The 72,089-nt window shown below is 43.0% G+C and overlaps 6 protein-coding genes across 6 annotated transcripts; all 6 read right to left on the reverse strand.

Annotated features, from left to right (window-relative positions):
• Positions 1–758: 758 nt before the first annotated feature.
• On the reverse strand, positions 759–1,541 carry LOC309806598 (proline-rich protein 23C-like; the record flags this gene model as incomplete). The annotated part of the gene is made up of 1 exon (XM_082625484.1): positions 759–1,541. One exon carries the CDS (start codon positions 1,539–1,541, stop codon positions 759–761), a length of 783 nt encoding a protein of 260 aa, XP_082481610.1.
• A 13,090-nt stretch (positions 1,542–14,631) lies between these two features.
• On the reverse strand, positions 14,632–15,414 carry LOC309805965 (proline-rich protein 23C-like; the record flags this gene model as incomplete). The annotated part of the gene is made up of 1 exon (XM_082624329.1): positions 14,632–15,414. The coding sequence occupies one exon, from the start codon at positions 15,412–15,414 to the stop codon at positions 14,632–14,634; it is 783 nt and encodes a 260-aa protein (XP_082480455.1).
• A 13,071-nt stretch (positions 15,415–28,485) lies between these two features.
• Positions 28,486–29,268, reverse strand: LOC309805966 (proline-rich protein 23C-like; the record flags this gene model as incomplete). Its single annotated transcript, XM_082624330.1, has 1 exon — positions 28,486–29,268. The coding sequence occupies one exon, from the start codon at positions 29,266–29,268 to the stop codon at positions 28,486–28,488; it is 783 nt and encodes a 260-aa protein (XP_082480456.1).
• Positions 29,269–42,347: 13,079 nt separating this feature from the next.
• LOC309805967 (proline-rich protein 23C-like) lies at positions 42,348–43,130 on the reverse strand (the record flags this gene model as incomplete). The annotated part of the gene is made up of 1 exon (XM_082624331.1): positions 42,348–43,130. One exon carries the CDS (start codon positions 43,128–43,130, stop codon positions 42,348–42,350), a length of 783 nt encoding a protein of 260 aa, XP_082480457.1.
• A 13,081-nt stretch (positions 43,131–56,211) lies between these two features.
• LOC309806602 (proline-rich protein 23C-like) lies at positions 56,212–56,994 on the reverse strand (the record flags this gene model as incomplete). The annotated part of the gene is made up of 1 exon (XM_082625488.1): positions 56,212–56,994. The coding sequence occupies one exon, from the start codon at positions 56,992–56,994 to the stop codon at positions 56,212–56,214; it is 783 nt and encodes a 260-aa protein (XP_082481614.1).
• A 13,321-nt stretch (positions 56,995–70,315) lies between these two features.
• LOC309806582 (proline-rich protein 23C-like) lies at positions 70,316–71,098 on the reverse strand (the record flags this gene model as incomplete). The annotated part of the gene is made up of 1 exon (XM_082625467.1): positions 70,316–71,098. One exon carries the CDS (start codon positions 71,096–71,098, stop codon positions 70,316–70,318), a length of 783 nt encoding a protein of 260 aa, XP_082481593.1.
• Between the last annotated feature and the right edge of the window lie 991 nt (positions 71,099–72,089).

The following is a 72,089-nucleotide window of genomic DNA, read 5'->3' on the forward strand; positions in this document are numbered from 1 at the left end:
GGTAGAATGTCAAAGGTATGAATAATGTGGAATAGCAGGAATGCAAACATTTTACATCAGTCTCTGAGTCAAAATAACCGGAGGAAGAGATTTAAAAAGGAAATGCATATCCTGATACATGCTGAAAACATCTGATAAAATCCAGCATTTATTCATAATGAAAAGTGAACTTGACTGGAAGAGAACTTCCTCAGGTTAAGAGGAAGCTATGAACAAACATCATACAATTATGTATAGTAACCATCATACTATTTTGCAACTTTCCAGGAGAGCAGCTCAAAACACCAAGAAAGAGAAAAGCCATGGCTAAAAATCTTCATAAATGCATGGGAAAACATATAACATGAGAAATCCAGTTATTTATTGGTTTGGGGAGAAATAGGGTAGCAATAGGGTATGGTGCTGGAGAGAGAAGAATTTGAGAGAAAATAACCAATGCAAACGAGCGGGAATGGATAGGCCTGAGAATGATGTTGTAAAGAAGTCCAGACGTCTGAACACACATTGTCCGGTATCCCTGGGCAGATTTTCCATTTCAAAGATGAGGTCTAGAGTCTGCTTTCTTTTCCTGACGTCTTCTCCTGCTACTATAGCCAGTCTGGAGGGAAAAAGGAGTTGTTGGCCCACGAGATGCTTAATTTCCAGGTTGTAGGACATTCAGTGTAAAAGACGCCGGGAAATCCATTGGGCCTCCTGGATGGTAGCCAGAATGTGTGTGTGTGTGTGTGTGTGTGTGTGTGTGTACACCGGGGTGCAGTTCATTCCGGGAACAGACATCTCTGGGCCTCGCGCTTAGGACGGTAAGGGCGTTGGGGGCGCTCGTGAGGACCCGGACTCGGAGAGGGAGGTAGAGGTTGGAGTGGTGAGTCGAGGGAGAGCTCCCGAAGGTGCAAGTGCAGGTTGTCGTCGTGGTGAGGAGAGCGTTTCTCTGGAGTAGGATTGGGCGCCCGAGGACGGGGCTCTGGGACAAAGCCCTGCGCGCTGGGTCCCGACACCCTTGCGGTGGGGCTGCGGAGCTCAGCGACGGAGCCGGCTTCAGCCTCCATCCCAGGCGGCAGGAGCTCGGCGTCTGCTTCCTCCTGGTTGGCCTCTTCTTGGCGGGCGATCTCTGGGACAGCTGCGCAGAAGAATCCCGGCTCCCGGGCCATGTACTCCCCTGGAGCGCTCAGGAAAGCGGCCCGTTGCAGGCCCTGTCCCCACGGGCCTTCCACGCCCCAGCCCAGGAGGGCCTCGGGGACCAGCATGAGCATGTGATCTCCGAGAGACACTTGCAGCACGGACGTGGGCTTGGGCGCCAGCAGCACGTCGACGCCATCTAGGGGCAGGTGCAGGGCACAGCCGGCGGGCAGGACCACTACGGAAGTGAGCGCGTCCGCGGCCGGAGGTCCCGTCAGGTTGTCCAGGCTGGGCGCCGCCTCGGACTCGGACTCGGGGTCCTCGGGCTCCTCCGTTCGGCGGCGCTTGGCGGGGCCGGGTCCTTCGGTCTGCGGTCCCCCCCAGTCCGCAGGGTAGGCACTGGGCCTGCGGGGCCGTTTGCCCATGACCTCGACCGACGGACGGCGCCCCCGGGGCCTGGCAGAGGGCGAGGAGGCGCTCGATCCTGCACGCTGTGACGGGTTTCGACGACGGCTGAGGCAAGCCGGGGCGGGGCGGTGCGATGCGGCAACGGCAGGACGGCGCGATACGGGACGAGTCCTCGGAGCTCCGGGGCCGCCTCCTGCAGTTGGTCCTGCAGTTCAGGTTTCTAGGGGAACGGCGTCTGGCGCGGGGCTGGGCCTGGCGCCTTCGAATCTTCAGCTCGTCACGCCGATTCGTCTCCGCAACAGACAGCGAAAGATGTTGCCCGTGAAGCCAGTGAAATCCTAGTCGCAAAATGTCACGCGAAGCCCCGCCCCCTCCAAGGCTCCGCCCCGTAGACCTCGCGGTATCTGTGCTGCCCAATAGCCGGGGCTGTGGTTGGTAGAAAGCTACTGTTAAAGTCCTCCGGGGGCCAGAATACTCGTGTACTTCATTCTTAGAGAAAAAAAGATACCCCGAAAATGGAACTTTAACTATTAGTCACCTTTAAGGTTAATATTTTCCTTTGATTTCAGGCATTCTAGAGAAAAAAACCACTCAAATAGACCACCCCCCTGGCAACATAAAACGGACCTATCTAAACGTTCCATGAAATTCCTTTAATGCTTGTGCTTTCATTTCAGGAGTAAATGGAAAATACTCATATATGTTTAGGTAAAGCTCTGTCTTAATAGTCAAATATTTGTGGCAGTTCCTTCCTGAAGATAAAAGCTGTTATAAAATTAAAACAATCTCAGTATAATTAACTTGTTTTATTCAGTATTTATTATATGCCAACCATTCTACTGAGGTTTAAAAAATGATCTTCATTTATTAAATTAAATTAATTAATTAATTAATTTGGCGGTACGCGGGCCTCTCACTGTTGTGGCCTCTCCCGTTGCGGAGCACAGGCTCCAGACGCGCTGGCTCAGCGGCCATGGCTCACGGGCCCAGCCCCTCCGCGGCATGCGGGATCTTCCCGGACCGGGACACGAACCCGTGTCCCCTGCGTCGGCAGGCGGACCCTCAACCACTGTGCCACCTGGGAAGCCCTGATCTTTGTTTTGAAAAAATTTTTTATTTTTATGTACTTTTGGCTGCGTTGGGTCTTTGTTGCTGCGTGCGGGCTTTCTCTAGTTGCAGCGAGCGGGGGCTAGTCTTCGCTGCGGTGCACAGGCTTCTCGTTGCGGTGGCTTCTGTTTGTTGTGGAGCACGGGCTCTAGGCACACGGGCTTCTGTAGTTGTGGGACGCAGGCTCAGTAGTCGTGGCTCTTGGGCTCTAGAGTGCAGGCTCAGTAGTTGCGGCACATGGGCTTATTTGCTCCACGGCATGTGGGATCTTCCCGGACCAGGGCTCGAACCCGGCCTGCGGATTCTTAACTACTGCGCCGCCAGGACCCTGGTGGCGCAGTAGTTAAGGTATGTACTAAAAGCTGTACACATTTAATGTAAACAACTTGAGTTTGTAGATAAGAATACACTCGTGAAACTATCACCACAATCAAAACCGTAAAAGTTATCTATGGCCTGCAAAAGTGTCTTCCTGCCCTCTCTGAAAAAAAAAATGACCTTTTTTACTTTTCACAACACCTGAAGCTCAGAGTGGTCAAGTGAGGTTTCAAAACTTAAATATGTACCAAGTTTGTGTTAGATATAGGCATCCAATGCAGACTTCTCTGGTTTTAAATCATGAACTCTTAACTCATACATTTATTGCATACACCTAAGAGTGAATTACTATAATTGGTCCTGTGTGTGTCTTTTCAAGTTAATAGGTAGGGACTTCCCTGGTGACGCAGTGGTTAAGAATCTGCCTGCCAATGCAGGGGACATGGGTTTGATCCCTGATCTGGGAAGACCCCACATGCTGCAGAGCACCAAAACCCGTGCGCCACAACGGCTGAAGCCCTTGTGCCTAGAGCCTGTGCTCTGCAACAAGAGAAGCCACTGCAATGAGAAGCCCGCGCACTGCAACCAAGAGTAGCCCCTGCTGGCCTCAACTAGAGAAAAGCCAGCATGCAGCACCGAAGACCAGACACAGCCAAAAATAAGTAAATAGATAAATAAATAAACAAAGAAATAAATAAATTTTAAAATTATAAAAAAAGATTCAAAAAATGTTAATAGGTAACGCCTTCCTCTTTTTTTTCCCCAAAATGTTTTTCACAGTTTAAACTCCTGTGAGCGGAGTATGTTTCCATTTCATTACATCCTTGTAAACATTTCTTATTGATAGACTCTTAACTGTTTTCCAACCTGGTGTAGTAAAATGCTATATCATTGTGTTTTCATTTTGCATTTCTGATTGCCAGTCAAGGTGGATCATTTTTTTCACATGCTTATTAGCCAATATTATATTTAATTCTTTGAAATATTCCCATCTTCTTGGTTTTTTTTTACTTAAAAAAATTAGGTTTTAACTTTTCCTCCAACTTTTTGCAGTGCTGGTTCGTTCTTCAAAGACCAACTCTGAGGGCACTTTCTTGAAAAGGGCATTTCTGACCATTTTGTTTGGAATGGTTTCTTCACTTACTCTCTATCTCATCCCTCTCTCTATGGCCTTCATAGTATTACCACATTCTGTAAATAAACAAAATATTGTTTAAAGACATTGGGGTTCAGTCATACTACTACCAGTCACTTATCAAATGTATGTGCAGCAAATGTCTCTATCACAGTCTTTGAAGACTTTCGCCCTTGATTCACTGTAATTCTCACTCATTGCACATCTGCTGTAGTTTGTGGTGAGTTTAATATTGTCATGGATCCCTCCTCCCCCCACATCTTGGCTTCTCAGTTCTCTTCCTCTTCAGTAATTTTGTCCTCCCTCCTACCTCATTGACTCATACTCTTTTACCTTGTCATTATGAAACTTATATGGTAGTCATCAGTTACATCCATTAGACTATAACTTAATTAGTAAATAGTAAACTGTAAACTGCCTTCGCTGGTCAAGCTCACTTTAACTGTTTTTACAAAAACTTGCATATCCCCCAAGCATGATGTAGCCTAAAGAGTAAGCTACAAGGCCTCTTCACGACCCCTATGGATAAGTACCTCTGATGTAAGAGTCTTAAGATGTTTGCCCGAGTTGTTTTTTTGGAACTTGGAGTCAGTTGTCCAGTTTGAACTTCAGCTGGTTAAGACTGGTTGGGACAACCGCCTCTCCCCTCGGGCATGCGAGAGTGTCTGATCGGTGGCCATTTGATGTCAGAGGGCCAAAACCTCCACCCTAAGAATATGCCAATGTCGCCGTTTTCTGAACATGCATCCTCTGAAGGAGCACGTAGCTTAGTTGCACCTGCCGAGAATAACGATACATCTTTTTTAAAAAAGTATTTATTTATTTAATTTATTTATTTTTGGCTGCATTGGGTCTTCGTTGCTGCGTGCGGGCTTTCTCTGTTTGCAGTGAGCGGGGGCTTCTCTTCGTTGCAGTGTGCAGGCCTCTCATTGTGGTGGCTTCTCTTGTTGTGGAACACGGACACTAGGAGCGTGGGCTTCAGCAGTTGTGGCACACAGGCTCAGTAGTTGTGGCACGCAGGCTCTAGAGTGCAGGCTCAGTACTTGTGGCTCAAGGGCTTAGTTGCTCCGAGGCATGTGAGATCCTCCCAGACCAGGGCTCGAACCCATGTCCCCTGCATTGGTAGGTGGATTCTTTTTTTTTTTTTTGGTAGGCGGATTCTTAACCACTGTGCCACCAGGGACGTTCAGACCCGATCTTTTTCTCCTTTCCAGTCACCTTTCCCCACACTCCCTGCACCTCAGGCCACCCTAATTCTTTATCCAGTAAATATCCCTAGCCCCTGGCCTTTGGGGAGATGGATTTGAGATTTGTTCTCCTTTCTCCTTGCTTGACTGCCTTGTGAATAAACCCTTTCTCTGCTGCAAACCTCTCTATCTCAGAGTTGGGCTTTCTGTGTGTGAGGCAAATGAACGTGGCTCAGTAACAATTACTCCAAATTGTGACCCCCTCTGTAATCACAATTTAAAAGATTTATTCTCAGAGTAGTGGCTACCTCCTAACTTTCTAGCTTAGCCCTTTACATATCCAAACTCCATCAATGCTTATGCCCTTCTGGAAAAATTCATCTTTTCAGTGAAACTTAAACTATCAGTTCTTCACTTCCCTCCATAACTGGAACTTAAATTCCACGAAGAGTCATTTTAATCATTGCTATATGTATATCTTTTTTAAAAATTATTTTTTATTGAGGTAACATTTGTTTATAACATTATATAAGTTTCATATGGACAACATTATATTTCTACTTCTGTACACACTACAGCATGCTCACCAACAAAGATTTAGTTTGTATAGTCACCACAGAGTTGATCCTCTTTATCCATTTCACCCTTTCCCCTCTGGTAGCCACTACTCTGTTCTCTGTATCTACATGTTTGTTTTTGTTTGGTGTGGTTTGTTCATTTACTTTGTATGTTTTTTTTTTAATTCCATATCTATGTGAAATCATATGGTATTTGGCTTTCTCTAGCTGACTTCTTTCACTTAGCATAATACTCTCAGTGTCCATCCATGCTGTGGCAAATGGCCAGGTTTTATTTTTTTCCTATGGCTGTGTCTATATTGTATATATTGTGTTTCACCTCTTCTTTATTCATTTATTGGTTGATGGGCGCTGCGGTTGTTGCTATACCTTGACTATTGTAAATAATGCTGCAATGAACATGGGGGTGCATAAGTGTTTTCAAGTTAGTGTTTTCATATACTTTGGATAAATACTCAGAAGTGGGATAGCTGGATCATATGGTAGTTCTATTCCTGCATTTCTAAGGAATCTTCATACCGTTCTCCATAGTGGCTGTGCCAGTTTACATTCCCACCGACACCGCAGGAGGGCTCACTTTTCTCCACGTACTCGCCAACACTTTTAATTTCTTGCCTTTTGATAAAAGCCATTCTAACAGGTATGAAGTGATATGTCATTGTCGGGTTTTTTTTTTTAGTTTTTTAAAACTTGAGGTATAATGGAGTTACAGTGTTACGTTTCAGGTGTACAAGATAATGATGAACAATTCCTAACGATTATACTCCATTTATAGTTATTATAAAATATTGGCTATGGACCCTTGCCTGGCGGTCCAGTGGTTAAGACTCCATGCTTCCACTGCAGGGGCCCCGGGTTCAGTCCCTGTTCAGGGAACTAAGATCCCCGTGTGCTGCGGGGTACGGACAAAAAATAAATATTGGCTGTATTCCCTGTGTTGTACAATATATCCTTGTAGCTTAATTACTTTAAACATAGTAGTTTATACCTCTTCATCTCTTACCCCATCTTGCCTCTCCCCACCTGTAACCACGAGTTTCTTCTCTATATCTGTGAATCTGTTTCTTTTTCGTTATATTCACTAGTTTGTTTTATTTTCTGGATTCCATGTTTAAGTGATAACATAACAGTATTTGTCTTTCTCTGTCTGACTTATTTCACTATGCATAATACCCTACAAGTCTATCCATGTTGTTGTAAATGACAAAATTTCACTCTTTTTTTTTATGGCTGAGTATATACATACACACAGACACACACATGCATATATGTATCACATCACATCTTCTTTAGCTGTCCATCTGTTGATGGACACTTAGGTTGTTTCCATATTTTGGCTGTCATAAATAATGCTGCCACGAACATTCAGCTGCATGTATCTTTTCAAAGTAGTGTTTTTGTTTTCTTTGGATGTATACCCAGGAGTGGAATTGCTGTATCCTATGGTAATTCTATTTAGTTTTTTGAGGAACCTCCACACTGTTTTCCACAGTGGCTGCACCAATTCACATTCCCACCAACAGTGTACGGGGGTCCCCTTTATTTCACAACCTAGCCAACATTTGTTATTTGTGGTCGTTTTGATGTTAGGTGTTCTTACAGGTGTGAGGTGGTATCTCATGGTGGTTTGATTTGTATTTCTCTGACGGTTAGTGATGTTGAGCATCTTTTCATGTGCCTGTTGCCCGACTGTTATGTCTTCTTTGGAAAAATGTCTGTTCACCTCTTCTGCCCATTTTTGTTAATTGATTTTTATTGGAGTGTAGTTGATTTACAATGTTGTGTTAGTTTCAGGTGTACAGCAAAGTGAATCAGTTATACATAGATCCACTGTTTTTTAGGTTCTGTTCCCATATACGTTATTACAGAGTATTGAGGAGAGTTGTATAAACTTTTTTTTACATCTTTATTGGAGTATAATCGCTTTACAATGGTGTGTTAGTTTCTGCCTTATAACACAGTGAATCAGTTATACATATACATATGTTCCCATATCTCTTCCCTCTTGCGTCTCCCTCCCTCCCACCCTCCCTATCCCACCCTTCTAGGTGGTCACAAAGCACTGAGCTGATCTCCCTGTGCTATGCGGCTGCTTCCCAGTAGCTATCTGTTTTACATTTGGTAGTGTATATATGTCCATGCCTCTCTCTCGCTTTGTCAGAGCTTACCCTTGCCCCTCCCCATATCCTCAAGTCCGTTCTCTAGTAGGTCTGTGTCTTTATTCCTGTCTTACCCCTAGGTTCTTCATGACATTTTTTCCCTTAAATTCCATATCTATGTGTTAGCATACGGTGTTTGTCTTTCTCTTTCTGACTGACTTCACTCTGTATGACAGACTCTAGGTCCATCCACCTCACTACACATAGCTCAATTTCGTTTCTTTTTATGGCTGAGTAATATTCCATTGTATATCTGTGCCACATCTTCTTTATCCATTCATCCAATGATGGACACTTAGGTTGTTTCCAGCTCCGCGCTACTGTGAATAGAGCTGCAATGAACATTTTGGTACATGACTCTTTTTGAATTATGGTTTTCTCAGGGTATATGCCCAGTAGTGGGATTGCTGGGTCATATGGTAGTTCTATTTTTAGTTTTTTAAGGAACCTCCATACTGTTCCCCATAGTGGCTGTACCAATTCACATTCCCACCAGCAGTGCAAGAGTGTTCCCTTTTCTCCACACCCTCTCCAGCATTTATTGTTTCTAGACTTTTAGATGATGGCCATTCTGACTGGTGTGAGATGATATCTCATTGCAGTTTTGACTTGCATTTCTCTAATGGTTAATGATGTTGAGCATTCTTTCATGTGTTTGTTGGGAGTCTGTATATCTTCTTTGGAGAAATGTCTATTTAGGTCTTCTGCCCATTTTTGGATTGGGTTCTTTGTTTGTTTGCTACTGAGCTGCATGAGCTGCTTATAAATTTTGGAGATTAATCCTTTGTCAGTTGCTTCATTTGGAAATATTTTGTCCCAGTCCGAGGGTTGTCTTTGGTCTTGCTTATGGTTTCCTTTGCTGTGCAAAAGCTTTGAAGTTTCATTAGGTCCCATTTGTTTGTCTTTGTTTTTATTTCCATTTCTCTAGGAGGTGGGTCCAAAAGGATCTTGTTGTGATTTATGTCATAGAGTGTTCTGCTTATGTTTTCCTCTAAGAGTTTGATAGTTTCTGGCATTACATTTAGGTCTTTAATCCATTTTGAGCTTATTTTTGTGTATGGTGTTAGGGAGTGATCTAATCTCATACTTTTACATGTCCCTGTCCAGTTTTCCCAGCACCACTTATTGAAGAGGCTGTCCTTTCTCCACTGTACATTCCTGCCTCCTTTATCAAAGATAAGGTGACCATATGTGCGTGGGTTTATCTCTGGGCTTTCTATCCTGTTCCTTCTGCCCGTTTTTCAATCAGGTGGTTTGCTTTTTCCTATTGAGTTGTATGAGCTGTTTATATATTTTGGATATTAACCTCTTATTGGTCATGTCATTCCCAAATATTTCCCCCCATTCAGTAGGTTGTCTTTTCATTTTGTTGATGGTTTCCTTTGCTGTGTGAAAACTTTTAGGTTTAATTAGGTCCCATTTGTTTATTTTGGCTTTTGTTTCCTTTGCCTTAGGAGACAGATTTAAAAAGTCTACAGTAAAGATAGAAAATCAACCATGTACAAAGCTAGTAGGAAGGTTAAAAGCCAAAAGTAATAATATCCTCTGTATCTACAGTAAGCAGTTTGGGGATACACAAAATACTTAGATGTAAAATATGATGTCAAACACAGTAATCATAAGGGGAGGAGAGTACAATTGTAGGGTTGTTAAATGCATTTGAGATTTGAGATCAGCAACTTAAAACAATCACATATAACAATATATCACTGTATATAAACTTCATGATAGACACAAACAGAAAAATCTATAATAGATGCACACAGAAAAAAGAGGCAAGGATTTGAACATGACATTAAAGATAGTCATCAAATCCCAAGACAAAAGAATGAAAGAAGAAGAAAGGAAGAAAAAAGCACTACAAAACAACGTCAAAACAATTAATAAAATGGCAATAAGACCATACACATCAATAATTATTCAAAGTAAATGGACTAAATGCTCCAATCAAAAGACATAGTGCGATAGATAAATGAGGACCTACTGTATGGCACAGGGAACTCTATTCAATATTTTGTATATAATAACTTATAATGGAAAATAATCTGAAAAGAATATATACATATATAGATCGCTTTGCTGTACACCTGAAACTAATACAACATTGTAAATCAACTATACTTCAATAAAAAGTTGTTTGTTTTCAAAAAAAAAAAGAGTGGCCGTATGGATACAAAAACAAGACCCATATATGTGCTGCCTACAAGAGACTCACTTCGGATCTAAAGACACACATAGACTGAAAGTGAGGGGATGGAAAAAGATACTCCATGCAAATAGAAATAAAAAGAAAGCTGGGGAGCTATACTTACATGAGACATAGACTTTAAGAGAAATAGACTTTTGTGGTTTGGATTTGCATTTCTCTAATAATTTGTGACGTTGAACATCTTTTCATGTGTCTATTGGCCATCTATGTCTTCTTTGGAAAGTGTCCTATACCCATTTGGGGGTTGTTTTATTTTTGTTGTTGTTGTTGTGAGTTCTTTCTATATTTTGGATGTTCACCCCTGACTGGATATATGATTTGCAAGTATCTTCTTCCATTAGGTAGGTTCCCTGTTCATTTTGTTGCTGGTTTCCTTTACTGTGCAGAAACTTCTTAGTTTGATGTAATCCTATTTGTTTACTTTTGCTTGTGTTTCCCTTGCCTGAGGAGACAAATAAGTGGAAAAGTGTTCTGTGCTCATGGATTGGAAGAAATAACATCGTTCAAATGTCTCTATTACCTAAAGCAATCTTCAGATTCAATGCAATCTCTATCAAAGTCCCAAGGATATTTTTCGCAAAAATAGAATAAAAAAGTCTTAGATTTACATGAAACCATAAGAGACCCTGAACAACCAAAGCAATCCTGATAAAAAGAACAGAGTTGGAGGTATCACACTCTCTGATTTAAAACTATATTATAAAGCTACAATAATCAAAACAGCATTATGTTTGCAGAAAAGCAGATACATAGGTCAATGGAACATAACTGAGAACCTGGGAGTAAACCCATACATATATGGATAATGAATTCATGGCAAGGAAGCAAAGAGCGTACAATGGAAAAGGACAGTCTCTTCAATAAATGGTGACGGGGGAACTTCCCTGGTGGTGCAGTGGTTAAAACTCCGTCTGCCAATGCAGGGGGACACGGGTTCGATTCCTGGTCTGGCAAGATCCCACATGCCACGGAGCAACTAAGCCCGTGCGCCACAACTACTGAGCCTGTGCCCTAGAGCCCGCGAGCCACAACTACTGAGCCCCTGTGCCACAACTACCAAAGCCCGTGTGCCTAGAGCCTGTGCTCCGCAACAAGAGAAGCCACTGCAATGAGAAGCCCATGCACTGCAACGAAGACCCAACGCAGCCAAAAATAAATAAATAAATAAATTTAGATTAAAACATGGTGTTGGGAAAACTGGACAGCCACATGCTAAGAAAAAAAAAAAGAAACTAGACCACTATCTCACACCACACACAAAAGTCATCTCAATGCATTAAAGACTTTAGTGTAGGGCTTCCCTGGTGGCGCAGTGGTTGAGAGTCCACCTGCCGATGCAGGGGACACGGGTTCGTGCCCCGGTCCGGGAAGATCCCACATGCCACGGAGCGGCTGGGCCCGTGAGCCATGGCTGCTGAGCCTGCGCATCCGGAGCCTGTGCTCCGCAACGGGAGAGGCCACAACAGTGAGAGGCCCGCATACCGCAAAAAAAAAAAAAAAAAGAAATGGGCAGAAGACCTAAATAGACATTTCTCCAAAGAAGACATACGGAAGGCCAAAAAGCACATGAAAATATGCTCAACATCACTAATTACTAGACAAATGCAAATCAAAACTACAATGAGGTATCACGTCACACTGGTCAGCATGAGCATCATTAAAAAGTCCACATATAATAAGTGCTGGAGAGGGTGTGGAGAAAAGGGAACTCTCCTACAGTGTTGAAGGGAATGTAAATTGGTGCAGCCATTATGGAGAACAGCATGGAGATTCCTTAAGAAACTAAAAAGGGTTGCTATATGGTCCAGCAGTCCCACTCCTGGGCAAATATCCCGAGAAAACTCTAATTTGAAAAGATACATGCACCCCAATGTTCATAGTAGCACTATTTAAAATAGCCAACTGGCGGCTTCCTTGGTGGCGCAGTGGTTAAGAATCTGCCTGCCAGTGCAGGGGACACAGGTTTGAGCCCTGGGCTGGGAAGACCCCACATGCCACCAAGCAACTAAGCCCGTGTGCCACAACTACTGAAGCCCGCTAGCCTAGAGCCCACGAGCCACAGCTACTGAGCCCACATGCCACAATTACTGAGGCCCGCGTGCCTAGAGCCCGTGCTCTGCAACAAGAGAAGCCACCGTAATGAGAAGCCTGCGCACTGCAACGAAGAGTAGCCCCCTCTCGCTGCAACTAGAGAAAGCCCACGTGCAGCAACAAAACCCAATACAGCCAAAAATTAAATAAATAAATAAATAAATAAATAAATAAATGAAAAAAACCCCAAGACATGGAAGCAACCTAAATGTCTATCTACAGATGAATGGATAAAAAGATGTGGCATACCTATACAATGGAATACTACTCAGCCATAAATGAGAATGAGATGATGCCATTTGTAGCAACATGGATGGACCTAGAGATTATCATACTAAGTGAAGTAAGTCAAAGAAAGATAAATATCATATGATATCACTTATATGTGGAATCTAAAATATGACACAAATGAAGTTATTTACAAAACAGAAATAGACTCACAGACATAGAAAACAACCTTATGTTTACCAAAGGGGAAAGAGGGTGGGGGAGAGATAAATTAGGAGTTTGGGATTAGCAGATATAAAACTATCATGTATTCAGTGTAAAACAGATAAACAACAAGGTCCTACTGTATAGCACAGGGAACTATATTCAATATCCTGTAATAAACCATAACCATGTAAAAGAATATGGAAAAAATATATAACTTTGCTGTACACCAGAAAGTAACACAACAATGTAAATCAACTATACTTCAATTGAAAAATAAAATAAAATTTAAAAATGTGCTAATGAACAGCTGAGTCAAATATAAAAGGAACAACAACTTGATTGGCAGAGACCTCTTGCCTGCAACAACAATCAAAAATGGCAGAACAATGGAGTAATGTCTTTAAAGTACTTAAATAACACTTTAGAATTAGGAATGAATACATAATAAAAATTTTCAGATATACAAGACTATGAGAGTGTACTACACAAAACATGTTGAGATTTACAAAACCAAGATAATTTACTACACATAGGGTATAGTGGAAAGAACTATTAAAGTATATTCTTCAGCAAGAAGAAAATTGAGGCTAGACTTTGAGAGTGGAATATAAGAATAAAAAGGTAGAGAGGAAATGGTAAAGCATGTTGGTGAATATAAATAGTATTGATGTTTAAAAAAACTGAAACCATCTTGTTTTCAGCTTTACCTGTAGATTTTATTTCTTTTGTAAAAATGTGAAAGAAATATGGTAATTAATTAATGTTTTATTTTTTTAAATTTTTATTTATTTATTTTTGGCTGCGTTGAGTCCTCGTTGCTGCACACGGGCTTTCTCTAGTTGCGGTGAGCGGGGGCTACTCTTCGTTGAGGTGCACGGGCTTCTCACTGCAGTGGCTTCTCTGGTGGCGAAGCATGGGCTGTAGGTGCGTGGGCTTCAGCTGTGGCTCATGGGCTTAGTTGCTCCACGGCATGTGGGGTCTTCCCAGACCAGGGCTCGAACCCATGTCCCCTGCATTAGCAGGCAGATTCTTAACCACTGCGCCACCAGGGAGGCCCCTAAATTAATGTTTTAAGAGTTAGAGGTTTGATTTACAAAAGAAAAAACTCGGGGTAGAATGTCAAAGGTATGAATAATGTGGAATAGCAGGAATGCAAACATTTTACATCAGTCTCTGAGTCAAAATAACCGGAGGAAGAGATTTAAAAAGGAAATGCATATCCTGATACATGCTGAAAACATCTGATAAAATCCAGCATTTATTCATAATGAAAAGTGAACTTGACTGGAAGAGAACTTCCTCAGGTTAAGAGGAAGCTATGAACAAACATCATACAATTATGTATAGTAACCATCATACTATTTTGCAACTTTCCAGGAGAGCAGCTCAAAACACCAAGAAAGAGAAAAGCCATGGCTAAAAATCTTCATAAATGCATGGGAAAACATATAACATGAGAAATCCAGTTATTTATTGGTTTGGGGAGAAATAGGGTAGCAATAGGGTATGGTGCTGGAGAGAGAAGAATTTGAGAGAAAATAACCAATGCAAACGAGCGGGAATGGATAGGCCTGAGAATGATGTTGTAAAGAAGTCCAGACGTCTGAACACACATTGTCCGGTATCCCTGGGCAGATTTTCCATTTCAAAGATGAGGTCTAGAGTCTGCTTTCTTTTCCTGACCTCTTCTCCTGCTACTATAGCCAGTCTGGAGGGAAAAAGGAGTTGTTGGCCCACGAGATGCTTAATTTCCAGGTTGTAGGACATTCAGTGTAAAAGACGCCAGGAAATCCATTGGGCCTCCTGGATGGTAGCCAGAATGTGTGTGTGTGTGTGTGTGTGTGTGTGTGTGTGTGTGTGTGTGTGTGTGTGTACCCCGGGGTGCAGTTCATTCCGGGAACAGACATCTCTGGGCCTCGCGCTTAGGACGGTAAGGGCGTTGGGGGCGCTCGTGAGGACCCGGACTCGGAGAGGGAGGTAGAGGTTGGAGTGGTGAGTCGAGGGAGAGCTCCCGAAGGTGCAAGTGCAGGTTGTCGTCGTGGTGAGGAGAGCGTTTCTCTGGAGTAGGATTGGGCGCCCGAGGACGGGGCTCTGGGACAAAGCCCTGCGCGCTGGGTCCCGACACCCTTGCGGTGGGGCTGCGGAGCTCAGCGACGGAGCCGGCTTCAGCCTCCATCCCAGGCGGCAGGAGCTCGGCGTCTGCTTCCTCCTGGTTGGCCTCTTCTTGGCGGGCGATCTCTGGGACAGCTGCGCAGAAGAATCCCGGCTCCCGGGCCATGTACTCCCCTGGAGCGCTCAGGAAAGCGGCCCGTTGCAGGCCCTGTCCCCACGGGCCTTCCACGCCCCAGCCCAGGAGGGCCTCGGGGACCAGCATGAGCATGTGATCTCCGAGAGACACTTGCAGCACGGACGTGGGCTTGGGCGCCAGCAGCACGTCGACGCCATCTAGGGGCAGGTGCAGGGCACAGCCGGCGGGCAGGACCACTACGGAAGTGAGCGCGTCCGCGGCCGGAGGTCCCGTCAGGTTGTCCAGGCTGGGCGCCGCCTCGGACTCGGACTCGGGGTCCTCGGGCTCCTCCGTTCGGCGGCGCTTGGCGGGGCCGGGTCCTTCGGTCTGCGGTCCCCACCAGTCCGCAGGGTAGGCACTGGGCCTGCGGGGCCGTTTGCCCATGACCTCGACCGACGGACGGCGCCCCCGGGGCCTGGCAGAGGGCGAGGAGGCGCTCGATCCTGCACGCTGTGACGGGTTTCGACGACGGCTGAGGCAAGCCGGGGCGGGGCGGCGCGATGCGGCGACGGCAGGACGGCGCGATACGGGACGAGTCCTCGGAGCTCCGGGGCCGCCTCCTGCAGTTGGTCCTGCAGTTCAGGTTTCTAGGGGAACGGCGTCTGGCGCGGGGCTGGGCCTGGCGCCTTCGAATCTTCAGCTCGTCACGCCGATTCGTCTACGCAACAGACAGCGAAAGATGTTGCCCGTGAAGCCAGTGAAATCCTAGTCGCAAAATGTCACGCGAAGCCCCGCCCCCTCCAAGGCTCCGCCCCGTAGACCTCGCGGTATCTGTGCTGCCCAATAGCCGGGGCTGTGGTTGGTAGAAAGCTACTGTTAAAGTCCTCCGGGGGCCAGAATACTCGTGTACTTCATTCTTAGAGATAAAAAGATACACCGAAAATGGAACTTTAACTATTAGTCACCTTTAAGGTTAATATTTTCCTTTGATTTCAGGCATTCTAGAGAAAAAAACCACTCAAATAGACCACCCCCCTGGCAACATAAAACGGACCTATCTAAACGTTCCATGAAATTCCTTTAATGCTTGTGCTTTCATTTCAGGAGTAAATGGAAAATACTCATATATGTTTAGGTAAAGCTCTGTCTTAATAGTCAAATATTTGTGGCAGTTCCTTCCTGAAGATAAAAGCTGTTATCAAATTAAAACAATCTCAGTATAATTAACTTGTTTTATTCAGTATTTATTATATGCCAACCATTCTACTGAGGTTTAAAAAATGATCTTCATTTATTAAATTAAATTAATTAATTAATTAATTTGGCGGTACGCGGGCCTCTCACTGTTGTGGCCTCTCCCGTTGCGGAGCACAGGCTCCAGACGCGCTGGCTCACCGGCCATAGCTCACGGGCCCAGCCCCTCCGCGGCATGCGGGATCTTCCCGGACCGGGACACGAACCCGTGTCCCCTGCGTCGGCAGGCGGACCCTCAACCACTGTGCCACCTGGGAAGCCCTGATCTTTGTTTTGAAAAAATTTTTTATTTTTATGTACTTTTGGCTGCGTTGGGTCTTTGTTGCTGCGTGCGGGCTTTCTCTAGTTGCAGCGAGCGGGGGCTAGTCTTCGCTGCGGTGCACAGGCTTCTCGTTGCGGTGGCTTCTGTTTGTTGTGGAGCACGGGCTCTAGGCACACGGGCTTCTGTAGTTGTGGGACGCAGGCTCAGTAGTCGTGGCTCTTGGGCTCTAGAGTGCAGGCTCAGTAGTTGCGGCACATGGGCTTATTTGCTCCACGGCATGTGGGATCTTCCCGGACCAGGGCTCGAACCCGGCATGCGGATTCTTAACTACTGCGCCGCCAGGACCCTGGTGGCGCAGTAGTTAAGGTATGTACTAAAAGCTGTACACATTTAATGTAAACAACTTGAGTTTGTAGATAAGAATACACTCGTGAAACTATCACCACAATCAAAACCGTAAAAGTTATCTATGACCTGCAAAAGTGTCTTCCTGCCCTCTCTGAAAAAAAAAATGACCTTTTTTACTTTTCACAACACCTGAAGCTCAGAGTGGTCAAGTGAGGTTTCAAAACTTAAATATGTACCAAGTTTGTGTTAGATATAGGCATCCAATGCAGACTTCTCTGTTTTTAAATCATCAACTCTTAACTCATACATTTATTGCATACACCTAAGAGTGAATTACTATAATTGGTCCTGTGTGTGTCTTTTCAAGTTAATAGGTAGGGACTTCCCTGGTGACGCAGTGGTTAAGAATCTGCCTGCCAATGCAGGGGACATGGGTTTGATCCCTGATCTGGGAAGACCCCACATGCTGCAGAGCAGCAAAACCCGTGCGCCACAACGGCTGAAGCCCTTGTGCCTAGAGCCTGTGCTCTGCAACAAGAGAAGCCACTGCAATGAGAAGCCCGCGCACTGCAACCAAGAGTAGCCCCTGCTGGCCTCAACTAGAGAAAAGCCAGCATGCAGCACCGAAGACCAGACACAGCCAAAAATAAGTAAATAGATAAATAAATAAACAAAGAAATGAATAAATTTTAAAATTATAAAAAAAGATTCAAAAAATGTTAATAGGTAACGCCTTCCTCTTTTTTTTCCCCAAAATGTTTTTCACAGTTTAAACTCCTGTGAGCGGAGTATGTTTCCATTTCATTACATCCTTGTAAACATTTCTTATTGATAGACTCTTAACTGTTTTCCAACCTGGTGTAGTAAAATGCTATATCATTGTGTTTTCATTTTGCATTTCTGATTGCCAGTCAAGGTGGATCATTTATTTCACATGCTTATTAGCCAATATTATATTTAATTCTTTGAAATATTCCCATCTTCTTGGTTTTTTTTTTACTTAAAAAAATTAGGTTTTAACTTTTCCTCCAACTTTTTGCAGTGCTGGTTCGTTCTTCAAAGACCAACTCTGAGGGCACTTTCTTGAAAAGGGCATTTCTGACCATTTTGTTTGGAATGGTTTCTTCACTTACTCTCTATCTCATCCCTCTCTCTATGGCCTTCATAGTATTACCACATTCTGTAAATAAACAAAATATTGTTTAAAGACATTGGGGTTCAGTCATACTACTACCAGTCACTTATCAAATGTATGTGTAGCAAATGTCTCTATCACAGTCTTTGAAGACTTTCGCCCTTGATTCACTGTAATTCTCACTCATTGCACATCTGCTGTAGTTTGTGGTGAGTTTAATATTGTCATGGATCCCTCCTCCCCCCACATCTTGGCTTCTCAGTTCTCTTCCTCTTCAGTAATTTTGTCCTCCCTCCTACCTCATTGACTCATACTCTTTTACCTTGTCATTATGAAACTTATATGGTAGTCATCAGTTACATCCATTAGACTATAACTTAATTAGTAAATAGTAAACTGTAAACTGCCTTCGCTGGTCAAGCTCACTTTAACTGTTTTTACAAAAACTTGCATATCCCCCAAGCATGATGTAGCCTAAAGAGTAAGCTACAAGGCCTCTTCACGACCCCTATGGATAAGTACCTCTGATGTAAGAGTCTTAAGATGTTTGCCCGAGTTGTTTTTTTGGAACTTGGAGTCAGTTGTCCAGTTTGAACTTCAGCTGGTTAAGACTGGTTGGGACAACCGCCTCTCCCCTCGGGCATGCGAGAGTGTCTGATCGGTGGCCATTTGATGTCAGAGGGCCAAAACCTCCACCCTAAGAATATGCCAATGTCGCCGTTTTCTGAACATGCATCCTCTGAAGGAGCACGTAGCTTAGTTGCACCTGCCGAGAATAACGATACATCTTTTTTTAAAATGTATTTATTTATTTAATTTATTTATTTTTGGCTGCATTGGGTCTTCGTTGCTGCGTGCGGGCTTTCTCTGTTTGCAGTGAGCGGGGGCTTCTCTTCGTTGCAGTGTGCAGGCCTCTCATTGTGGTGGCTTCTCTTGTTGTGGAACACGGACACTAGGAGCGTGGGCTTCAGCAGTTGTGGCACACAGGCTCAGCAGTTGTGGCACGCAGGCTCTAGAGTGCAGGCTCAGTACTTGTGGCTCAAGGGCTTAGTTGCTCCGAGGCATGTGAGATCCTCCCAGACCAGGGCTCGAACCCATGTCCCCTGCATTGGTAGGCGGATTCTTTTTTTTTTTTTTGGTAGGCGGATTCTTAACCACTGTGCCACCAGGGAAGTCCCGACCCGATCTTTTTCTCCTTTCCAGTCACCTTTCCCCACACTCCCTGCACCTCAGGCCACCCTAATTCTTTATCCAGTAAATATCCCTAGCCCCTGGCCTTTGGGGAGATGGATTTGAGATTTGTTCTCCTTTCTCCTTGCTTGACTGCCTTGTGAATAAACCCTTTCTCTGCTGCAAACCTCTCTATCTCAGAGTTGGGCTTTCTGTGTGTGAGGCAAATGAACGTGGCTCAGTAACAATTACTCCAAATTGTGACCCCCTCTGTAATCACAATTTAAAAGATTTATTCTCAGAGTAGTGGCTACCTCCTAACTTTCTAGCTTAGCCCTTTACATATCCAAACTCCATCAATGCTTATGCCCTTCTGGAAAAATTCATCTTTTCAGTGAAACTTAAACTATCAGTTCTTCACTTCCCTCCATAACTGGAACTTAAATTCCACGAAGAGTCATTTTAATCATTGCTATATGTATATCTTTTTTAAAAATTATTTTTTATTGAGGTAACATTTGTTTATAACATTATATAAGTTTCATATGGACAACATTATATTTCTACTTCTGTACACACTACAGCATGCTCACCAACAAAGATTTAGTTTGTATAGTCACCACAGAGTTGATCCTCTTTATCCATTTCACCCTTTCCCCTCTGGTAGCCACTACTCTGTTCTCTGTATCTACATGTTTGTTTTTGTTTGGTGTGGTTTGTTCATTTACTTTGTATGTTTTTTTTAAAATTCCATATCTATGTGAAATCATATGGTATTTGGCTTTCTCTAGCTGACTTCTTTCACTTAGCATAATACTCTCAGTGTCCATCCATGCTGTGGCAAATGGCCAGGTTTTATTTTTTTCCTATGGCTGTGTCTATATTGTATATATTGTGTTTCACCTCTTCTTTATTCATTTATTGGTTGATGGGCGCTGCGGTTGTTGCTATACCTTGACTATTGTAAATAATGCTGCAATGAACATGGGGGTGCATAAGTGTTTTCAAGTTAGTGTTTTCATATACTTTGGATAAATACTCAGAAGTGGGATAGCTGGATCATATGGTAGTTCTATTCCTGCATTTCTAAGGAATCTTCATACCGTTCTCCATAGTGGCTGTGCCAGTTTACATTCCCACCGACACCGCAGGAGGGCTCACTTTTCTCCACGTACTCGCCAACACTTTTAATTTCTTGCCTTTTGATAAAAGCCATTCTAACAGGTATGAAGTGATATGTCATTGTCGGGTTTTTTTTTTTAGTTTTTTAAAACTTGAGGTATAATGGAGTTACAGTGTTACGTTTCAGGTGTACAAGATAATGATGAACAATTCCTAACGATTATACTCCATTTATAGTTATTATAAAATATTGGCTATGGACCCTTGCCTGGCGGTCCAGTGGTTAAGACTCCATGCTTCCACTGCAGGGGCCCCGGGTTCAGTCCCTGTTCAGGGAACTAAGATCCCCGTGTGCTGCGGGGTACGGCCAAAAAATAAATATTGGCTGTATTCCCTGTGTTGTACAATATATCCTTGTAGCTTAATTACTTTAAACATAGTAGTTTATACCTCTTCATCTCTTACCCCATCTTGCCTCTCCCCACCTGTAACCACGAGTTTCTTCTCTATATCTGTGAATCTGTTTCTTTTTCGTTATATTCACTAGTTTGTTTTATTTTCTGGATTCCATGTTTAAGTGATAACATAACAGTATTTGTCTTTCTCTGTCTGACTTATTTCACTATGCATAATACCCTACAAGTCTATCCATGTTGTCGTAAATGACAAAATTTCACTCTTTTTTTTATGGCTGAGTATATACATACACACAGACACACACATGCATATATGTATCACATCACATCTTCTTTAGCTGTCCATCTGTTGATGGACACTTAGGTTGTTTCCATATTTTGGCTGTCATAAATAATGCTGCCACGAACATTCAGCTGCATGTATCTTTTCAAAGTAGTGTTTTTGTTTTCTTTGGATGTATACCCAGGAGTGGAATTGCTGTATCCTATGGTAATTCTATTTAGTTTTTTGAGGAACCTCCACACTGTTTTCCACAGTGGCTGCACCAATTCACATTCCCACCAACAGTGTACGGGGGTCCCCTTTATTTCACAACCTAGCCAACATTTGTTATTTGTGGTCGTTTTGATGTTAGGTGTTCTTACAGGTGTGAGGTGGTATCTCATGGTGGTTTGATTTGTATTTCTCTGACGGTTAGTGATGTTGAGCATCTTTTCATGTGCCTGTTGCCCGACTGTTATGTCTTCTTTGGAAAAATGTCTGTTCACCTCTTCTGCCCATTTTTGTTAATTGATTTTTATTGGAGTGTAGTTGATTTACAACGTTGTGTTAGTTTCAGGTGTACAGCAAAGTGAATCAGTTATACATAGATCCACTGTTTTTTAGGTTCTGTTCCCATATACGTTATTACAGAGTATTGAGGAGAGTTGTATAAACTTTTTTTTACATCTTTATTGGAGTATAATCGCTTTACAATGGTGTGTTAGTTTCTGCCTTATAACACAGTGAATCAGTTATACATATACATATGTTCCCATATCTCTTCCCTCTTGCGTCTCCCTCCCTCCCACCCTCCCTATCCCACCCTTCTAGGTGGTCACAAAGCACTGAGCTGATCTCCCTGTGCTATGCGGCTGCTTCCCAGTAGCTATCTGTTTTACATTTGGTAGTGTATATATGTCCATGCCTCTCTCTCGCTTTGTCAGAGCTTACCCTTGCCCCTCCCCATATCCTCAAGTCCGTTCTCTAGTAGGTCTGTGTCTTTATTCCTGTCTTACCCCTAGGTTCTTCATGACATTTTTTCCCTTAAATTCCATATCTATGTGTTAGCATACAGTATTTGTCTTTCTCTTTCTGACTGACTTCACTCTGTATGACAGACTCTAGGTCCATCCACCTCACTACACATAGCTCAATTTCGTTTCTTTTTATGTCTGAGTAATATTCCATTGTATATCTGTGCCACATCTTCTTTATCCATTCATCCAATGATGGACACTTAGGTTGTTTCCAGCTCCGCGCTACTGTGAATAGAGCTGCAATGAACATTTTGGTACATGACTCTTTTTGAATTATGGTTTTCTCAGGGTATATGCCCAGTAGTGGGATTGCTGGGTCATATGGTAGTTCTATTTGTAGTTTTTTAAGGAACCTCCATACTGTTCCCCATAGTGGCTGTACCAATTCACATTCCCACCAGCAGTGCAAGAGTGTTCCCTTTTCTCCACACCCTCTCCAGCATTTATTGTTTCTAGACTTTTAGATGATGGCCATTCTGACTGGTGTGAGATGATATCTCATTGCAGTTTTGACTTGCATTTCTCTAATGGTTAATGATGTTGAGCATTCTTTCATGTGTTTGTTGGGAGTCTGTATATCTTCTTTGGAGAAATGTCTATTTAGGTCTTCTGCCCATTTTTGTATTGGGTTCTTTGCTTGTTTGCTACTGAGCTGCATGAGCTGCTTATAAATTTTGGAGATTAATCCTTTGTCAGTTGCTTCATTTGGAAATATTTTGTCCCATTCCGAGGGTTGTCTTTGGTCTTGCTTATGGTTTCCTTTGCTGTGCAAAAGCTTTGAAGTTTCATTAGGTCCCATTTGTTTATCTTTGTTTTTATTTCCATTTCTCTAGGAGGTGGGTCCAAAAGGATCTTGTTGTGATTTATGTCATAGAGTGTTCTGCCTATGTTTTCCTCTAAGAGTTTGATAGTTTCTGGCGTTACATTTAGGTCTTTAATCCATTTTGAGCTTATTTTTGTGTATGGTGTTCGGGAGTGATCTAATCTCATACTTTTACATGTACCTGTCCAGTTTTCCCAGCACCACTTATTGAAGAGGCTGTCCTTTCTCCACTGTACATTCCTGCCTCCTTTATCAAAGATAAGGTGACCATATGTGCGTGGGTTTATCTCTGGGCTTTCTATCCTGTTCCTTCTGCCCGTTTTTCAATCAGGTGGTTTGCTTTTTCCTATTGAGTTGTATGAGCTGTTTATATATTTTGGATATTAACCTCTTATTGGTCATGTCATTCCCAAATATTTCCCCCCATTCAGTAGGTTGTCTTTTCATTTTGTTGATGGTTTCCTTTGCTGTCTGGAAACTTTTAGGTTTAATTAGGTCCCATTTGTTTATTTTGGCTTTTGTTTCCTTTGCCTTAGGAGACAGATTTAAAAAGTCTACAGTAAAGATAGAAAATCAACCATGTACAAAGCTAGTAGGAAGGTTAAAAGCCAAAAGTAATAATATCCTCTGTATCTACAGTAAGCAGTTTGGGGATACACAAAATACTTAGATGTAAAATATGATGTCAAACACAGTAATCATAAGGGGAGGAGAGTACAATTGTAGGGTTCTTAAATGCATTTGAGATTTGAGATCAGCAACTTAAAACAATCACATATAACAATATATCACTGTATATAAACTTCATGATAGACACAAACAGAAAAATCTATAATAGATGCACACAGAAAAAAGAGGCAAGGATTTGAACATGACATTAAAGATAGTCATCAAATCCCAAGACAAAAGAATGAAAGAAGAAGAAAGGAAGAAAAAAGCACTACAAAACAACGTCAAAACAATTAATAAAATGGCAATAAGACCATACACATCAATAATTATTCAAAGTAAATGGACTAAATGCTCCAATCAAAAGACATAGGGCGATAGATAAATGAGGACCTACTGTATGGCACAGGGAACTCTATTCAATATTTTGTATATAATAACTTATAATGGAAAATAATCTGAAAAGAATATATACATATATAGATCGCTTTGCTGTACACCTGAAACTAATACAACATTGTAAATCAACTATACTTCAATAAAAAGTTGTTTGTTTTCAAAAAAAAAAAGAGTGGCCGTATGGATACAAAAACAAGACCCATATATGTGCTGCCTACAAGAGACTCACTTCGGATCTAAAGACACACATAGACTGAAAGTGAGGGGATGGAAAAAGATACTCCATGCAAATAGAAATAAAAAGAAAGCTGGGGAGCTATACTTACATGAGACATAGACTTTAAGAGAAATAGACTTTTGTGGTTTGGATTTGCATTTCTCTAATAATTTGTGACGTTGAACATCTTTTCATGTGTCTATTGGCCATCTATGTCTTCTTTGGAAAGTGTCCTATACCCATTTGGGGGTTGTTTTATTTTTGTTGTTGTTGTTGTGAGTTCTTTCTATATTTTGGATGTTCACCCCTGACTGGATATATGATTTGCAAGTATCTTCTTCCATTAGGTAGGTTCCCTGTTCATTTTGTTGCTGGTTTCCTTTACTGTGCAGAAACTTCTTAGTTTGATGTAATCCTATTTGTTTACTTTTGCTTGTGTTTCCCTTGCCTGAGGAGACAAATAAGTGGAAAAGTGTTCTGTGCTCATGGATTGGAAGAAATAACATCGTTCAAATGTCTCTATTACCTAAAGCAATCTTCAGATTCAATGCAATCTCTATCAAAGTCCCAAGGATATTTTTCGCAAAAATAGAATAAAAAAGTCTTAGATTTACATGAAACCATAAGAGACCCTGAACAGCCAAAGCAATCCTGATAAAAAGAACAGAGTTGGAGGTATCACACTCTCTGATTTAAAACTATATTATAAAGCTACAATAATCAAAACAGCATTATGTTTGCAGAAAAGCAGATACATAGGTCAATGGAACATAACTGAGAACCTGGGAGTAAACCCATACATATATGGATAATGAATTCATGGCAAGGAAGCAAAGAGCGTACAATGGAAAAGGACAGTCTCTTCAATAAATGGTGACGGGGGAACTTCCCTGGTGGTGCAGTGGTTAAAACTCCGTCTGCCAATGCAGGGGGACACGGGTTCGATTCCTGGTCTGGCAAGATCCCACATGCCACGGAGCAACTAAGCCCGTGCGCCACAACTACTGAGCCTGTGCCCTAGAGCCCGCGAGCCACAACTACTGAGCCCCTGTGCCACAACTACCAAAGCCCGTGTGCCTAGAGCCTGTGCTCCGCAACAAGAGAAGCCACTGCAATGAGAAGCCCATGCACTGCAACGAAGACCCAACGCAGCCAAAAATAAATAAATAAATAAATTTAGATTAAAACATGGTGTTGGGAAAACTGGACAGCCACATGCTAAGAAAAAAAAAAAGAAACTAGACCACTATCTCACACCACACACAAAAGTCATCTCAATGCATTAAAGACTTTAGTGTAGGGCTTCCCTGGTGGCGCAGTGGTTGAGAGTCCACCTGCCGATGCAGGGGACACGGGTTCGTGCCCCGGTCCGGGAAGATCCCACATGCCACGGAGCGGCTGGGCCCGTGAGCCATGGCTGCTGAGCCTGCGCATCCGGAGCCTGTGCTCCGCAACGGGAGAGGCCACAACAGTGAGAGGCCCGCATACCGCAAAAAAAAAAAAAAAGAAATGGGCAGAAGACCTAAATAGACATTTCTCCAAAGAAGACATACGGAAGGCCAAAAAGCACATGAAAATATGCTCAACATCACTAATTACTAGACAAATGCAAATCAAAACTACAATGAGGTATCACGTCACACTGGTCAGCATGAGCATCATTAAAAAGTCCACATATAATAAGTGCTGGAGAGGGTGTGGAGAAAAGGGAACTCTCCTACAGTGTTGAAGGGAATGTAAATTGGTGCAGCCATTATGGAGAACAGTATGGAGATTCCTTAAGAAACTACAAAGAGTTGCTATATGGTCCAGCAGTCCCACTCCTGGGCAAATATCCCGAGAAAACTCTAATTTGAAAAGATACATGCACCCCAATGTTCATAGTAGCACTATTTAAAATAGCCAACTGGCGACTTCCTTGGTGGCGCAGTGGTTAAGAATCTGCCTGCCCGTGCAGGGGACACAGGTTTGAGCCCTGGGCTGGGAAGACCCCACATGCCACCAAGCAACTAAGCCCGTGTGCCACAACTACTGAAGCCCGCTAGCCTAGAGCCCACGAGCCACAGCTACTGAGCCCACATGCCACAATTACTGAGGCCCGCGTGCCTAGAGCCCGTGCTCTGCAACAAGAGAGGCCACCGTAATGAGAAGCCTGCGCACTGCAACGAAGAGTAGCCCCCGCTCGCTGCAACTAGAGAAAGCCCACGTGCAGCAACAAACCCCAACACAGCCAAAAATTAAATAAATAAATAAATGAATGAATGAAAAAAAACCCCAAGACATGGAAGCAACCTAAATGTCTATCTACAGATGAATGGATAAAAAGATGTGGCATACCTATACAATGGAATACTACTCAGCCATAAATGAGAATGAGATGATGCCATTTGTAGCAACATGGATGTACCTAGAGATTATCATACTAAGTGAAGTAAGTCAAAGAAAGATAAATATCATATGATATCACTTATATGTGGAATCTAAAATATGACACAAATGAAGTTATTTACAAAACAGAAATAGACTCACAGACATAGAAAACAACCTTATGTTTACCAAAGGGGAAAGAGGGTGGGGGAGAGATAAATTAGGAGTTTGGGATTAGCAGATATAAAACTATCATGTATTCAGTGTAAAACAGATAAACAACAAGGTCCTACTGTATAGCACAGGGAACTATATTCAATATCCTGTAATAAACCATAACCATGTAAAAGAATATGGAAAAAATATATAACTTTGCTGTACACCAGAAAGTAACACACCAATGTAAATCAACTATACTTCAATTAAAAAATAAAATAAAATTTAAAAATGTGCTAATGAACAGCTGAGTCAAATATAAAAGGAACAACAACTTGATTGGCAGAGACCTCTTGCCTGCAACAACAATCAAAAATGGCAGAACAATGGAGTAATGTCTTTAAAGTACTTAAATAACACTTTAGAATTAGGAATGAATACATAATAAAAGTTTTCAGATATACAAGACTATGAGAGTGTACTACACAAAACATGTTGAGATTTACAAAACCAAGATAATTTACTACACATAGGGTATAGTGGAAAGAACTATTAAAGTATATTCTTCAGCAAGAAGAAAATTGAGGCTAGACTTTGAGAGTGGAATATAAGAATAAAAAGGTAGAGAGGAAATGGTGAAGCATGTTGGTGAATATAAATAGTAGTGATGTTTAAAAAAACTGAAACCATCTTGTTTTCAGCTTTACCTGTAGATTTTATTTCTTTTGTAAAAATGTGAAAGAAATATGGTAATTAATTAATGTTTTATATTTTTAAATTTTTATTTATTTATTTTTGGCTGCGTTGAGTCTTCGTTGCTGCGCACGGGCTTTCTCTAGTTGCGGTGAGCGGGGGCTACTCTTCGTTGAGGTGCACGGGCTTCTCACTGCAGTGGCTTCTCTGGTGGCGAAGCATGGGCTGTAGGTGCGTGGGCTTCAGCTGTGGCTCATGGGCTTAGTTGCTCCACGGCATGTGGGATCTTCCCAGACCAGGGCTCAAACCCATGTCCCCTGCATTAGCAGGCAGATTCTTAACCACTGCGCCACCAGGGAGGCCCCTAAATTAATGTTTTAAGAGTTAGAGGTTTGATTTACAAAAGAAAAAACTCGGGGTAGAATGTCAAAGGTATGAATAATGTGGAATAGCAGGAATGCAAACATTTTACATCAGTCTCTGAGTCAAAATAACCGGAGGAAGAGATTTAAAAAGGAAATGCATATCCTAATACATGCTGAAAACATCTGATAAAATCCAGCATTTATTCATAATGAAAAGTGAACTTGACTGGAAGAGAACTTCCTCAGGTTAAGAGGAAGCTATGAACAAACATCATACAATTATGTATAGTAACCATCATACTATTTTGCAACTTTCCAGGAGAGCAGCTCAAAACACCAAGAAAGAGAAAAGCCATGGCTAAAAATCTTCATAAATGCATGGGAAAACATATAACATGAGAAATCCAGTTATTTATTGGTTTGGGGAGAAATAGGGTAGCAATAGGGTATGGTGCTGGAGAGAGAAGAATTTGAGAGAAAATAACCAATGCAAACGAGCGGGAATGGATAGGCCTGAGAATGATGTTGTAAAGAAGTCCAGACGTCTGAACACACATTGTCCGGTATCCCTGGGCGGATTTTCCATTTCAAAGATGAGGTCTAGAGTCTGCTTTCTTTTCCTGACCTCTTCTCCTGCTACTATAGCCAGTCTGGAGGGAAAAAGGAGTTGTTGGCCCACGAGATGCTTAATTTCCAGGTTGTAGGACATTCAGTGTAAAAGACGCCGGGAAATCCATTGGGCCTCCAGGATGGTAGCCAGAATTTGTGTGTGTGTGTGTGTGTGTGTGTGTGTGTGTGTGTGTGTACCCCGGGGTGCAGTTCATTCCGGGAACAGACATCTCTGGGCCTCGCGCTTAGGACGGTAAGGGCGTTGGGGGCGCTCGTGAGGACCCGGACTCGGAGAGGGAGGTAGAGGTTGGAGTGGTGAGTCGAGGGAGAGCTCCCGAAGGTGCAAGTGCAGGTTGTCGTCGTGGTGAGGAGGGCGTTTCTCTGGGATAGGATTGGGCGCCCGAGGACGGGGCTCTGGGACAAAGCCCTGCGCGCTGGGTCCCGACACCCTTGCGGTGGGGCTGCGGAGCTCAGCGACGGAGCCGGCTTCAGCCTCCATCCCAGGCGGCAGGAGCTCGGCGTCTGCTTCCTCCTGGTTGGCCTCTTCTTGGCGGGCGATCTCTGGGACAGCTGCGCAGAAGAATCCCGGCTCCCGGGCCATGTACTCCCCTGGAGCGCTCAGGAAAGCGGCCCGTTGCAGGCCCTGTCCCCACGGGCCTTCCACGCCCCAGCCCAGGAGGGCCTCGGGGACCAGCATGAGCATGTGATCTCCGAGAGACACTTGCAGCACGGACATGGGCTTGGGCGCCAGCAGCACGTCGACGCCATCTAGGGGCAGGTGCAGGGCACAGCCGGCGGGCAGGACCACTACGGAAGTGAGCGCGTCCGCGGCCGGAGGTCCCGTCAGGTTGTCCAGGCTGGGCGCCGCCTCGGACTCGGACTCGGGGTCCTCGGGCTCCTCCGTTCGGCGGCGCTTGGCGGGGCCGGGTCCTTCGGTCTGCGGTCCCCACCAGTCCGCAGGGTAGGCACTGGGCCTGCGGGGCCGTTTGCCCATGACCTCGACCGACGGACGGCGCCCCCGGGGCCTGGCAGAGGGCGAGGAGGCGCTCGATCCTGCACGCTGTGACGGGTTTCGACGACGGCTGAGGCAAGCCGGGGCGGGGCGGCGCGATGCGGCGACGGCAGGACGGCGCGATACGGGACGAGTCCTCGGAGCTCCGGGGCCGCCTCCTGCAGTTGGTCCTGCAGTTCAGGTTTCTAGGGGAACGGCGTCTGGCGCGGGGCTGGGCCTGGCGCCTTCGAATCTTCAGCTCGTCACGCCGATTCGTCTCCGCAACAGACAGCGAAAGATGTTGCCCGTGAAGCCAGTGAAATCCTAGTCGCAAAATGTCACGCGAAGCCCCGCCCCCTCCAAGGCTCCGCCCCGTAGACCTCGCGGTATCTGTGCTGCCCAATAGCCGGGGCTGTGGTTGGTAGAAAGCTACTGTTAAAGTCCTCCGGGGGCCAGAATACTCGTGTACTTCATTTTTAGAGAAAAAAAGATACCCCGAAAATGGAACTTTAACTATTAGTCACCTTTAAGGTTAATATTTTCCTTTGATTTCAGGCATTCTAGAGAAAAAAACCACTCAAATAGACCACCCCCCTGGCAACATAAAACGGACCTATCTAAACGTTCCATGAAATTCCTTTAATGCTTGTTCTTTCATTTCAGGAGTAAATGGAAAATACTCATATATGTTTAGGTAAAGCTCTGTCTTAATAGTCAAATATTTGTGGCAGTTCCTTCCTGAAGATAAAAGCTGTTATCAAATTAAAACAATCTTAGTATAATTAACTTGTTTTATTCAGTATTTATTATATGCCAACCATTCTACTGAGGTTTAAAAAATGATCTTCATTTATTAAATTAAATTAAATTAATTAATTAATTAATTAATTTGGCGGTACGCGGGCCTCTCACTGTTGTGGCCTCTCCCGTTGCGGAGCACAGGCTCCAGACGCGCTGGCTCAGCGGCCATGGCTCACGGGCCCAGCCCCTCCGCGGCATGCGGGATCTTCCCGGACCGGGACACGAACCCGTGTCCCCTGCATCGGCAGGCGGACCCTCAACCACTGTGCCACCTGGGAAGCCCTGATCTTTGTTTTGAAAAAATTTTTTATTTTTATGTACTTTTGGCTGCGTTGGGTCTTTGTTGCTGCGTGCGGGCTTTCTCTAGTTGCAGCGAGCGGGGGCTAGTCTTCGCTGCGGTGCACAGGCTTCTCGTTGCGGTGGCTTCTGTTTGTTGCGGAGCACGGGCTCTAGGCACACGGGCTTCTGTAGTTGTGGGACGCAGGCTCAGTAGTCGTGGCTCTTGGGCTCTAGAGTGCAGGCTCAGTAGTTGCGGCACATGGGCTTATTTGCTCCACGGCATGTGGGATCTTCCCGGACCAGGGCTCGAACCCGGCATGCGGATTCTTAACTACTGCGCCGCCAGGACCCTGGTGGCGCAGTAGTTAAGGTATGTACTAAAAGCTGTACACATTTAATGTAAACAACTTGAGTTTGTAGATAAGAATACACTCGTGAAACTATCACCACAATCAAAACCGTAAAAGTTATCTATGACCTGCAAAAGTGTCTTCCTGCCCTCTCTGAAAAAAAAAATGACCTTTTTTACTTTTCACAACACCTGAAGCTCAGAGTGGTCAAGTGAGGTTTCAAAACTTAAATATGTACCACGTTTGTGTTAGATATAGGCATCCAATGCAGACTTCTCTGGTTTTAAATCATGAACTCTTAACTCATACGTTTATTGCATACACCTAAGAGTGAATTACTATAATTGGTCCTGTGTGTGTCTTTTCAAGTTAATAGGTAGGGACTTCCCTGGTGACGCAGTGGTTAAGAATCTGCCTGCCAATGCAGGGGACATGGGTTTGATCCCTGATCTGGGAAGACCCCACATGCTGCAGAGCAGCAAAACCCGTGCGCCACAACGGCTGAAGCCCTTGTGCCTAGAGCCTGTGCTCTGCAACAAGAGAAGCCACTGCAATGAGAAGCCCGCGCACTGCAACCAAGAGTAGCCCCTGCTGGCCTCAACTAGAGAAAAGCCAGCATGCAGCACCGAAGACCAGACACAGCCAAAAATAAGTAAATAGATAAATAAATAAACAAAGAAATAAATAAATTTTAAAATTATAAAAAAAGATTCAAAAAATGTTAATAGGTAACGCCTTCCTCTTTTTTTTCCCCAAAATGTTTTTCACAGTTTAAACTCCTGTGAGCGGAGTATGTTTCCATTTCATTACATCCTTGTAAACATTTCTTATTGATAGACTCTTAACTGTTTTCCAACCTGGTGTAGTAAAATGCTATATCATTGTGTTTTCATTTTGCATTTCTGATTGCCAGTCAAGGTGGATCATTTATTTCACATGCTTATTAGCCAATATTATATTTAATTCTTTGAAATATTCCCATCTTCTTGGTTTTTTTTTACTTAAAAAAATTAGGTTTTAACTTTTCCTCCAACTTTTTGCAGTGCTGGTTCGTTCTTCAAAGACCAACTCTGAGGGCACTTTCTTGAAAAGGGCATTTCTGACCATTTTGTTTGGAATGGTTTCTTCACTTACTCTCTATCTCATCCCTCTCTCTATGGCCTTCATAGTATTACCACATTCTGTAAATAAACAAAATATTGTTTAAAGACATTGGGGTTCAGTCATACTACTACCAGTCACTTATCAAATGTATGTGCAGCAAATGTCTCTATCACAGTCTTTGAAGACTTTCGCCCTTGATTCACTGTAATTCTCACTCATTGCACATCTGCTGTAGTTTGTGGTGAGTTTAATATTGTCATGGATCCCTCCTCCCCCCACATCTTGGCTTCTCAGTTCTCTTCCTCTTCAGTAATTTTGTCCTCCCTCCTACCTCATTGACTCATACTCTTTTACCTTGTCATTATGAAACTTATATGGTAGTCATCAGTTACATCCATTAGACTATAACTTAATTAGTAAATAGTAAACTGTAAACTGCCTTCGCTGGTCAAGCTCACTTTAACTGTTTTTACAAAAACTTGCATATCCCCCAAGCATGATGTAGCCTAAAGAGTAAGCTACAAGGCCTCTTCACGACCCCTATGGATAAGTACCTCTGATGTAAGAGTCTTAAGATGTTTGCCCGAGTTGTTTTTTTGGAACTTGGAGTCAGTTGTCCAGTTTGAACTTCAGCTGGTTAAGACTGGTTGGGACAACCGCCTCTCCCCTCGGGCATGCGAGAGTGTCTGATCGGTGGCCATTTGATGTCAGAGGGCCAAAACCTCCACCCTAAGAATATGCCAATGTCGCCGTTTTCTGAACATGCATCCTCTGAAGGAGCACGTAGCTTAGTTGCACCTGCCGAGAATAACGATACATCTTTTTTAAAAATGTATTTATTTATTTAATTTATTTATTTTTGGCTGCATTGGGTCTTCGTTGCTGCGTGCGGGCTTTCTCTGTTTGCAGTGAGCGGGGGCTTCTCTTCGTTGCAGTGTGCAGGCCTCTCATTGTGGTGGCTTCTCTTGTTGTGGAACACGGACACTAGGAGCGTGGGCTTCAGCAGTTGTGGCACACAGGCTCAGTAGTTGTGGCACGCAGGCTCTAGAGTGCAGGCTCAGTACTTGTGGCTCAAGGGCTTAGTTGCTCCGAGGCATGTGAGATCCTCCCAGACCAGGGCTCGAACCCATGTCCCCTGCATTGGTAGGTGGATTCTTTTTTTTTTTTTTGGTAGGCGGATTCTTAACCACTGTGCCACCAGGGACGTTCAGACCCGATCTTTTTCTCCTTTCCAGTCACCTTTCCCCACACTCCCTGCACCTCAGGCCACCCTAATTCTTTATCCAGTAAATATCCCTAGCCCCTGGCCTTTGGGGAGATGGATTTGAGATTTGTTCTCCTTTCTCCTTGCTTGACTGCCTTGTGAATAAACCCTTTCTCTGCTGCAAACCTCTCTATCTCAGAGTTGGGCTTTCTGTGTGTGAGGCAAATGAACGTGGCTCAGTAACAATTACTCCAAATTGTGACCCCCTCTGTAATCACAATTTAAAAGATTTATTCTCAGAGTAGTGGCTACCTCCTAACTTTCTAGCTTAGCCCTTTACATATCCAAACTCCATCAATGCTTATGCCCTTCTGGAAAAATTCATCTTTTCAGTGAAACTTAAACTATCAGTTCTTCACTTCCCTCCATAACTGGAACTTAAATTCCACGAAGAGTCATTTTAATCATTGCTATATGTATATCTTTTTTAAAAATTATTTTTTATTGAGGTAACATTTGTTTATAACATTATATAAGTTTCATATGGACAACATTATATTTCTACTTCTGTACACACTACAGCATGCTCACCAACAAAGATTTAGTTTGTATAGTCACCACAGAGTTGATCCTCTTTATCCATTTCACCCTTTCCCCTCTGGTAGCCACTACTCTGTTCTCTGTATCTACATGTTTGTTTTTGTTTGGTGTGGTTTGTTCATTTACTTTGTATGTTTTTTTTAAAATTCCATATCTATGTGAAATCATATGGTATTTGGCTTTCTCTAGCTGACTTCTTTCACTTAGCATAATACTCTCAGTGTCCATCCATGCTGTGGCAAATGGCCAGGTTTTATTTTTTTCCTATGGCTGTGTCTATATTGTATATATTGTGTTTCACCTCTTCTTTATTCATTTATTGGTTGATGGGCGCTGCGGTTGTTGCTATACCTTGACTATTGTAAATAATGCTGCAATGAACATGGGGGTGCATAAGTGTTTTCAAGTTAGTGTTTTCATATACTTTGGATAAATACTCAGAAGTGGGATAGCTGGATCATATGGTAGTTCTATTCCTGCATTTCTAAGGAATCTTCATACCGTTCTCCATAGTGGCTGTGCCAGTTTACATTCCCACCGACACCGCAGGAGGGCTCACTTTTCTCCACGTACTCGCCAACACTTTTAATTTCTTGCCTTTTGATAAAAGCCATTCTAACAGGTATGAAGTGATATGTCATTGTCGGGTTTTTTTTTTTAGTTTTTTAAAACTTGAGGTATAATGGAGTTACAGTGTTACGTTTCAGGTGTACAAGATAATGATGAACAATTCCTAACGATTATACTCCATTTATAGTTATTATAAAATATTGGCTATGGACCCTTGCCTGGCGGTCCAGTGGTTAAGACTCCATGCTTCCACTGCAGGGGCCCCGGGTTCAGTCCCTGTTCAGGGAACTAAGATCCCCGTGTGCTGCGGGGTACGGCCAAAAAATAAATATTGGCTGTATTCCCTGTGTTGTACAATATATCCTTGTAGCTTAATTACTTTAAACATAGTAGTTTATACCTCTTCATCTCTTACCCCATCTTGCCTCTCCCCACCTGTAACCACGAGTTTCTTCTCTATATCTGTGAATCTGTTTCTTTTTCGTTATATTCACTAGTTTGTTTTATTTTCTGGATTCCATGTTTAAGTGATAACATAACAGTATTTGTCTTTCTCTGTCTGACTTATTTCACTATGCATAATACCCTACAAGTCTATCCATGTTGTCGTAAATGACAAAATTTCACTCTTTTTTTTATGGCTGAGTATATACATACACACAGACACACACATGCATATATGTATCACATCACATCTTCTTTAGCTGTCCATCTGTTGATGGACACTTAGGTTGTTTCCATATTTTGGCTGTCATAAATAATGCTGCCACGAACATTCAGCTGCATGTATCTTTTCAAAGTAGTGTTTTTGTTTTCTTTGGATGTATACCCAGGAGTGGAATTGCTGTATCCTATGGTAATTCTATTTAGTTTTTTGAGGAACCTCCACACTGTTTTCCACAGTGGCTGCACCAATTCACATTCCCACCAACAGTGTACGGGGGTCCCCTTTATTTCACAACCTAGCCAACATTTGTTATTTGTGGTCGTTTTGATGTTAGGTGTTCTTACAGGTGTGAGGTGGTATCTCATGGTGGTTTGATTTGTATTTCTCTGACGGTTAGTGATGTTGAGCATCTTTTCATGTGCCTGTTGCCCGACTGTTATGTCTTCTTTGGAAAAATGTCTGTTCACCTCTTCTGCCCATTTTTGTTAATTGATTTTTATTGGAGTGTAGTTGATTTACAATGTTGTGTTAGTTTCAGGTGTACAGCAAAGTGAATCAGTTATACATAGATCCACTGTTTTTTAGGTTCTGTTCCCATATACGTTATTACAGAGTATTGAGGAGAGTTGTATAAACTTTTTTTTACATCTTTATTGGAGTATAATCGCTTTACAATGGTGTGTTAGTTTCTGCCTTATAACACAGTGAATCAGTTATACATATACATATGTTCCCATATCTCTTCCCTCTTGCGTCTCCCTCCCTCCCACCCTCCCTATCCCACCCTTCTAGGTGGTCACAAAGCACTGAGCTGATCTCCCTGTGCTATGCGGCTGCTTCCCAGTAGCTATCTGTTTTACATTTGGTAGTGTATATATGTCCATGCCTCTCTCTCGCTTTGTCAGAGCTTACCCTTGCCCCTCCCCATATCCTCAAGTCCGTTCTCTAGTAGGTCTGTGTCTTTATTCCTGTCTTACCCCTAGGTTCTTCATGACATTTTTTCCCTTAAATTCCATATCTATGTGTTAGCATACGGTATTTGTCTTTCTCTTTCTGACTGACTTCACTCTGTATGACAGACTCTAGGTCCATCCAACTCATTACACATAGCTCAATTTCGTTTCTTTTTATGGCTGAGTAATATTCCATTGTATATCTGTGCCACATCTTCTTTATCCATTCATCCAATGATGGACACTTAGGTTGTTTCCAGCTCTGGGCTATTGTGAATAGAGCTGCAATGAACATTTTGGTACATGACTCTTTTTGAATTATGGTTTTCTCAGGGTATATGCCCAGTAGTGGGATTGCTGGGTCATATGGTAGTTCTATTTGTAGTTTTTTAAGGAACCTCCATACTGTTCCCCATAGTGGCTGTACCAATTCACATTCCCACCAGCAGTGCAAGAGTGTTCCCTTTTCTCCACACCCTCTCCAGCATTTATTGTTTCTAGACTTTTAGATGATGGCCATTCTGACTGGTGTGAGATGATATCTCATTGCAGTTTTGACTTGCATTTCTCTAATGGTTAATGATGTTGAGCATTCTTTCATGTGTTTGTTGGGAGTCTGTATATCTTCTTTGGAGAAATGTCTATTTAGGTCTTCTGCCCATTTTTGTATTGGGTTCTTTGCTTGTTTGCTACTGAGCTGCATGAGCTGCTTATAAATTTTGGAGATTAATCCTTTGTCAGTTGCTTCATTTGGAAATATTTTGTCCCATTCCGAGGGTTGTCTTTGGTCTTGCTTATGGTTTCCTTTGCTGTGCAAAAGCTTTGAAGTTTCATTAGGTCCCATTTGTTTATCTTTGTTTTTATTTCCATTTCTCTAGGAGGTGGGTCCAAAAGGATCTTGTTGTGATTTATGTCATAGAGTGTTCTGCCTATGTTTTCCTCTAAGAGTTTGATAGTTTCTGGCGTTACATTTAGGTCTTTAATCCATTTTGAGCTTATTTTTGTGTATGGTGTTCGGGAGTGATCTAATCTCATACTTTTACATGTACCTGTCCAGTTTTCCCAGCACCACTTATTGAAGAGGCTGTCCTTTCTCCACTGTACATTCCTGCCTCCTTTATCAAAGATAAGGTGACCATATGTGCGTGGGTTTATCTCTGGGCTTTCTATCCTGTTCCTTCTGCCCGTTTTTCAATCAGGTGGTTTGCTTTTTCCTATTGAGTTGTATGAGCTGTTTATATATTTTGGATATTAACCTCTTATTGGTCATGTCATTCCCAAATATTTCCCCCCATTCAGTAGGTTGTCTTTTCATTTTGTTGATGGTTTCCTTTGCTGTCTGGAAACTTTTAGGTTTAATTAGGTCCCATTTGTTTATTTTGGCTTTTGTTTCCTTTGCCTTAGGAGACAGATTTAAAAAGTCTACAGTAAAGATAGAAAATCAACCATGTACAAAGCTAGTAGGAAGGTTAAAAGCCAAAAGTAATAATATCCTCTGTATCTACAGTAAGCAGTTTGGGGATACACAAAATACTTAGATGTATAATATGATGTCAAACACAGTAATCATAAGGGGAGGAGAGTACAATTGTAGGGTTCTTAAATGCATTTGAGATTTGAGATCAGCAACTTAAAACAATCACATATAACAATATATCACTGTATATAAACTTCATGATAGACACAAACAGAAAAATCTATAATAGATGCACACAGAAAAAAGAGGCAAGGATTTGAACATGACATTAAAGATAGTCATCAAATCCCAAGACAAAAGAATGAAAGAAGAAGAAAGGAAGAAAAAAGCACTACAAAACAACGTCAAAACAATTAATAAAATGGCAATAAGACCATACACATCAATAATTATTCAAAGTAAATGGACTAAATGCTCCAATCAAAAGACATAGGGCGATAGATAAATGAGGACCTACTGTATGGCACAGGGAACTCTATTCAATATTTTGTATATAATAACTTATAATGGAAAATAATCTGAAAAGAATATATACATATATAGATCGCTTTGCTGTACACCTGAAACTAATACAACATTGTAAATCAACTATACTTCAATAAAAAGTTGTTTGTTTTCAAAAAAAAAAAGAGTGGCCGTATGGATACAAAAACAAGACCCATATATGTGCTGCCTACAAGAGACTCACTTCGGATCTAAAGACACACATAGACTGAAAGTGAGGGGATGGAAAAAGATACTCCATGCAAATAGAAATAAAAAGAAAGCTGGGGAGCTATACTTACATGAGACATAGACTTTAAGAGAAATAGACTTTTGTGGTTTGGATTTGCATTTCTCTAATAATTTGTGACGTTGAACATCTTTTCATGTGTCTATTGGCCATCTATGTCTTCTTTGGAAAGTGTCCTATACCCATTTGGGGGTTGTTTTATTTTTGTTGTTGTTGTTGTGAGTTCTTTCTATATTTTGGATGTTCACCCCTGACTGGATATATGATTTGCAAGTATCTTCTTCCATTAGGTAGGTTCCCTGTTCATTTTGTTGCTGGTTTCCTTTACTGTGCAGAAACTTCTTAGTTTGATGTAATCCTATTTGTTTACTTTTGCTTGTGTTTCCCTTGCCTGAGGAGACAAATAAGTGGAAAAGTGTTCTGTGCTCATGGATTGGAAGAAATAACATCGTTCAAATGTCTCTATTACCTAAAGCAATCTTCAGATTCAATGCAATCTCTATCAAAGTCCCAAGGATATTTTTCGCAAAAATAGAATAAAAAAGTCTTAGATTTACATGAAACCATAAGAGACCCTGAACAGCCAAAGCAATCCTGATAAAAAGAACAGAGTTGGAGGTATCACACTCTCTGATTTAAAACTATATTATAAAGCTACAATAATCAAAACAGCATTATGTTTGCAGAAAAGCAGATACATAGGTCAATGGAACATAACTGAGAACCTGGGAGTAAACCCATACATATATGGATAATGAATTCATGGCAAGGAAGCAAAGAGCGTACAATGGAAAAGGACAGTCTCTTCAATAAATGGTGACGGGGGAACTTCCCTGGTGGTGCAGTGGTTAAAACTCCGTCTGCCAATGCAGGGGGACACGGGTTCGATTCCTGGTCTGGCAAGATCCCACATGCCACGGAGCAACTAAGCCCGTGCGCCACAACTACTGAGCCTGTGCCCTAGAGCCCGCGAGCCACAACTACTGAGCCCCTGTGCCACAACTACCAAAGCCCGTGTGCCTAGAGCCTGTGCTCCGCAACAAGAGAAGCCACTGCAATGAGAAGCCCATGCACTGCAACGAAGACCCAACGCAGCCAAAAATAAATAAATAAATAAATTTAGATTAAAACATGGTGTTGGGAAAACTGGACAGCCACATGCTAAGAAAAAAAAAAAGAAACTAGACCACTATCTCACACCACACACAAAAGTCATCTCAATGCATTAAAGACTTTAGTGTAGGGCTTCCCTGGTGGCGCAGTGGTTGAGAGTCCACCTGCCGATGCAGGGGACACGGGTTCGTGCCCCGGTCCGGGAAGATCCCACATGCCACGGAGCGGCTGGGCCCGTGAGCCATGGCTGCTGAGCCTGCGCATCCGGAGCCTGTGCTCCGCAACGGGAGAGGCCACAACAGTGAGAGGCCCGCATACCGCAAAAAAAAAAAAAAAGAAATGGGCAGAAGACCTAAATAGACATTTCTCCAAAGAAGACATACGGAAGGCCAAAAAGCACATGAAAATATGCTCAACATCACTAATTACTAGACAAATGCAAATCAAAACTACAATGAGGTATCACGTCACACTGGTCAGCATGAGCATCATTAAAAAGTCCACATATAATAAGTGCTGGAGAGGGTGTGGAGAAAAGGGAACTCTCCTACAGTGTTGAAGGGAATGTAAATTGGTGCAGCCATTATGGAGAACAGTATGGAGATTCCTTAAGAAACTACAAAGAGTTGCTATATGGTCCAGCAGTCCCACTCCTGGGCAAATATCCCGAGAAAACTCTAATTTGAAAAGATACATGCACCCCAATGTTCATAGTAGCACTATTTAAAATAGCCAACTGGCGACTTCCTTGGTGGCGCAGTGGTTAAGAATCTGCCTGCCCGTGCAGGGGACACAGGTTTGAGCCCTGGGCTGGGAAGACCCCACATGCCACCAAGCAACTAAGCCCGTGTGCCACAACTACTGAAGCCCGCTAGCCTAGAGCCCACGAGCCACAGCTACTGAGCCCACATGCCACAATTACTGAGGCCCGCGTGCCTAGAGCCCGTGCTCTGCAACAAGAGAGGCCACCGTAATGAGAAGCCTGCGCACTGCAACGAAGAGTAGCCCCCGCTCGCTGCAACTAGAGAAAGCCCACGTGCAGCAACAAACCCCAACACAGCCAAAAATTAAATAAATAAATAAATGAATGAATGAAAAAAAACCCCAAGACATGGAAGCAACCTAAATGTCTATCTACAGATGAATGGATAAAAAGATGTGGCATACCTATACAATGGAATACTACTCAGCCATAAATGAGAATGAGATGATGCCATTTGTAGCAACATGGATGTACCTAGAGATTATCATACTAAGTGAAGTAAGTCAAAGAAAGATAAATATCATATGATATCACTTATATGTGGAATCTAAAATATGACACAAATGAAGTTATTTACAAAACAGAAATAGACTCACAGACATAGAAAACAACCTTATGTTTACCAAAGGGGAAAGAGGGTGGGGGAGAGATAAATTAGGAGTTTGGGATTAGCAGATATAAAACTATCATGTATTCAGTGTAAAACAGATAAACAACAAGGTCCTACTGTATAGCACAGGGAACTATATTCAATATCCTGTAATAAACCATAACCATGTAAAAGAATATGGAAAAAATATATAACTTTGCTGTACACCAGAAAGTAACACACCAATGTAAATCAACTATACTTCAATTAAAAAATAAAATAAAATTTAAAAATGTGCTAATGAACAGCTGAGTCAAATATAAAAGGAACAACAACTTGATTGGCAGAGACCTCTTGCCTGCAACAACAATCAAAAATGGCAGAACAATGGAGTAATGTCTTTAAAGTACTTAAATAACACTTTAGAATTAGGAATGAATACATAATAAAAGTTTTCAGATATACAAGACTATGAGAGTGTACTACACAAAACATGTTGAGATTTACAAAACCAAGATAATTTACTACACATAGGGTATAGTGGAAAGAACTATTAAAGTATATTCTTCAGCAAGAAGAAAATTGAGGCTAGACTTTGAGAGTGGAATATAAGAATAAAAAGGTAGAGAGGAAATGGTGAAGCATGTTGGTGAATATAAATAGTAGTGATGTTTAAAAAAACTGAAACCATCTTGTTTTCAGCTTTACCTGTAGATTTTATTTCTTTTGTAAAAATGTGAAAGAAATATGGTAATTAATTAATGTTTTATATTTTTAAATTTTTATTTATTTATTTTTGGCTGCGTTGAGTCTTCGTTGCTGCGCACGGGCTTTCTCTAGTTGCGGTGAGCGGGGGCTACTCTTCGTTGAGGTGCACGGGCTTCTCACTGCAGTGGCTTCTCTGGTGGCGAAGCATGGGCTGTAGGTGCGTGGGCTTCAGCTGTGGCTCATGGGCTTAGTTGCTCCACGGCATGTGGGATCTTCCCAGACCAGGGCTCAAACCCATGTCCCCTGCATTAGCAGGCAGATTCTTAACCACTGCGCCACCAGGGAGGCCCCTAAATTAATGTTTTAAGAGTTAGAGGTTTGATTTACAAAAGAAAAAACTCGGGGTAGAATGTCAAAGGTATGAATAATGTGGAATAGCAGGAATGCAAACATTTTACATCAGTCTCTGAGTCAAAATAACCGGAGGAAGAGATTTAAAAAGGAAATGCATATCCTAATACATGCTGAAAACATCTGATAAAATCCAGCATTTATTCATAATGAAAAGTGAACTTGACTGGAAGAGAACTTCCTCAGGTTAAGAGGAAGCTATGAACAAACATCATACAATTATGTATAGTAACCATCATACTATTTTGCAACTTTCCAGGAGAGCAGCTCAAAACACCAAGAAAGAGAAAAGCCATGGCTAAAAATCTTCATAAATGCATGGGAAAACATATAACATGAGAAATCCAGTTATTTATTGGTTTGGGGAGAAATAGGGTAGCAATAGGGTATGGTGCTGGAGAGAGAAGAATTTGAGAGAAAATAACCAATGCAAACGAGCGGGAATGGATAGGCCTGAGAATGATGTTGTAAAGAAGTCCAGACGTCTGAACACACATTGTCCGGTATCCCTGGGCGGATTTTCCATTTCAAAGATGAGGTCTAGAGTCTGCTTTCTTTTCCTGACCTCTTCTCCTGCTACTATAGCCAGTCTGGAGGGAAAAAGGAGTTGTTGGCCCACGAGATGCTTAATTTCCAGGTTGTAGGACATTCAGTGTAAAAGACGCCGGGAAATCCATTGGGCCTCCAGGATGGTAGCCAGAATTTGTGTGTGTGTGTGTGTGTGTGTGTGTGTGTGTGTGTGTGTACCCCGGGGTGCAGTTCATTCCGGGAACAGACATCTCTGGGCCTCGCGCTTAGGACGGTAAGGGCGTTGGGGGCGCTCGTGAGGACCCGGACTCGGAGAGGGAGGTAGAGGTTGGAGTGGTGAGTCGAGGGAGAGCTCCCGAAGGTGCAAGTGCAGGTTGTCGTCGTGGTGAGGAGGGCGTTTCTCTGGGATAGGATTGGGCGCCCGAGGACGGGGCTCTGGGACAAAGCCCTGCGCGCTGGGTCCCGACACCCTTGCGGTGGGGCTGCGGAGCTCAGCGACGGAGCCGGCTTCAGCCTCCATCCCAGGCGGCAGGAGCTCGGCGTCTGCTTCCTCCTGGTTGGCCTCTTCTTGGCGGGCGATCTCTGGGACAGCTGCGCAGAAGAATCCCGGCTCCCGGGCCATGTACTCCCCTGGAGCGCTCAGGAAAGCGGCCCGTTGCAGGCCCTGTCCCCACGGGCCTTCCACGCCCCAGCCCAGGAGGGCCTCGGGGACCAGCATGAGCATGTGATCTCCGAGAGACACTTGCAGCACGGACATGGGCTTGGGCGCCAGCAGCACGTCGACGCCATCTAGGGGCAGGTGCAGGGCACAGCCGGCGGGCAGGACCACTACGGAAGTGAGCGCGTCCGCGGCCGGAGGTCCCGTCAGGTTGTCCAGGCTGGGCGCCGCCTCGGACTCGGACTCGGGGTCCTCGGGCTCCTCCGTTCGGCGGCGCTTGGCGGGGCCGGGTCCTTCGGTCTGCGGTCCCCACCAGTCCGCAGGGTAGGCACTGGGCCTGCGGGGCCGTTTGCCCATGACCTCGACCGACGGACGGCGCCCCCGGGGCCTGGCAGAGGGCGAGGAGGCGCTCGATCCTGCACGCTGTGACGGGTTTCGACGACGGCTGAGGCAAGCCGGGGCGGGGCGGCGCGATGCGGCGACGGCAGGACGGCGCGATACGGGACGAGTCCTCGGAGCTCCGGGGCCGCCTCCTGCAGTTGGTCCTGCAGTTCAGGTTTCTAGGGGAACGGCGTCTGGCGCGGGGCTGGGCCTGGCGCCTTCGAATCTTCAGCTCGTCACGCCGATTCGTCTCCGCAACAGACAGCGAAAGATGTTGCCCGTGAAGCCAGTGAAATCCTAGTCGCAAAATGTCACGCGAAGCCCCGCCCCCTCCAAGGCTCCGCCCCGTAGACCTCGCGGTATCTGTGCTGCCCAATAGCCGGGGCTGTGGTTGGTAGAAAGCTACTGTTAAAGTCCTCCGGGGGCCAGAATACTCGTGTACTTCATTTTTAGAGAAAAAAAGATACCCCGAAAATGGAACTTTAACTATTAGTCACCTTTAAGGTTAATATTTTCCTTTGATTTCAGGCATTCTAGAGAAAAAAACCACTCAAATAGACCACCCCCCTGGCAACATAAAACGGACCTATCTAAACGTTCCATGAAATTCCTTTAATGCTTGTTCTTTCATTTCAGGAGTAAATGGAAAATACTCATATATGTTTAGGTAAAGCTCTGTCTTAATAGTCAAATATTTGTGGCAGTTCCTTCCTGAAGATAAAAGCTGTTATCAAATTAAAACAATCTTAGTATAATTAACTTGTTTTATTCAGTATTTATTATATGCCAACCATTCTACTGAGGTTTAAAAAATGATCTTCATTTATTAAATTAAATTAAATTAATTAATTTATTTATTTATTTGGCGGTACGCGGGCCTCTCACTGTTGTGGCCTCTCCCGTTGCGGAGCACAGGCTCCAGACGCGCTGGCTCAGCGGCCATGGCTCACGGGCCCAGCCCCTCCGCGGCATGCGGGATCTTCCCGGACCGGGACACGAACCCGTGTCCCCTGCATCGGCAGGCGGACCCTCAACCACTGTGCCACCTGGGAAGCCCTGATCTTTGTTTTGAAAAAAATTTTTATTTTTATGTACTTTTGGCTGCGTTGGGTCTTTGTTGCTGCGTGCGGGCTTTCTCTAGTTGCAGCGAGCGGGGGCTAGTCTTCGCTGCGGTGCACAGGCTTCTCGTTGCGGTGGCTTCTGTTTGTTGCGGAGCACGGGCTCTAGGCACACGGGCTTCTGTAGTTGTGGGACGCAGGCTCAGTAGTCGTGGCTCTTGGGCTCTAGAGTGCAGGCTCAGTAGTTGCGGCACATGGGCTTATTTGCTCCACGGCATGTGGGATCTTCCCGGACCAGGGCTCGAACCCGGCATGCGGATTCTTAACTACTGCGCCGCCAGGACCCTGGTGGCGCAGTAGTTAAGGTATGTACTAAAAGCTGTACACATTTAATGTAAACAACTTGAGTTTGTAGATAAGAATACACTCGTGAAACTATCACCACAATCAAAACCGTAAAAGTTATCTATGACCTGCAAAAGTGTCTTCCTGCCCTCTCTGAAAAAAAAAATGACCTTTTTTACTTTTCACAACACCTGAAGCTCAGAGTGGTCAAGTGAGGTTTCAAAACTTAAATATGTACCACGTTTGTGTTAGATATAGGCATCCAATGAAGACTTCTCTGGTTTTAAATCATCAACTCTTAACTCATACATTTATTGCATACACCTAAGAGTGAATTACTATAATTGGTCCTGTGTGTGTCTTTTCAAGTTAATAGGTAGGGACTTCCCTGGTGACGCAGTGGTTAAGAATCTGCCTGCCAATGCAGGGGACATGGGTTTGATCCCTGATCTGGGAAGACCCCACATGCTGCAGAGCAGCAAAACCCGTGCGCCACAACTGCTGAAGCCCATGTGCCTAGAGCCTGTGCTCTGCAACAAGAGAAGCCACTGCAATGAGAAGCCCGCGCACTGCAACCAAGAGTAGCCCCTGCTGGCCTCAACTAGAGAAAAGCCAGCATGCAGCACCGAAGACCAGACACAGCCAAAAATAAATAAATAGATAAATAAATAAACAAAGAAATAAATAAATTTTAAAATTATAAAAAAAAAGATTCAAAAAATGTTAATAGGTAACGCCTTCCTCTTTTTTTTCCCCAAAATATTTTTCACAGTATAAACTCCTGTGAGCGGAGTATGTTTCCATTTCATTACATCCTTGTAAACATTTCCTATTGATAGACTCTTAACTGTTTTCCAACCTGGTGTAGTAAAATGCTATATCATTGTGTTTTCATTTTGCATTTCTGATTGCCAGTCAAGGTGGATCATTTTTTTCACATGCTTATTAGCCAATATTATATTTAATTCTTTGAAATATTCCCATCTTCTTGTTTTTTTTTTACTTAAAAAAATTAGGTTTCAACTTTTCCTCCAACTTTTTGCAGTGCTGGTTCGTTCTTCAAAGACCAACTCTGAGGGCACTTTCTTGAAAAGGGCATTTCTGACCATTTTGTTTGGAATGGTTTCTTCACTTACTCTCTATCTCATCCCTCTCTCTATGGCCTTCATAGTATTACCACATTCTGTAAATAAACAAAATATTGTTTAAAGACATTGGGGTTCAGTCATACTACTACCAGTCACTTATCAAATGTATGTGCAGCAAATGTCTCTATCACAGTCTTTGAAGACTTTCGCCCTTGATTCACTGTAATTCTCACTCATTGCACATCTGCTGTAGTTTGTGGTGAGTTTAATATTGTCATGGATCCCTCCTCCCCCCACATCTTGGCTTCTCAGTTCTCTTCCTCTTCAGTAATTTTGTCCTCCCTCCTACCTCATTGACTCATACTCTTTTACCTTGTCATTATGAAACTTATATGGTAGTCATCAGTTACATCCATTAGACTATAACTTAATTAGTAAATAGTAAACTGTAAACTGCCTTCGCTGGTCAAGCTCACTTTAACTGTTTTTACAAAAACTTGCATATCCCCCAAGCATGATGTAGCCTAAAGAGTAAGCTACAAGGCCTCTTCACGACCCCTATAGATAAGTACCTCTGATGTAAGAGTCTTAAGATGTTTGCCCGAGTTGTTTTTTTGGAACTTGGAGTCAGTTGTCCAGTTTGAACTTCAGCTGGTTAAGACTGGTTGGGACAACCGCCTCTCCCCTCGGGCATGCGAGAGTGTCTGATCGGTGGCCATTTGATGTCAGAGGGCCAAAACCTCCACCCTAAGAATATGCTAATGGCGCCGTTTTCTGAACATGCATCCTCTGAAGGAGCACGTAGCTTAGTTGCACCTGCCGAGAATAACGATACATCTTTTTTTAAAAATGTATTTATTTATTTAATTTATTTATTTTTGGCTGCGTTGGGTCTTCGTTGCTGCGTGCGGGCTTTCTCTGTTTGCAGTGAGCGGGGGCTTCTCTTCGTTGCAGTGTGCAGGCCTCTCATTGTGGTGGCTTCTCTTGTTGTGGAACACGGACACTAGGAGCGTGGGCTTCAGCAGTTGTGGCACACGGGCTCAGTAGTTGTGGCACGCAGGCTCTAGAGTGCAGGCTCAGTACTTGTGGCTCAAGGGCTTAGTTGCTCCGAGGCATGTGAGATCTTCCCGGACCAGGGCTCGAACCCATGTCCCCTGCATTGGTAGGCGGATTCTTTTTTTTTTTTTTTTTGGTAGGCAGATTCTTAACCACTGTGCCACCAGGGAAGTCCAGACCCGATCTTTTTCTCCTTTCCACTCACCTTTCCCCACACTCCCTGCACCTCAGGCCACCCTAATTCTTTATCCAGTAAATATCCCTAGCCCCTGGCCTTTGGGGAGATGGATTTGAGATTTGTTCTCCTTTCTCCTTGCTTGACTGCCTTGTGAATAAACCCTTTCTCTGCTGCAAACCTCTCTATCTCAGAGTTGGGCTTTCTGTGTGTGAGGCAAATGAACGTGGCTCAGTAACAATTACTCCAAATTGTGACCCCCTCTGTAATCACAATTTAAAAGATTTATTCTCAGAGTAGTGGCTACCTCCTAACTTTCTAGCTTAGCCCTTTACATATCCAAACTCCATCAATGCTTATGCCCTTCTGGAAAAATTCATCTTTTCAGTGAAACTTAAACTATCAGTTCTTCACTTCCCTCCATAACTGGAACTTAAATTCCACGAAGAGTCATTTTAATCATTGCTATATGTATATCTTTTTTAAAAATTATTTTTTATTGAGGTAACATTTGTTTATAACATTATATAAGTTTCATATGGACAACATTATATTTCTACTTCTGTACACACTACAGCATGCTCACCAACAAAGATTTAGTTTGTATAGTCACCACAGAGTTGATCCTCTTTATCCATTTCACCCTTTCCCCTCTGGTAGCCACTACTCTGCTCTCTGTATCTACATGTTTGTTTTTGTTTGGTGTGGTTTGTTCATTTACTTTGTATGTTTTTTTTAAATTCCATATCTATGTGAAATCATATGGTATTTGGCTTTCTCTAGCTGACTTCTTTCACTTAGCATAATACTCTCAGTGTCCATCCATGCTGTGGCAAATGGCCAGGTTTTACTATTTTCCTATGGCTGTATCTATATTGTATATATTGTGTTTCACCTCTTCTTTATTCATTTATTGGTTGATGGGCACTGCGGTTGTTGCTATACCTTGACTATTGTAAATAATGCTGCAATGAACATGGGGGTGCATAAGTGTTTTCAAGTTAGTGTTTTCATATACTTTGGATAAATACTCAGAAGTGGGATAGCTGGATCATATGGTAGTTCTATTCCTGCATTTCTAAGGAATCTTCATACCGTTCTCCATAGTGGCTGTGCCAGTTTACATTCCCACCGACACCGCAGGAGGGCTCACTTTTCTCCACGTACTCGCCAACACTTTTAATTTCTTGCCTTTTGATAAAAGCCATTCTAACAGGTATGAAGTGATATGTCATTGTCCGGTTTTTTTTTAGTTTTTTAAAAATTGAGGTATAATGGAGTTACAGTGTTACGTTTCAGGTGTACAAGATAATAATGAACAATTCCTAAAGATTATACTCCATTTATAGTTATTATAAAATATTGGCTATGGACCCTTGCCTGGCGGTCCAGTGGTTAAGACTCCATGCTTCCACTGCAGGGGCCCCGGGTTCAGTCCCTGTTCAGGGAACTAAGATCCCCGTGTGCTGCGGGGTACAGCCAAAAAATAAATATTGGCTGTATTCCCTGTGTTGTACCATATATCCTTGTAGCTTAATTACTTTAAACATAGTAGTTTATACCTCTTCATCTCTTACCCCATCTTGCCTCTCCCCACCTGTAACCACGAGTTTCTTCTCTATATCTGTGAATCTGTTTCTTTTTCGTTATATTCACTAGTTTGTTTTATTTTCTGGATTCCATGTTTAAGTGATAACATAACAGTATTTGTCTTTCTCTGTCTGACTTATTTCACTATGCATAATACCCTACAAGTCTATCCATGTTGTTGTAAATGACAAAATTTCACTCTTTTTTTATGGCTGAGTATATACATACACACAGACACACACATGCATATATGTATCACATCACATCTTCTTTAGCTGTCCATCTGTTGATGGACACTTAGGTTGTTTCCATATTTTGGCTGTCATAAATAATGCTGCCACGAACATTCAGCTGCATGTATCTTTTCAAAGTAGTGTTTTTGTTTTCTTTGGATGTATACCCAGGAGTGGAATTGCTGTATCCTATGGTAATTCTATTTAGTTTTTTGAGGAACCTCCACACTGTTTTCCACAGTGGCTGCACCAATTCACATTCCCACCAACAGTGTACGGGGGTCCCCTTTATTTCACAACCTAGCCAACATTTGTTATTTGTGGTCGTTTTGATGTTAGGTGTTCTTACAGGTGTGAGGTGGTATCTCATGGTGGTTTGATTTGTATTTCTCTGACGGTTAGTGATGTTGAGCATCTTTTCATGTGCCTGTTGCCCGACTGTTATGTCTTCTTTGGAAAAATGTCTGTTCACCTCTTCTGCCCATTTTTGTTAATTGATTTTTATTGGAGTGTAGTTGATTTACAATGTTGTGTTAGTTTCAGGTGTACAGCAAAGTGAATCAGTTATACATAGATCCACTGTTTTTTAGATTCTGTTCCCATATACGTTATTACAGAGTATTGAGGAGAGTTGTATAAACTTTTTTTTTACATCTTTATTGGAGTATAATCGCTTTACAATGGTGTGTTAGTTTCTGCCTTATAACACAGTGAATCAGTTATACATATACATATGTTCCCATATCTCTTCCCTCTTGCGTCTCCCTCCCTCCCACCCTCCCTATCCCACCCTTCTAGGTGGTCACAAAGCACTGAGCTGATCTCCCTGTGCCATGCGGCTGCTTCCCAGTAGCTATCTGTTTTACATTTGGTAGTGTATATATGTCCATGCCTCTCTCTCGCTTTGTCAGAGCTTACCCTTGCCCCTCCCCATATCCTCAAGTCCGTTCTCTAGTAGGTCTGTGTCTTTATTCCTGTCTTACCCCTAGGTTCTTCATGACATTTTTTCCCTTAAATTCCATATCTATGTGTTAGCATACGGTATTTGTCTTTCTCTTTCTGACTGACTTCACTCTGTATGACAGACTCTAGGTCCATCCACCTCATTACACATAGCTCAATTTCGTTTCTTTTTATGGCTGAGTAATATTCCATTGTATATCTGTGCCACATCTTCTTTATCCATTCATCCAATGATGGACACTTAGGTTGTTTCCAGCTCCGGGCTATTGTGAATAGAGCTGCAATGAACATTTTGGTACATGACTCTTTTTGAATTATGGTTTTCTCAGGGTATATGCCCAGTAGTGGGATTGCTGGGTCACATGGTAGTTCTATTTGTAGTTTTTTAAGGAACCTCCATACTGTTCCCCATAGTGGCTGTACCAATTCACATTCCCACCAGCAGTGCAAGAGTGTTCCCTTTTCTCCACACCCTCTCCAGCATTTATTGTTTCTAGACTTTTAGATGATGGCCATTCTGACTGGTGTGAGATGATATCTCATTGCAGTTTTGACTTGCATTTCTCTAATGGTTAATGATGTTGAGCGTTCTTTCATGTGTTTGTTGGGAGTCTGTATATCTTCTTTGGAGAAATGTCTATTTAGGTCTTCTGCCCATTTTTGGATTGGGTTGTTTGCTTGTTTGCTACTGAGCTGCATGAGCTGCTTATAAATTTTGGAGATTAATCCTTTGTCAGTTGCTTCATTTGGAAATATTTTGTCCCATTCCGAGGGTTGTCTTTGGTCTTGCTTATGGTTTCCTTTGCTGTGCAAAAGCTTTGAAGTTTCATTAGGTCCCATTTGTTTATCTTTGTTTTTTATTTCCATTTCTCTAGGAGGTGGGTCCAAAAGGATCTTGTTGTGATTTATGTCATAGAGTGTTCTGCCTATGTTTTCCTCTAAGAGTTTGATAGTTTCTGGCGTTACATTTAGGTCTTTAATCCATTTTGAGCTTATTTTTGTGTATGGTGTTCGGGAGTGATCTAATCTCATACTTTTACATGTACCTGTCCAGTTTTCCCAGCACCACTTATTGAAGAGGCTGTCCTTTCTCCACTGTACATTCCTGCCTCCTTTATCAAAGATAAGGTGACCATATGTGCGTGGGTTTATCTCTGGGCTTTCTATCCTGTTCCTTCTGCCCGTTTTTCAATCAGGTGGTTTGCTTTTTCCTATTGAGTTGTATGAGCTGTTTATATATATTTTGGATATTAACCTCTTATTGGTCATCTCATTCCCAAATATTTTCCCCCATTCAGTAGGTTGTCTTTTCATTTTGTTGATGGTTTCCTTTGCTGTCTGGAAACTTTTAGGTTTAATTAGGTCCCATTTGTTTATTTTGGCTTTTGTTTCCTTTGCCTTAGGAGACAGATTAAAAAAATATACAGTAAAGATAGAAAATCAACCATGTACAAAGCTAGTAGGAAGGTTAAAAGCCAAAAGTAGTAATATCATCTGTATCTACAGTAAGCAGTTTGGGGATACACAAAATACTTAGATGTAAAATATGATGTCAAACACAGTAATCATAAGGGGAGGAGAGTACAATTGTAGGGTTGTTAAATGCATTTGAGATTTGAGATCAGCAACTTAAAACAATCACATATAACAAGATATCACTGTATATAAACTTCATGATAGACACAAACAGAAAAATCTATAATAGATGCACACAGAAAAAAGAGGCAAGGATTTGAACATGACATTAAAGATAGTCATCAAATCACAAGACAAAAGAATGAAAGAAGAAGAAAGGAGGAAAAAAGCACTACAAAACAATGTCAAAACAATTAATAAAATGGCAATAAGACCATACACATCAATAATTATTCAAAGTAAATGGACTAAATGCTCCAATCAAAAGACATAGGGCGATAGATAAATGAGGACCTACTGTATGGCACAGGGAACTCTATTCAATATTTTGTATATAATAACTTATAATGGAAAAGAATCTGAAAAAGAATATATACATATATAGATCGCTTTGCTGTACACCTGAAACTAATACAACATTGTAAATCAACTATACTTCAATAAAAAGTTGTTTGTTTTGAAAAAAAAAAAAAGAGTGGCCGAATGGATACAAAAACAAGACCCATATATATGCTGCCTACAAGAGACTCACTTCGGAGCTAAAGACACACATAGACTGAAAGTGAGGGGATGGAAAAAGATACTCCATGCAAATGGAAATAAAAAGAAAGCTGGGGAGCAATACTTACATGAGACATAGACTTTAAGAGAAATAGACTTTTGTGGTTTGGATTTGCATTTCTCTAATAATTTGTGACGTTGAACATCTTTTCATGTGTCTATTGGCCATCTATGTCTTCTTTGGAAAGTGTCCTATACCCATTTGGGGGTTGTTTTATTTTTGTTGTTGTTGTTGTGAGTTCTTTCTATATTTTGGATGTTCACCCCTGACTGGATATATGATTTGCAAGTATCTTCTTCCATTAGGTAGGTTCCCTGTTCATTTTGTTGCTGGTTTCCTTTACTGTGCAGAAACTTCTTAGTTTGATGTAATCCTATTTGTTTACTTTTGCTTGTGTTTCCCTTGCCTGAGGAGACAAATAAGTGGAAAAGTGTTCTGTGCTCATGGATTGGAAGAAATAACATCGTTCAAATGTCTCTATTACCTAAAGCAATCTTCAGATTCAATGCAATCTCTATCAAAGTCCCAAGGATATTTTTCGCAAAAATAGAATAAAAAAGTCTTAGATTTACATGAAACCATAAGAGACCCTGAACAGCCAAAGCAATCCTGATAAAAAGAAAGAGTTGGAGGTATCACACTCTCTGATTTAAAACTATATTATAAAGCTACAATAATCAAAACAGCATTATATTTGCAGAAAAGCAGATACATAGGTCAATGGAACATAACTGAGAACCTGGGAGTAAACCCATACATATATGGATAATGAATTCATGGCAAGGAAGCAAAGAGCGTACAATGGAAAAGGACAGTCTCTTCAATAAATGGTGACGGGGGAACTTCCCTGGTGGTGCAGTGGTTAAAACTCCGTCTGCCAATGCAGGGGGACACGGGTTCGATTCCTGGTCTGGCAAGATCCCACACGCCACGGAGCAACTAAGCCCGAGCGCCACAACTACTGAGCCTGTGCCCTAGAGCCCGCGAGCCACAACTACTGAGCCCCTGTGCCACAACTACCAAAGCCCGTGTGCCTAGAGCCTGTGCTCCGCAACAAGAGAAGCCACTGCAATGAGAAGCCCATGCACTGCAACGAAGACCCAACGCAGCCAAAAATAAATAAATAAATAAATTTAGATTAAAAAATGGTGTTGGGAAAACTGGACAGCCACATGCTAAGAAAAAAAAAAAGAAACTAGACCACTATCTCACACCACACACAAAAGTCATCTCAATGCATTAAAGACTTTAGTGTAGGGCTTCCCTGGTGGCGCAGTGGTTGAGAGTCCGCCTGCCGATGCAGGGGACACGGGTTCGTGCCCCGGTCCGGGAAGATCCCACATGCCACGGAGCGGCTGGGCCCGTGAGCCATGGCTGCTGAGCCTGCGCATCCGGAGCCTGTGCTCCGCCACGGGAGAGGCCACAACAGTGAGAGGCCCGCATACCGCAAAAAAAAAAAAAAAAGAAATGGGCAGAAGACCTAAATAGACATTTCTCCAAAGAAGACATACGGAAGGCCAAAAAGCACATGAAAATATGCTCAACATCACTAATTACTAGACAAATGCAAATCAAAACTACAATGAGGTATCACGTCACACTGGTCAGCATGAGCATCATTAAAAAGTCCACATATAATAAGTGCTGGAGAGGTTGTGGAGAAAAGGGAACTCTCCTACAGTGTTGAAGGGAATGTAAATTGGTGCAGCCATTATGGAGAACAGCATGGAGATTCCTTAAGAAACTAAAAAGGGTTGCTATATGGTCCAGCAGTCCCACTCCTGGGCAAATATCCCGAGAAAACTCTAATTTGAAAAGATACATGCACCCCAATGTTCATAGTAGCACTATTTAAAATAGCCAACTGGCGACTTCCTTGGTGGCGCAGTGGTTAAGAATCTGCCTGCCCGTGCAGGGGACACAGGTTTGAGCCCTGGGCTGGGAAGACCCCACATGCCACCAAGCAACTAAGCCCGTGTGCCACAACTACTGAAGCCCGCTAGCCTAGAGCCCACGAGCCACAGCTACTGAGCCCACATGCCACAATTACTGAGGCCCGCGTGCCTAGAGCCCGTGCTCTGCAACAAGAGAAGCCACCGTAATGAGAAGCCTGCGCACTGCAACGAAGAGTAGCCCCCGCTCGCTGCAACTAGAGAAAGCCCACGTGCAGCAACAAAACCCAACACAGCCAAAAATTAAATAAATAAATAAATAAATGAAAAAAAACCCCAAGACATGGAAGCAACCTAAATGTCTATCTACAGATGAATGGATAAAAAGATGTGGCATACCTATACAATGGAATACTACTCAGCCATAAATGAGAATGAGATGATGCCATTTGTAGCAACATGGATGGACCTAGAGATTATCATACTAAGTGAAGTAAGTCAAAGAAAGATAAATATCATATGATATCACTTATATGTGGAATCTAAAATATGACACAAATGAAGTTATTTACAAAACAGAAATAGACTCACAGACATAGAAAACAACCTTATGTTTACCAAAGGGGAAAGAGGGTGGGGGAGAGATAAATTAGGAGTTTGGGATTAGCAGATATAAAACTATCATGTATTCAGTGTAAAACAGATAAACAACAAGGTCCTACTGTATAGCACAGGGAACTATATTCAATATCCTGTAATAAACCATAACCATGTAAAAGAATATGGAAAAAATATGTAACTTTGCTGTACACCACAAAGTAACACACCAATGTAAATCAACTATACTTCAATTAAAAAATAAAATAAAATTTAAAAATGTGCTAATGAACAGCTGAGTCAAATATAAAAGGAACAACAACTTGATTGGCAGAGACCTCTTGCCTGCAACAACAATAAAAAATGGCAGAACAATGGAGTAATGTCTTTAAAGTACTTAAATAACACTTTAGAATTAGGAATGAATACATAATAAAAGTTTTCAGATATACAAGACTATGAGAGTGTACTACACAAAACATGTTGAGATTTACAAAACCAAGATAATTTACTACACATAGGGTATAGTGGAAAGAACTATTAAAGTATATTCTTCAGCAAGAAGAAAATTGAGGCTAGACTTTGAGAGTGGAATATAAGAATAAAAAGGTAGAGAGGAAATGGTGAAGCATGTTGGTGAATATAAATAGTATTGATGTTTAAAAAACTGAAACCATCTTGTTTTCAGCTTTACCTGTAGATTTTATTTCTTTTGTAAAAATGTGAAAGAAATATGGTAATTAATTAATGTTTTATTTTTTTTAATTTTTATTTATTTATTTTTGGCTGCGTTGAGTCTTCGTTGCTGCGCACGGGCTTTCTCTAGTTGCGGTGAGCGGGGACTACTCTTCGTTGAGGTGCACGGGCTTCTCACTGCAGTGGCTTCTCTGGTGGCGAAGCATGGGCTGTAGGTGCGTGGGCTTCAGCTGTGGCTCATGGGCTTAGTTGCTCCACGGCATGTGGGATCTTCCCAGACCAGGGCTCGAACCCATGTCCCCTGCATTAGCAGGCAGATTCTTAACCACTGCGCCACCAGGGAGGCCCCTAAATTAATGTTTTAAGAGTTAGAGGTTTGATTTACAAAAGAAAAAACTCGGGGTAGAATTTCGAAGGTATGAATAATGTGGAATAGCAGGAATGCAAACATTTTACATCAGTCTCTGAGTCAAAATAACCAGAGGAAGAGATTTAAAAAGGAAATGCATATCCTAATACATGCTGAAAACATCTGATAAAATCCAGCATTTATTCATAATGAAAAGTGAACTTGACTGGAAGAGAACTTCCTCAGGTTAAGAGGAAGCTATGAACAAACATCATACAATTATGTATAGTAACCATCATACTATTTTGCAACTTTCCAGGAGAGCAGCTCAAAACACCAAGAAAGAGAAAAGCCATGGCTAAAAATCTTCATAAATGCATGGGAAAACATATAACATGAGAAATCCAGTTATTTATTGGTTTGGGGAGAAATAGGGTAGCAATAGGGTATGGTGCTGGAGAGAGAAGAATTTGAGAGAAAATAACCAATGCAAACGAGCGGGAATGGATAGGCCTGAGAATGATGTTGTAAAGAAGTCCAGACGTCTGAACACACATTGTCCGGTATCCCTGGGCGGATTTTCCATTTCAAAGATGAGGTCTAGAGTCTGCTTTCTTTTCCTGACATCTTCTCCTGCTACTATAGCCAGTCTGGAGGGAAAAAGGAGTTGTTGGCCCACGAGATGCTTAATTTCCAGGTTGTAGGACATTCAGTGTAAAAGACGCCGGGAAATCCATTGGGCCTCCTGGATGGTAGCCAGAATGTGTGTGTGTGTGTGTGTGTGTGTGTGTGTGTGTGTGTGTACCCCGGGGTGCAGTTCATTCCGGGAACAGACATCTCTGGGCCTCGCGCTTAGGACGGTAAGGGCGTTGGGGGCGCTCGTGAGGACCCGGACTCGGAGAGGGAGGTAGAGGTTGGAGTGGTGAGTCGAGGGAGAGCTCCCAAAGGTGCAAGTGCAGGTTGTCGTCGTGGTGAGGAGAGCGTTTCTCCGGACTAGGATTGGGTGCCCGAGGACGGGGCTCTGGGACAAAGCCCTGCGCGCTGGGTCCCGACACCCTTGCGGTGGGGCTGCGGAGCTCAGCGACGGAGCCGGCTTCAGCCTCCATCCCAGGCGGCAGGAGCTCGGCGTCTGCTTCCTCCTGGTTGGCCTCTTCTTGGCGGGCGATCTCTGGGACAGCTGCGCAGAAGAATCCCGGCTCCCGGGCCATGTACTCCCCTGGAGCGCTCAGGAAAGCGGCCCGTTGCAGGCCCTGTCCCCACGGGCCTTCCACGCCCCAGCCCAGGAGGGCCTCGGGGACCAGCATGAGCATGTGATCTCCGAGAGACATTTGCAGCACGGACGTGGGCTTGGGCGCCAGCAGCACGTCGACGCCATCTAGGGGCAGGTGCAGGGCACAGCCGGCGGGCAGGACCACTACGGAAGTGAGCGCGTCCGCGGCCGGAGGTCCCGTCAGGTTGTCCAGGCTGGGCGCCGCCTCGGACTCGGACTCGGGGTCCTCGGGCTCCTCCGTTCGGCGGCGCTTGGCGGGGCCGGGTCCTTCGGTCTGCGGTCCCCCCCAGTCCGCAGGGTAGGCACTGGGCCTGCGGGGCCGTTTGCCCATGACCTCGACCGACGGACGGCGCCCCCGGGGCCTGGCAGAGGGCGAGGAGGCGCTCGATCCTGCACGCTGTGACGGGTTTCGACGACGGCTGAGGCAAGCCGGGGCGGGGCGGCGCGATGCGGCGACGGCAGGACGGCGCGATACGGGACGAGTCCTCGGAGCTCCGGGGCCGCCTCCTGCAGTTGGTCCTGCAGTTCAGGTTTCTAGGGGAACGGCGTCTGGCGCGGGGCTGGGCCTGGCGCCTTCGAATCTTCAGCTCGTCACGCCGATTCGTCTACGCAACAGACAGCGAAAGATGTTGCCCGTGAAGCCAGTGGAATCCTAGTCGCAAAATGTCACGCGAAGCCCCGCCCCCTCCAAGGCTCCGCCCCGTAGACCTCGCGGTATCTGTGCTGCCCAATAGCCGGGGCTGTGGTTGGTAGAAAGCTACTGTTAAAGTCCTCCGGGGGCCAGAATACTCGTGTACTTCATTCTTAGAGAAAAAAAGATACCCCGAAAATGGAACTTTAACTATTAGTCACCTTTAAGGTTAATATTTTCCTTTGATTTCAGGCATTCTAGAGAAAAAAACCACTCAAATAGACCACCCCCCTGGCAACATAAAACGGACCTATCTAAACGTTCCATGAAATTCCTTTAATGCTTGTGCTTTCATTTCAGGAGTAAATGGAAAATACTCATATATGTTTAGGTAAAGCTCTGTCTTAATAGTCAAATATTTGTGGCAGTTCCTTCCTGAAGATAAAAGCTGTTATCAAATTAAAACAATCTTAGTATAATTAACTTGTTTTATTCAGTATTTATTATATGCCAACCATTCTACTGAGGTTTAAAAAATGATCTTCATTTATTAAATTAAATTAAATTAATTAATTAATTAATTAATTTGGCGGTACGCGGGCCTCTCACTGTTGTGGCCTCTCCCGTTGCGGAGCACAGGCTCCAGACGCGCTGGCTCAGCGGCCAAGGCTCACGGGCCCAGCCCCTCCGCGGCATGCGGGATCTTCCCGGACCGGGACACGAACCCGTGTCCCCTGCGTCGGCAGGCGGACCCTCAACCACTGTGCCACCTGGGAAGCCCTGATCTTTGTTTTGAAAAAATTTTTTATTTTTATGTACTTTTGGCTGCGTTGGGTCTTTGTTGCTGCGTGAGGGCTTTCTCTAGTTGCAGCGAGCGGGGGCTAGTCTTCGCTGCGGTGCACAGGCTTCTCGTTGCGGTGGCTTCTGTTTGTTGCGGAGCACGGGCTCTAGGCACACGGGCTTCTGTAGTTGTGGGACGCAGGCTCAGTAGTCGTGGCTCTTGGGCTCTAGAGTGCAGGCTCAGTAGTTGCGGCACATGGGCTTATTTGCTCCACGGCATGTGGGATCTTCCCGGACCAGGGCTCGAACCCGGCATGCGGATTCTTAACTACTGCGCCGCCAGGACCCTGGTGGCGCAGTAGTTAAGGTATGTACTAAAAGCTGTACACATTTAATGTAAACAACTTGAGTTTGTAGATAAGAATACACTCGTGAAACTATCACCACAATCAAAACCGTAAAAGTTATCTATGACCTGCAAAAGTGTCTTCCTGCCCTCTCTGAAAAAAAAAATGACCTTTTTTACTTTTCACAACACCTGAAGCTCAGAGTGGTCAAGTGAGGTTTCAAAACTTAAATATGTACCACGTTTGTGTTAGATATAGGCATCCAATGCAGACTTCTCTGGTTTTAAATCATGAACTCTTAACTCATACATTTATTGCATACACCTAAGAGTGAATTACTATAATTGGTCCTGTGTGTGTCTTTTCAAGTTAATAGGTAGGGACTTCCCTGGTGACGCAGTGGTTAAGAATCTGCCTGCCAATGCAGGGGACATGGGTTTGATCCCTGATCTGGGAAGACCCCACATGCTGCAGAGCAGCAAAACCCGTGCGCCACAACTGCTGAAGCCCTTGTGCCTAGAGCCTGTGCTCTGCAACAAGAGAAGCCACTGCAATGAGAAGCCCGCGCACTGCAACCAAGAGTAGCCCCTGCTGGCCTCAACTAGAGAAAAGCCAGCATGCAGCACCGAAGACCAGACACAGCCAAAAATAAATAAATAGATAAATAAATAAACAAAGAAATAAATAAATTTTAAAATTATAAAAAAAAGATTCAAAAAATGTTAATAGGTAACGCCTTCCTCTTTTTTTTCCCCAAAATATTTTTCACAGTTTAAACTCCTGTGAGCGGAGTATGTTTCCATTTCATTACATCCTTGTAAACATTTCTTATTGATAGACTCTTAACTGTTTTCCAACCTGGTGTAGTAAAATGCTATATCATTGTGTTTTCATTTTGCATTTCTGATTGCCAGTCAAGGTGGATCATTTTTTTCACATGCTTATTAGCCAATATTATATTTAATTCTTTGAAATATTCCCATCTTCTTGTTTTTTTTTTACTTAAAAAATTAGGTTTCAACTTTTCCTCCAACTTTTTGCAGTGCTGGTTCGTTCTTCAAAGACCAACTCTGAGGGCACTTTCTTGAAAAGGGCATTTCTGACCATTTTGTTTGGAATGGTTTCTTCACTTACTCTCTATCTCATCCCTCTCTCTATGGCCTTCATAGTATTACCACATTCTGTAAATAAACAAAATATTGTTTAAAGACATTGGGGTTCAGTCATACTACTACCAGTCACTTATCAAATGTATGTGTAGCAAATGTCTCTATCACAGTCTTTGAAGACTTTCGCCCTTGATTCACTGTAATTCTCACTCATTGCACGTCTGCTGTAGTTTGTGGTGAGTTTAATATTGTCATGGATCCCTCCTCCCCCCACATCTTGGCTTCTCAGTTCTCTTCCTCTTCAGTAATTTTGTCCTCCCTCCTACCTCATTGACTCATACTCTTTTACCTTGTCATTATGAAACTTATATGGTAGTCATCAGTTACATCCATTAGACTATAACTTAATTAGTAAATAGTAAACTGTAAACTGCCTTCGCTGGTCAAGCTCACTTTAACTGTTTTTACAAAAACTTGCATATCCCCCAAGCATGATGTAGCCTAAAGAGTAAGCTACAAGGCCTCTTCACGACCCCTATGGATAAGTACCTCTGATGTAAGAGTCTTAAGATGTTTGCCCGAGTTGTTTTTTTGGAACTTGGAGTCAGTTGTCCAGTTTGAACTTCAGCTGGTTAAGACTGGTTGGGACAACCGCCTCTCCCCTCGGGCATGCGAGAGTGTCTGATCGGTGGCCATTTGATGTCAGAGGGCCAAAACCTCCACCCTAAGAATATGCCAATGTCGCCGTTTTCTGAACATGCATCCTCTGAAGAAGCACGTAGCTTAGTTGCACCTGCCGAGAATAACGATACATCTTTTTTTTAAAATGTATTTATTTATTTAATTTATTTATTTTTGGCTGCGTTGGGTCTTCGTTGCTGCGTGCGGGCTTTCTCTGTTTGCAGTGAGCGGGGGCTTCTCTTCGTTGCAGTGTGCAGGCCTCTCATTGTGGTGGCTTCTCTTGTTGTGGAACACGGACACTAGGAGTGTGGGCTTCAGCAGTTGTGGCACACGGGCTCAGTAGTTGTGGCACGCAGGCTCTAGAGTGCAGGCTCAGTACTTGTGGCTCTAGGGCTTAGTTGCTCCGAGGCATGTGAGATCCTCCCAGACCAGGGCTCGAACCCATGTCCCCTGCATTGGTAGGCGGATTCTTTTTTTTTTTTTTTTGGTAGGCGGATTCTTAACCACTGTGCCACCAGGGAAGTCCCGACCCGATTTTTTCTCCTTTCCACTCACCTTTCCCCACACTCCCTGCACCTCAGGCCACCCTAATTCTTTATCCAGTAAATATCCCTAGCCCCTGGCCTTTGGGGAGATGGATTTGAGATTTGTTCTCCTTTCTCCTTGCTTGACTGCCTTGGGAATAAACCCTTTCTCTGCTGCAAACCTCTCTATCTCAGAGTTGGGCTTTCTGTGTGTGAGGCAAATGAACGTGGCTCAGTAACAATTACTCCAAATTGTGACCCCCTCTGTAATCACAATTTAAAAGATTTATTCTCAGAGTAGTGGCTACCTCCTAACTTTCTAGCTTAGCCCTTTACATATCCAAACTCCATCAATGCTTATGCCCTTCTGGAAAAATTCATCTTTTCAGTGAAACTTAAACTATCAGTTCTTCACTTCCCTCCATAACTGGAACTTAAATTCCACGAAGAGTCATTTTAATCATTGCTATATGTATATCTTTTTTAAAAATTATTTTTTATTGAGGTAACATTTGTTTATAACATTATATAAGTTTCATATGGACAACATTATATTTCTACTTCTGTACACACTACAGCATGCTCACCAACAAAGATTTAGTTTGTATAGTCACCACAGAGTTGATCCTCTTTATCCATTTCACCCTTTCCCCTCTGGTAGCCACTACTCTGTTCTCTGTATCTACATGTTTGTTTTTGTTTGGTGTGGTTTGTTCATTTACTTTGTGTGTTTTTTTTAATTCCATATCTATGTGAAATCATATGGTATTTGGCTTTCTCTAGCTGACTTCTTTCACTTAGCATAATACTCTCAGTGTCCATCCATGCTGTGGCAAATGGCCAGGTTTTATTTTTTTCCTATGGCTGTGTCTATATTGTATATATTGTGTTTCACCTCTTCTTTATTCATTTATTGGTTGATGGGCACTGCGGTTGTTGCTATACCTTGACTATTGTAAATAATGCTGCAATGAACATGGGGGTGCATAAGTGTTTTCAAGTTAGTGTTTTCATATACTTTGGATAAATACTCAGAAGTGGGATAGCTGGATCATATGGTAGTTCTATTCCTGCATTTCTAAGGAATCTTCATACCGTTCTCCATAGTGGCTGTGCCAGTTTACATTCCCACCGACACCGCAGGAGGGCTCACTTTTCTCCACGTACTCGCCAACACTTTTAATTTCTTGCCTTTTGATAAAAGCCATTCTAACAGGTATGAAGTGATATGTCATTGTCGGGTTTTTTTTTTTAGTTTTTTAAAAATTGAGGTATAATGGAGTTACAGTGTTACGTTTCAGGTGTACAAGATAATGATGAACAATTCCTAAAGATTATACTCCATTTATAGTTATTATAAAATATTGGCTATGGACCCTTGCCTGGCGGTCCAGTGGTTAAGACTCCATGCTTCCACTGCAGGGGCCCCGGGTTCAGTCCCTGTTCAGGGAACTAAGATCCCCGTGTGCTGCGGGGTACAGCCAAAAAATAAATATTGGCTGTATTCCCTGTGTTGTACAATATATCCTTGTAGCTTAATTACTTTAAACATAGTAGTTTATACCTCTTCATCTCTTACCCCATCTTGCCTCTCCCCACCTGTAACCACGAGTTTCTTCTCTATATCTGTGAATCTGTTTCTTTTTCGTTATATTCACTAGTTTGTTTTATTTTCTGGATTCCATGTTTAAGTGATAACATAACAGTATTTGTCTTTCTCTGTCTGACTTATTTCACTATGCATAATACCCTACAAGTCTATCCATGTTGTTGTAAATGACAAAATTTCACTCTTTTTTTATGGCTGAGTATATACATACACACAGACACACACATGCATATATGTATCACATCACATCTTCTTTAGCTGTCCATCTGTTGATGGACACTTAGGTTGTTTCCATATTTTGGCTGTCATAAATAATGCTGCCACGAACATTCAGCTGCATGTATCTTTTCAAAGTAGTGTTTTTGTTTTCTTTGGATGTATACCCAGGAGTGGAATTGCTGTATCCTATGGTAATTCTATTTAGTTTTTTGAGGAACCTCCACACTGTTTTCCACAGTGGCTGCACCAATTCACATTCCCACCAACAGTGTACGGGGGTCCCCTTTATTTCACAACCTAGCCAACATTTGTTATTTGTGGTCGTTTTGATGTTAGGTGTTCTTACAGGTGTGAGGTGGTATCTCATGGTGGTTTGATTTGTAATTCTCTGACGGTTAGTGATGTTGAGCATCTTTTCATGTGCCTGTTGCCCGACTGTTATGTCTTCTTTGGAAAAATGTCTGTTCACCTCTTCTGCCCATTTTTGTTAATTGATTTTTATTGGAGTGTAGTTGATTTACAATGTTGTGTTAGTTTCAGGTGTACAGCAAAGTGAATCAGTTATACATATATCCACTGTTTTTTAGATTCTGTTCCCATATACGTTATTACAGAGTATTGAGGAGAGTTGTATAAACTTTTTTTTTTTACATCTTTATTGGAGTATAATCGCTTTACCATGGTGTGTTAGTTTCTGCATTATAACACAGTGAATCAGTTATACATATACATATGTTCCCATATCTCTTCCCTCTTGCGTCTCCCTCCCTCCCACCCTCCCTATCCCACCCTTCTAGGTGGTCACAAAGCACTGAGCTGATCTCCCTGTGCCATGCGGCTGCTTCCCAGTAGCTATCTGTTTTACATTTGGTAGTGTATATATGTCCATGCCTCTCTCTCGCTTTGTCAGAGCTTACCCTTGCCCCTCCCCATATCCTCAAGTTCGTTCTCTAGTAGGTCTGTGTCTTTATTCCTGTCTTACCCCTAGGTTCTTCATGACATTTTTTCCCTTAAATTCCATATCTATGTGTTAGCATACGGTATTTGTCTTTCTCTTTCTGACTGACTTCACTCTGTATGACAGACTCTAGGTCCATCCACCTCATTACACATAGCTCAATTTCGTTTCTTTTTATGGCTGAGTAATATTCCATTGTATATCTGTGCCACATCTTCTTTATCCATTCATCCAATGATGGACACTTAGGTTGTTTCCAGCTCCGGGCTACTGTGAATAGAGCTGCAATGAACATTTTGGTACATGACTCTTTTTGAATTATGGTTTTCTCAGGGTATATGCCCAGTAGTGGGATTGCTGGGTCACATGGTAGTTCTATTTGTAGTTTTTTAAGGAACCTCCATACTGTTCCCCATAGTGGCTGTACCAATTCACATTCCCACCAGCAGTGCAAGAGTGTTCTCTTTTCTCCACACCCTCTCCAGCATTTATTGTTTCTAGACTTTTAGATGATGGCCATTCTGACTGGTGTGAGATGATATCTCATTGTAGTTTTGACTTGCATTTCTCTAATGGTTAATGATGTTGAGCATTCTTTCATGTGTTTGTTGGGAGTCTGTATATCTTCTTTGGAGAAATGTCTATTTAGGTCTTCTGCCCATTTTTGGATTGGGTTGTTTGTTTGTTTGCTACTGAGCTGCATGAGCTGCTTATAAATTTTGGAGATTAATCCTTTGTCAGTTGCTTCATTTGGAAATATTTTGTCCCATTCCGAGGGTTGTCTTTGGTCTTGCTTATGGTTTCCTTTGCTGTGCAAAAGCTTTGAAGTTTCATTAGGTCCCATTTGTTTATCTTTGTTTTTTATTTCCATTTCTCTAGGAGATGGGTCCAAAAGGATCTTGTTGTGATTTATGTCATAGAGTGTTCTGCCTATGTTTTCCTCTAAGAGTTTGATAGTTTCTGGCGTTACATTTAGGTCTTTAATCCATTTTGAGCTTATTTTTGTGTATGGTGTTCGGGAGTGATCTAATCTCATACTTTTACATGTACCTGTCCAGTTTTCCCAGCACCACTTATTGAAGAGGCTGTCCTTTCTCCACTGTACATTCCTGCCTCCTTTATCAAAGATAAGGTGACCATATGTGCGTGGGTTTATCTCTGGGCTTTCTATCCTGTTCCTTCTGCCCGTTTTTCAATCAGGTGGTTTGCTTTTTCCTATTGAGTTGTATGAGCTGTTTATATATTTTGGATATTAACCTCTTATTGGTCATGTCATTCCCAAATATTTCCCCCCATTCAGTAGGTTGTCTTTTCATTTTGTTGATGGTTTCCTTTGCTGTGTGAAAACCTTTAGGTTTAATTAGGTCCCATTTGTTTATTTTGGCTTTTGTTTCCTTTGCCTTAGGAGACAGATTTAAAAAGTCTACAGTAAAGATAGAAAATCAAACATGTACAAAGCTAGTAGGAAGGTTAAAAGCCAAAAGTAGTAATATCATCTGTATCTACAGTAAGCAGTTTGGGGATACACAAAATACTTAGATGTAAAATTTGATGTCAAAAACAAAAATCAGGGGCTTCCCTGGTGGCGCAGTGGTTGAGAGTCCGCCTGCCGATGCAGGGGACACGGGTTCGTGCCCCGGTCCCGGAGGATCCCACATGCCGCGGAGCGGCTGGGCCCGCGAGCCATGGCCGCGGAGCCTCTGTGTCCGGGGCCTGTGCTCCGCAACGGGAGAGGCCACGGCAGTGAGAGTTCCGCGTACAGCAAAAAAAAAAAAAAAAAAAAAAAAAAAACAGTAATCACAAGGGGAGGAGAGTACAATTGTAGGGTTGTTAAATGCATTTGAGATTTGAGATCAGCAACTTAAAACAATCACATATAACAAGATATCACTGTATATAAACTTCATGATAGACACAAACAGAAAAATCTATAATAGATGCACACAGAAAAAAGAGGCAAGGATTTGAACATGACATTAAAGATAGTCATCAAATCACAAGACAAAAGAATGAAAGAAGAAGAAAGGAGGAAAAAAGCACTACAAAACAATGTCAAAACAATTAATAAAATGGCAATAAGACCATACACATCAATAATTATTCAAAGTAAATGGACTAAATGCTCCAATCAAAAGACATAGGGCGATAGATAAATGAGGACCTACTGTATGGCACAGGGAACTCTATTCAATATTTTGTATATAATAACTTATAATGGAAAAGAATCTGAAAAAGAATATATACATATATAGATCGCTTTGCTGTACACCTGAAACTAATACAACATTGTAAATCAACTATACTTCAATAAAAAGTTGTTTGTTTTGAAAAAAAAAAGAGTGGCCGTATGGATACAAAAACAAGACCCATATATGTGCTGCCTACAAGAGACTCACTTCGGATCTAAAGACACACATAGACTGAAAGTGAGGGGATGGAAAAAGATACTCCATGCAAATGGAAATAAAAAGAAAGCTGGGGAGCAATACTTACATGAGACATAGACTTTAAGAGAAATAGACTTTTGTGGTTTGGATTTGCATTTCTCTAATAATTTGTGACGTTGAACATCTTTTCATGTGTCTATTGGCCATCTATGTCTTCTTTGGAAAGTGTCCTATACCCATTTGGGGGTTGTTTTATTTTTGTTGTTGTTGTTGTGAGTTCTTTCTATATTTTGGATGTTCACCCCTGACTGGATATATGATTTGCAAGTATCTTCTTCCATTAGGTAGGTTCCCTGTTCATTTTGTTGCTGGTTTCCTTTACTGTGCAGAAACTTCTTAGTTTGATGTAATCCTATTTGTTTACTTTTGCTTGTGTTTCCCTTGCCTGAGGAGACAAATAAGTGGAAAAGTGTTCTGTGCTCATGGATTGGAAGAAATAACATCGTTCAAATGTCTCTATTACCTAAAGCAATCTTCAGATTCAATGCAATCTCTATCAAAGTCCCAAGGATATTTTTCACAAAAATAGAATAAAAAAGTCTTAGATTTACATGAAACCATAAGAGACCCTGAACAGCCAAAGCAATCCTGATAAAAAGAACAGAGTTGGAGGTATCACACTCTCTGATTTAAAACTATATTATAAAGCTACAATAATCAAAACAGCATTATATTTGCAGAAAAGCAGATACATAGGTCAATGGAACATAACTGAGAACCTGGGAGTAAACCCATACATATATGGATAATGAATTCATGGCAAGGAAGCAAAGAGCGTACAATGGAAAAGGACAGTCTCTTCAATAAATGGTGACGGGGGAACTTCCCTGGTGGTGCAGTGGTTAAAACTCCGTCTGCCAATGCAGGGGGACACGGGTTCGATTCCTGGTCTGGCAAGATCCCACACGCCACGGAGCAACTAAGCCCGTGCGCCACAACTACTGAGCCTGTGCCCTAGAGCCCGCGAGCCACAACTACTGAGCCCCTGTGCCACAACTACCAAAGCCCGTGTGCCTAGAGCCTGTGCTCCGCAACAAGAGAAGCCACTGCAATGAGAAGCCCATGCACTGCAACGAAGACCCAACGCAGCCAAAAATAAATAAATAAATAAATTTAGATTAGAAAATGGTGTTGGGAAAACTGGACAGCCACATGCTAAGAAAAAAAAAAAGAAACTAGACCACTATCTCACACCACACACAAAAGTCATCTCAATGCATTAAAGACTTTAGTGTAGGGCTTCCCTGGTGGCGCAGTGGTTGAGAGTCCGCCTGCCGATGCAGGGGACACGGGTTCGTGCCCCGGTCCGGGAAGATCCCACATGCCACGGAGCGGCTGGGCCCGTGAGCCATGGCTGCTGAGCCTGTGCATCCGGAGCCTGTGCTCCGCAACGGGAGAGGCCACAACAGTGAGAGGCCCGCATACCGCAAAAAAAAAAAAAAGAAATGGGCAGAAGACCTAAATAGACCTTTCTCCAAAGAAGACATACGGAAGGCCAAAAAGCACATGAAAATATGCTCAACATCACTAATTACTAGACAAATGCAAATCAAAACTACCATGAGGTATCACGTCACACTGGTCAGCATGAGCATCATTAAAAAGTCCACATATAATAAGTGCTGGAGAGGGTGTGGAGAAAAGGGAACTCTCCTACAGTGTTGAAGGGAATGTAAATTGGTGCAGCCATTATGGAGAACAGTATGTAGATTCCTTAAGAAACTACAAAGAGTTGCTATATGGTCCAGCAGTCCCACTCCTGGGCAAATATCCCGAGAAAACTCTAATTTGAAAAGATACATGCACCCCAATGTTCATAGTAGCACTATTTAAAATAGCCAACTGGCGACTTCCTTGGTCGCGCAGTGGTTAAGAATCTGCCTGCCAGTGCAGGGGACACAGGTTTGAGCCCTGGGATGGGAAGACCCCACATGCCACCAAGCAACTAAGCCCGTCTGCCACAACTACTGAAGCCCGCTAGCCTAGAGCCCACGAGCCACAGCTACTGAGCCCACATGCCACAATTACTGAGGCCCGCGTGCCTAGAGCCCGTGCTCTGCAACAAGGGAAGCCACCGTAATGAGAAGCCTGCGCACTGCAACGAAGAGTAGCCCCCGCTCGCTGCAACTACAGAAAGCCCACGTGCAGCAACAAAACCCAACACAGCCAAAAATTCAATAAATAAATAAATAAATGAATGAAAAAAAACCCCAAGACATGGAAGCAACCTAAATGTCTATCTACAGATGAATGGATAAAAAGATGTGGCATACCTATACAATGGAATACTACTCAGCCATAAATGAGAATGAGATGATGCCATTTGTAGCAACATGGATGGACCTAGAGATTATCATACTAAGTGAAGTAAGTCAAAGAAAGATAAATATCATATGATATCACTTATATGTGGAATCTAAAATATGACACAAATGAAGTTATTTACAAAACAGAAATAGACTCACAGACATAGAAAACAACCTTATGTTTACCAAAGGGGAAAGAGGGTGGGGGAGAGATAAATTAGGAGTTTGGGATTAGCAGATATAAAACTATCATGTATTCAGTGTAAAACAGATAAACAACAAGGTCCTACTGTATAGCACAGGGAACTATATTCAATATCCTGTAATAAACCATAACCATGTAAAAGAATATGGAAAAAATATATAACTTTGCTGTACACCAGAAAGTAACACACCAATGTAAATCAACTATACTTCAATTAAAAAATAAAATAAAATTTAAAAATGTGCTAATGAACAGCTGAGTCAAATATAAAAGGAACAACAACTTGATTGGCAGAGACCTCTTGCCTGCAACAACAATAAAAAATGGCAGAACAATGGAGTAATGTCTTTAAAGTACTTAAATAACACTTTAGAATTAGGAATGAATACATAATAAAAGTTTTCAGATATACAAGACTATGAGAGTGTACTACACAAAACATGTTGAGATTTACAAAACCAAGATAATTTACTACACATAGGGTATAGTGGAAAGAACTATTAAAGTATATTCTTCAGCAAGAAGAAAATTGAGGCTAGACTTTGAGAGTGGAATATAGGAATAAAAAGGTAGAGAGGAAATGGTGAAGCATGTTGGTGAATATAAATAGTATTGATGTTTAAAAAAACTGAAACCATCTTGTTTTCAGCTTTACCTGTAGATTTTATTTCTTTTGTAAAAATGTGAAAGAAATATGGTAATTAATTAATGTTTTATTTTTTAAATTTTTTATTTATTTATTTTTGGCTGCGTTGAGTCTTCGTTGCTGCGCACGGGCTTTCTCTAGTTGCGGTGAGCGGGGGCTACTCTTCGTTGAGGTGCACGGGCTTCTCACTGCAGTGGCTTCTCTGGTGGCGAAGCATGGGCTGTAGGTGCGTGGGCTTCAGCTGTGGCTCATGGGCTTAGTTGCTCCACGGCATGTGGGATCTTCCCAGACCAGGGCTCGAACCCATGTCCCCTGCATTAGCAGGCAGATTCTTAACCACTGCACCACCAGGGAGGCCCCTAAATTAATGTTTTAAGAGTTAGAGGTTTGATTTACAAAAGAAAAAACTCGGGGTAGAATGTCAAAGGTATGAATAATGTGGAATAGCAGGAATGCAAACATTTTACATCAGTCTCTGAGTCAAAATAACCGGAGGAAGAGATTTAAAAAGGAAATGCATATCCTAATACATGCTGAAAACATCTGATAAAATCCAGCATTTATTCATAATGAAAAGTGAACTTGACTGGAAGAGAACTTCCTCAGGTTAAGAGGAAGCTATGAACAAACATCATACAATTATGTATAGTAACCATCATACTATTTTGCAACTTTCCAGGAGAGCAGCTCAAAACACCAAGAAAGAGAAAAGCCATGGCTAAAAATCTTCATAAATGCATGGGAAAACATATAACATGAGAAATCCAGTTATTTATTGGTTTGGGGAGAAATAGGGTAGCAATAGGGTATGGTGCTGGAGAGAGAAGAATTTGAGAGAAAATAACCAATGCAAACGAGCGGGAATGGATAGGCCTGAGAATGATGTTGTAAAGAAGTCCAGACGTCTGAACACACATTGTCCGGTATCCCTGGGCGGATTTTCCATTTCAAAGATGAGGTCTAGAGTCTGCTTTCTTTTCCTGACATCTTCTCCTGCTACTATAGCCAGTCTGGAGGGAAAAAGGAGTTGTTGGCCCACGAGATGCTTAATTTCCAGGTTGTAGGACATTCAGTGTAAAAGACGCCGGGAAATCCATTGGGCCTCCTGGATGGTAGCCAGAATTTGTGTGTGTGTGTGTGTGTGTGTGTGTGTGTGTGTGTGTGTGTGTGTGTGTACCCCGGGGTGCAGTTCATTCCGGGAACAGACATCTCTGGGCCTCGCGCTTAGGACGGTAAGGGCGTTGGGGGCGCTCGTGAGGACCCGGACTCGGAGAGGGAGGTAGAGGTTGGAGTGGTGAGTCGAGGGAGAGCTCCCGAAGGTGCAAGTGCAGGTTGTCGTCGTGGTGAGGAGAGCGTTTCTCTGGAGTAGGATTGGGCGCCCGAGGACGGGGCTCTGGGACAAAGCCCTGCGCGCTGGGTCCCGACACCCTTGCGGTGGGGCTGCGGAGCTCAGCGACGGAGCCGGCTTCAGCCTCCATCCCAGGCGGCAGGAGCTCGGCGTCTGCTTCCTCCTGGTTGGCCTCTTCTTGGCGGGCGATCTCTGGGACAGCTGCGCAGAAGAATCCCGGCTCCCGGGCCATGTACTCCCCTGGAGCGCTCAGGAAAGCGGCCCGTTGCAGGCCCTGTCCCCACGGGCCTTCCACGCCCCAGCCCAGGAGGGCCTCGGGGACCAGCATGAGCATGTGATCTCCGAGAGACACTTGCAGCACGGACGTGGGCTTGGGCGCCAGCAGCACGTCGACGCCATCTAGGGGCAGGTGCAGGGCACAGCCGGCGGGCAGGACCACTACGGAAGTGAGCGCGTCCGCGGCCGGAGGTCCCGTCAGGTTGTCCAGGCTGGGCGCCGCCTCGGACTCGGACTCGGGGTCCTCGGGCTCCTCCGTTCGGCGGCGCTTGGCGGGGCCGGGTCCTTCGGTCTGCGGTCCCCACCAGTCCGCAGGGTAGGCACTGGGCCTGCGGGGCCGTTTGCCCATGACCTCGACCGACGGACGGCGCCCCCGGGGCCTGGCAGAGGGCGAGGAGGCGCTCGATCCTGCACGCTGTGACGGGTTTCGACGACGGCTGAGGCAAGCCGGGGCGGGGCGGCGCGATGCGGCGACGGCAGGACGGCGCGATACGGGACGAGTCCTCGGAGCTCCGGGGCCGCCTCCTGCAGTTGGTCCTGCAGTTCAGGTTTCTAGGGGAACGGCGTGTGGCGCGGGGCTGGGCCTGGCGCCTTCGAATCTTCAGCTCGTCACGCCGATTCGTCTACGCAACAGACAGCGAAAGATGTTGCCCGTGAAGCCAGTGGAATCCTAGTCGCAAAATGTCACGCGAAGCCCCGCCCCCTCCAAGGCTCCGCCCCGTAGACCTCGCGGTATCTGTGCTGTCCAATAGCCGGGGCTGTGGTTGGTAGAAAGCTACTGTTAAAGTCCTCCGGGGGCCAGAATACTCGTGTACTTCATTTTTAGAGAAAAAAAGATACCCCGAAAATGGAACTTTAACTATTAGTCACCTTTAAGGTTAATATTTTCCTTTGATTTCAGGCATTCTAGAGAAAAAAACCACTCAAATAGACCACCCCCCTGGCAACATAAAACGGACCTATCTAAACGTTCCATGAAATTCCTTTAATGCTTGTGCTTTCATTTCAGGAGTAAATGGAAAATACTCATATATGTTTAGGTAAAGCTCTGTCTTAATAGTCAAATATTTGTGGCAGTTCCTTCCTGAAGATAAAAGCTGTTATCAAATTAAAACAATCTTAGTATAATTAACTTGTTTTATTCAGTATTTATTATATGCCAACCATTCTACTGAGGTTTAAAAAATGATCTTCATTTATTAAATTAAATTTAATTAATTAATTAATTTATTTATTTGGCGGTACGTGGGCCTCTCACTGTTGTGGCCTCTCCCGTTGCGGAGCACAGGCTCCAGACGCGCTGGCTCAGCGGCCATGGCTCACGGGCCCAGCCCCTCCGC

This window comes from Mesoplodon mirus (genome assembly GCF_964341445.2).
Source record: "Mesoplodon mirus genome assembly, chromosome: 6".
Lineage (NCBI taxonomy): Eukaryota > Metazoa > Chordata > Mammalia > Artiodactyla > Ziphiidae > Mesoplodon > Mesoplodon mirus.